General features: G+C 36.3%; 6 protein-coding genes and 2 long non-coding RNA genes across 10 annotated transcripts; 3 read left to right on the forward strand and 5 right to left on the reverse strand.

Annotated features, from left to right (window-relative positions):
* Positions 1-471: 471 nt before the first annotated feature.
* On the reverse strand, positions 472-4,744 carry LOC147494043 (28 kDa ribonucleoprotein, chloroplastic-like). The gene is made up of 4 exons (XM_086566222.1): positions 4,355-4,744; positions 4,177-4,278; positions 3,169-3,450; positions 472-695 (listed from the first exon to the last, which is right to left on the reverse strand). The coding sequence occupies exons 1-4, from the start codon at positions 4,691-4,693 to the stop codon at positions 630-632; spliced, it is 789 nt and encodes a 262-aa protein (XP_086422348.1). The 5' UTR covers positions 4,694-4,744; the 3' UTR covers positions 472-629.
* Positions 4,745-5,185: 441 nt separating this feature from the next.
* Positions 5,186-19,530, reverse strand: LOC147494044 (putative galactinol--sucrose galactosyltransferase 2). 2 transcript variants are annotated; one of them, XM_086566214.1, is made up of 14 exons: positions 19,098-19,530; positions 16,710-16,972; positions 16,530-16,620; positions 16,367-16,415; positions 16,134-16,225; positions 15,902-16,009; positions 15,683-15,802; positions 15,187-15,597; positions 7,440-7,581; positions 7,071-7,138; positions 6,796-6,930; positions 6,477-6,694; positions 6,311-6,399; positions 5,186-5,574 (listed from the first exon to the last, which is right to left on the reverse strand). In XM_086566214.1, the coding sequence occupies exons 1-14, from the start codon at positions 19,274-19,276 to the stop codon at positions 5,287-5,289; spliced, it is 2,253 nt and encodes a 750-aa protein (XP_086422340.1). In that variant the 5' UTR covers positions 19,277-19,530; the 3' UTR covers positions 5,186-5,286. The 2 variants fall into 2 exon arrangements, with proteins under 2 accessions (XP_086422340.1, XP_086422341.1); XM_086566215.1 differs by lacking the exon at positions 19,098-19,530 and adding an exon at positions 17,405-17,422.
* Positions 19,531-25,088: 5,558 nt separating this feature from the next.
* Positions 25,089-28,043, reverse strand: LOC147494045 (uncharacterized). The gene is made up of 3 exons (XR_015199848.1): positions 27,507-28,043; positions 25,384-25,578; positions 25,089-25,291 (listed from the first exon to the last, which is right to left on the reverse strand). It is a non-coding gene; the product is annotated as an uncharacterized LOC147494045 (long non-coding RNA).
* A 627-nt stretch (positions 28,044-28,670) lies between these two features.
* On the reverse strand, positions 28,671-29,760 carry LOC147494046 (uncharacterized). The gene is made up of 3 exons (XR_015198127.1): positions 29,640-29,760; positions 29,455-29,495; positions 28,671-28,831 (listed from the first exon to the last, which is right to left on the reverse strand). It is a non-coding gene; the product is annotated as an uncharacterized LOC147494046 (long non-coding RNA).
* Positions 29,761-47,091: 17,331 nt separating this feature from the next.
* LOC147494047 (uncharacterized) lies at positions 47,092-47,637 on the forward strand. Its single transcript, XM_086568019.1, has one exon. The coding sequence runs from the start codon at positions 47,092-47,094 to the stop codon at positions 47,635-47,637; it is 546 nt and encodes a 181-aa protein (XP_086424145.1).
* A 1,333-nt stretch (positions 47,638-48,970) lies between these two features.
* LOC147494048 (ras-related protein RABB1b-like) lies at positions 48,971-53,221 on the forward strand. The gene is made up of 6 exons (XM_086566228.1): positions 48,971-49,125; positions 49,199-49,338; positions 51,991-52,073; positions 52,165-52,369; positions 52,452-52,520; positions 52,983-53,221. Exons 1-6 carry the CDS (start codon positions 49,080-49,082, stop codon positions 53,073-53,075), a joined length of 636 nt encoding a protein of 211 aa, XP_086422354.1. The 5' UTR covers positions 48,971-49,079; the 3' UTR covers positions 53,076-53,221.
* A 958-nt stretch (positions 53,222-54,179) lies between these two features.
* LOC147494049 (proline transporter 2-like) lies at positions 54,180-57,242 on the forward strand. Its single transcript, XM_086566226.1, has 8 exons — positions 54,180-54,615; positions 54,707-54,931; positions 55,075-55,169; positions 55,533-55,719; positions 55,915-56,039; positions 56,208-56,423; positions 56,659-56,889; positions 56,978-57,242. Exons 1-8 carry the CDS (start codon positions 54,480-54,482, stop codon positions 57,125-57,127), a joined length of 1,365 nt encoding a protein of 454 aa, XP_086422352.1. The 5' UTR covers positions 54,180-54,479; the 3' UTR covers positions 57,128-57,242.
* On the reverse strand, positions 57,006-65,930 carry LOC147494050 (RNA-binding (RRM/RBD/RNP motifs) family protein). 2 transcript variants are annotated; one of them, XR_015198831.1, is made up of 8 exons: positions 65,624-65,879; positions 65,498-65,552; positions 65,335-65,402; positions 62,666-62,755; positions 62,450-62,580; positions 59,894-60,046; positions 58,063-58,192; positions 57,006-57,349 (listed from the first exon to the last, which is right to left on the reverse strand). XR_015198831.1 is itself a non-coding variant. In XM_086566227.1 (7 exons), the coding sequence occupies exons 1-7, from the start codon at positions 65,835-65,837 to the stop codon at positions 58,175-58,177; spliced, it is 729 nt and encodes a 242-aa protein (XP_086422353.1). In that variant the 5' UTR covers positions 65,838-65,930; the 3' UTR covers positions 57,913-58,174. The 2 variants fall into 2 exon arrangements, 1 of the variants encoding a protein (XP_086422353.1); XM_086566227.1 differs by lacking the exon at positions 57,006-57,349 and having other exon boundaries at positions 57,913-58,192; positions 65,624-65,930.
* Between the last annotated feature and the right edge of the window lie 5,361 nt (positions 65,931-71,291).

Consider the following 71,291-nt stretch of genomic DNA (forward strand, 5'->3'; position numbering starts at 1 on the left):
AGGATTCTATTTTGTATTTTAGCTATTCATGTCTGACCAGGCAATATGGAGGATAAGATACGCTGGCTGGATTTATCTCATTCCTTTCCTGAAGACTACAGAATAGTTCTTTCACTGCTTGGGATCAGTCATTATAATTTGCTACTGCTAACGGGATACAAGTAGAAGCATCTGACTGGGGACTTAGAACATCAATTTGTGAGATAGGGCTGTTCCAAAGACAATTCTTAGATAAAGGTAGATCCATTGCTGCTGCTGCATGAAATGTGGACAGAAAGGAACAGAGCTAGTTAGGTTTACATTATGCATAAACCTATAAATCCATGTGAAGAAAGCAGCAGCAGAGTTTATAATAGATTCTTGCCCGTGGTACAGCAGTACAGCTGAACCCTATTTATCAAATAATCACCTTCCAAAAACTGACATGAGAGAATGCTGATATTAAATACTTGCCAACTTATAACGAAACAATTAGAAAAGACTAACAAGAAATTTCAATTGCTAAGCAGAAACTTTCCTAAAGGTCAATCCAATTAACACAAACCAAATGATTGCTCAAATACTCTTTTAGAATGGACCTACAACGACGAAAGACATTTAAAGAGGGGGACAATGATATAAGGTCATCTTCAAAAGGAGTTGCGCCTTGGTCTCTCTTCAGCAACATTGACTTTGATTGCTCTCCCATCCAAACTCTGCAACACATAATGGAGATGTTTATGTTGTTTGCTTATCAAGAAGGTATAACAAAGAAAAAGGATCACATTAAGAAATTGCGAAGTTATCATTGACATTTGCAGGATTAGTATTCCCTCCACACCAAGTTGGCAATACATGGTTTAATTGAATCACATGGACAAAGTACAAAGGAAATATATGGTGACCAATGCACACATATATATTTCTAACAAACTACCATCTGTGAATATTTGGCCATGATCATCTCGACTTCATGGAGATAATCTTCAATATATCTAATTTCAACAAAAGTGGTTGAAAGTTTTTGTGTAAAATTGACAGCAAAAAGGATTGGAAGTTGTTGTGAGTTAGATTTGGCGAGCTTAAAAAGTTTGGTATAATGATCTCCATGTTGTCGAGATCATCCTTGCCAAGAAACAAACTCGCCTAATTCCATGCCCTTTGTTTGATATTAAGCATACACTTTTGTTCTAATGATGTTGGACGTAGGGAAGTAAAAAATACCCATGGGGATGGGGCTCCATGGAGACCCGACCCAAGTGGGGCGGGTACAGAGGGTGCTAAATGTAAGGGTGGAATTCGAGCTAAACAAGCCGAGCTTTACCATGCTCAAGCTCGGCTCGCTAATTACACGAGCTTTAAATTGAGCTCGGGCTCGGCTCATATAGTTAAACGAGCGAGCTCGAGCCAAGCTTAAACGAGCCAAGCCCAAGCCGAGCCCGAGCCGCTCGGTTATTTTACACTATAACTATGTTATTTGAGCTAAACGAGCCGAGCTTCATCAAGCTCATTTGTTACACGAGCTTTAATTTGAGCTCAAGCTCGGCTCATATAGTAAACGAGCGAGCTCGAGCCAAGCTTAAAAGAGCCAAGCCCAAGCCAAGCTCCGAGCCCTCGGCTCAAATTCCACCCTTAGCTAAATGGGGTTGGGGGCGGGTATGAGGAATCCCCGACTCCTTCTAAGCGGGTACGGAGAATGGGGTCCATTTAAGAATTTAGTGTATATAATATGCATGTACTATGTATATTTCTTAAAATGTTGCAAGAGTAAAATTCAAAATCATGACCTCATTCTTGAAACCATGACCATCTTTTCATTAGGCTAATGCCAAATTCATAAAGTGTCTTTAATATATAGATAAAAAATAGTTAATTTAGGTGAGTATAAAATAAGGATTTGTTTTTTAAATTGGTCAATGGGGAGGGGCGGGTATGGAGAATCTGGTACCCAGTTGGGTGGGTATGGGGAATCCTCGACTGCCTCTCAAGTGGGGATGGGGCAGGTATGGGGAATGAAATTGAAATCGGGGATGGGGATGGGGATGGGGATGGGCAAGGAAACCTGCCCCCGACCCACCCCATTTACATCCCACTTGGACGCTAGAAACACTCAACCACGAACTCATTGGTACTTTTACAAGCTGCAAACAATGCTGACTGAAATTGTCACAGGGCCACTAACTTTCTAAGTCCCAATATTCACGGCTCATCCAATTAATCAGTAAAGCTGCCTAGCAAATCACCAAAATTTACCAGCAAGACCAGCAAAGTGGAAATATGCTTATCCCTACTAGCATACAAAATACATTAACAACGAGAAAAAATACAACAAGAATTCAAAACCACGCTAGCATAGAGGGATAGGATCTAGAATTAAATGGTACAACGAAGGGCACCTACAAGATAAATCAATGGATGATTTTGGGCTTACATGATCTCCACACCATGGAGACCCTTTCCACAAAACATCAGGTCGTTTTGATGTATCGAACCTTATTGTAATTTGTTTAGGATTTTTAGAGTCATACACCGATCCAAAATCATTCATATATACGTATATCTGTCAACTTTAAATAACATGAACCATACACTCACTAGTACTTCTATCGGCAAGATTGAATGCATAGTCAAGTAACATTTAGCCTTTTGATACCCTTTGAGAATTTCAATAACCGGAAATTCAGTGTTGCACATACCCGTAGTCAAGTTCAGTTGCATATAATGATATCAAACAATTCGAGACACCAAAAGGTTTTGCAGCAAGTCCAGTCAACTGGAAATTCCCTTGTCCTGAACGACCAATATATGAATCGCACATACAATGGGTCAAAGCCAGATCCAGTGGCTCATTTATAGAATTCATGCAGGACATTTTACCCACTGGATACATGAGTTTCTCTTTTTTTCTCCCTGATGTCCTCAATTTCACTCAAATGTCTAAAGAAGGGAATATATTATATGGCTGATATAACCCAATAGGACATCAGAGAAAATAAATAATTTTTTTTCATCGATGTCCTCATTTTTACTTGAATGTCTAACGAAAAGAACAGGTTATTTTTTTCCTCCAATGTCCTCAATTTTACCCATTGGACCGCATGTAAGGGTCAAATTCCTGCATTCTGTACATAAGTGTAGAAAGCTTAACTGAATTGTCCTATAATTTGTCAGAGAAGGAATACACAATACCTGTCCATCGAGAGCGGCAATAGCATCATCCACCTCGGTCTGCGTGGACATAGTTATAAAGCCGAATCCTCGTGAACGTCCACTTTCCCGATCATAGACAACCCTGGCATCAGCTACCTTGCCGTATTCACTGAATACCTGCTCAAGGCGAGCATCATCGACTTGCCATGGAAGATTACCGACGTAGATTCTGAAAGAAGGCTCAAACGACCGAGGGGTTCGCTCTGGTCGAGACCCTTTAGGAGCAGCCTTGTTTACTGTCAAATTTCTCCCATTTATGTCCTGTTTTATTAGACATGGTAGAAACTCTTGAGAACATTTACCAAAGCATGAGAGTGAGTGACTGCAGAATAGCGATCAAATTATGGGCATCACTAAAATTAAATTAAACAGACACAATGAATGTTAATAAAATGACAGATCTCATAAAGAACATAGTCCGGTAAATACCATACACATTTTCAAAGTCAATGTCTTTAAGTGCAGATGATCTTAACAGACGTAGCCTTCCCTGAGTCTGGCATTCAAGTATTCTACAAGCTAACCTTTCCAAGGTTTTCTAGAGCTCATCAGGAAATAAGTAGTTGAGACAAGAGCATTGTGTTGAAATAATAGTAACAATAATGTTACTACATCAATGACCAACCTAAGAAGCTTCCATGATCAAGGTTTAAAAAAGCGGCCTTTTATGGGTTTTGTGCCTTGAGGCTTAAGCCTCACATGTTCAAATATATTTTACATTTTAACCCCTCATAACTTCTTTAAAGATCAAAGACTCCAAATTAAGTTATGTTTTGAGCATCAAAACACCACATTCTATTAGAAATCATAAACTTCCATCAACAAATCTCATTTCTCCTCCATCTTCTAATGTGTAAGGACGTACTCTATCCTATAGTTGTGATAAATATTAAAAAGTCCTGCTTTTCGTTGCTACTTGAATATTTTCTAAACATTTGATGCAATAGGTAAATAAGTAAACACATTCTAAAGAAAAAAGAAACTTACATAGCGATTGAACATATCGATAGCTTTTTCAGCTTCATCAACAGTAGTCATGGTAACAAACCCGAACCCACGACTCTGATCAGTATCCCTATTGTAAATAACCTACAAACGAAACAAACAAAAATTACATCTACCCACATTCCAAAAAACACTATAAGAGAAAAAAAAAAAATCATACCTCAGCACTATGAACAATCCCCGCCTTCTCGAAAAGCATAGCTAGCCTCTCAGAATCTAAATCATAAGGTAAATTCCCAACAAAAAGCTTGGCATCTTCAGTGGGTTCAGGATAGTAATCACCACCAGATTCCTCTTCTTCTTCTTCGTCTTCAAGAACAACTTGGTTCTCTTCTTGTGAAGCAACCATGGTGAGTATAGTTTTGCGAAGAGAGAGTTTCCAAGACAAGCGGGGGAAGAAGTTAGTTGGTTTTGAAGAGAAAGAAGAAGAGTTGATGGTGAAGAAAGAAGTTGTTATGGATAGTGGTTTGAAGAGTGGTGTAGTTGCAGTCATCATCATAGTGTTAAGTGTTAAATGTTGTGTGAAAGAAAGAGAAGATAAGGAGAGGTAGAAATGAGGAGGGAGCTATAGCTGCGGATGGTCCAAAAATGCCAGATTTATTTCGACAATTCCGACATTACCGGAATTTTTAGTGACTGCACAGAAGATGGAGGTTTCGACAATTCCGACATTTCGACAATCTATGCCAAATGTTATTTCAACCATTGTACTTTCCTAATAATCTTGTCAGGTGAAGGATTATTGATCGGAAGAACTGAGGAGAGTATTCTATCCTTGTATGCAGTTGGCCAGAACTGACCAACCTTCTCAAAGTTACAATTTCGAGAAACAGGGTCTATGACCTCCACTCTTTCAAACACACCCAGGAGGTTTCTGAATTAGTCAGCCCGTTGCCAGTCTGCCTTCTTAATTCAGAGTGTTGGTTACCCATTTTTTTTTTTTTTTTTTTTGTCACATTCAGGTATGGAAAACCCGCTCAAAAGAGATGGATACACATGAACCTCATATTTTACATGGAAATGGGACTTCACTCTAATAATCATTTCATAGAGTTATATTACGTGCAGTTTGTAGAGATCAGAACTATTACATCAATAGACTATCTCGATTTCTCTTGAATTTTCAGCTTCAGAGTAAGGTGGAAGATTTATTATCAAGAACCCATCATCTCTGTTGTAGTCGAACTCCTCTTCTTTCTGAAGGATACAGTACTTTGGTTTTGTGCTCGAGTAAGCTCCAAAACGACCACATCCTCGGACTTTGATCTTTATCGTACAGCTCAAAGAGTCACTAGTGCAGTGCAAAGCTTCGATTGCCCCTCCAGAGTTGTACATGTCAATCAATCCGATTGGAGCAAAGTATATCCCTTGGCAGTATTCCTGTTGCAATAACCAAGTACTTCAGTATAGGAGAACTAGAAGGTGAGGTAATAGATTAGGTAAATGGGTTGAAACAACCACCATCCTGAATAACAAACCACTTTTGCTTTAACTACCACACTGAACTAAGAGTGGTCGAGGTGACTACCAATGTTAGTTTGGGGGAAAATAGAGCTTGCAACAGAGCCACAGGAGACTCCTTAGAGACCCTAATTCCCTGAAGGATCTGTTGCACCTTACAGGGACAGAACATAAGTTTTGAAACTAGAGCTTCAGGCTATCCTCAAGAGAATTAGGATTAGTTAAGTTCTGGGGATGAAGAAAATAAAGATAGCAGCAAACTCTGGAAGAGCTCAATGTGGTACTACTATGTACTGACGGTGGCAAATAAAATTCATGTCATTCGGGAGTATATGCATTAGTTATAACCAGTAGAAATCACCCATTTATTTAAAGAGACAACCCAAGTAGCTGACTTACTCGCATCCCTTGAAGGACCACCGGCATTCAACAATTTCACTAGTCCTTTTATACTTATTCTAAGAATATATATAGAAGACAGAAAATGTAGTAATGTGAAATATAGAGTAAGAAAATGATATATTATGTAATCCACCTGTTTACTCAAAATGTCCATGTTATACTGAAGTCTCATTTCTTTCTGCCAATAAAAACAGTTCACTGGTTCCATTCTTTTAAACAATAGAAAAACAAGAGAGACTATAGGTTGACTAACCCTGATTGGAGATATAGTATATATTTCACATTGTAAAACTCCCAGAGTAACTTCAATGCTTCCCCTCTTAGGTAGCTTTGAGAGAGATTCTGAAATACAAAATTTGTAAAGCAGTTAGCTTAGAATTCAAATTTATTAGTAAATAGAGGAAAGGTTTGGAAGTTACTTGTGTTGAAGGTGTACACTGCAGAATCTCCAGACCAATTGTCACCTGCCACCTGTTCAAGGTACTCAACATCGATTGGACTGACATGGCCACTTAAAATCGGTGAAGGCCTAGATCCCGTGTCAGTTCTCTCTCTGCATGGCCAACATCCTGCTCCTTGGCAATTAAAAACACCTATAACTCCTGTTAACTTGTTCAGGTTCCAAATCTTAAGCAGGCTGCAAGTGTTTAATTCTGGTGGTTGTCAGAGTGAGGCTATAGATGGCATAAATTATTTAACTAACTGGGAGTCTGGAAGAAATATATTTAATAAACTTACCTTTTTCCGTCCATGACTGGATCCTCGAACAAAGAATCCCTAGTAGGTCGACCAGGACACTTTGCTCTTAAAGTTGATCCATCAGGCAGTACAAGCTTTTTGAGAATATCAAAATTATATGTGCCTGGTTTATCACTGCATATAGCAGAAGGTACAGACTAATAAACTTGGCTAACCATGATAAGACCATGTAAAAAATAAAAGTTTAGTAAAACGCCACATATAGGAGGATTTTCTACTATTGGGCACACAAGACAACATGGTTTGGGACTTACCTCACGTAGACACCACATCCCCCTACAGCTCTAGCTGCGCCATGGAACTCAGCTGTTACATGGTTACTCTGAGAATAAGATTAAAAGGTTTATGTGAGAACACCAACACTATAACAAACACTAGTAATTCGCCACTATGTGCTCATACTATGTGATAAATTGCAACTTCAGATAAAAAATGTTATATACTGGGTGATTTTTGATGATTGAAGAAATGCTCCAAAGTATCATAAGTAGGCATTGCATCATTTTAAATTGTTATCCGCAGAAACATATGAAGTAAAGAAAGACAACTTTTAGTCGAGACGACCTGACCAAAACCAACTTTGATGGTAGAGAAGCTTTCCAGCGTAATGCAATACATCTTACATGGAACATGTCCCAGTCCGGTATAACAATCTCTCCAAGAAGAAGGCTGTTAAAGGCAACTGAGGCTATGTGTAAGGTCTGGAAAGTTTCCTCCCTTGGCATGAAATCCTCCGATGCTCTAGCAACAGCACTCTTCTTCGAACTGAAATCAGTAGTGCTTAGAGCATTTGCAATGCAGGTGATAGAGAGGGGGTAGTGATAATTATCACCTACTTGGGTCCAAAACTGCTGTGCAATGCAGGGTGATAATGAAGGTGATAATTATCCCCAGTTCAAAGCGAGGTGAAACCAACCACCGAGTTTATCACCGACTTGTTAACCGGACGGGATGTTGGATTCGCCCGGATTACAAAACTCACCGGACGGAATCCAACATCCCGTCCGAGTCCTAACGGCTACCAACGGTCAAAAGTCGAAACGGTCAAAAAGCGGTCAAAATAAAAACTTTGGTATATATACAACATTTGTTTCATTTCAACTCACACTTCCAACAATCATATATCATATTTCTTCTTCTTTAAAATCAGTTCTTAAAAACCAAATATCAAATGGCATCAACTCAAGCATCTCAAGCAAGTGGTAGCACTCAAGCAAAAGCGAGAGCTCACTTTAGCATGTCCGATGATCAAGCTCTATGTCTTGCTTGGATAAAAATTAGTGAAGACTCTATTGTTGGTGCTTTCCAAAATGCAAAAGGATTTTGGAATCGTGTAACAAACGAGTTCAATCAAGCAGCGTGGGTGGGATAGGTCTCGATTCAATTAGCGGAAGGTGGAAATATATTTCAAAAATGATGAACAAATTTGTTGCAATTGTGAATGCGGTGGAGGCTCGACATGCAAGTGGTACAACAATACAAAGCCGGGTAATTACAAGCGTTGTCAATTTGGAATTTATTGATTATCTTAGTCTTAGTCTAATTATTTCCGTCTTCGATCTAATTATCTTAGTGTATTTATTATTTCCATTTTAGTCTTAGTCTAATTATTATCTTAGTCTAATTATTATTGCAGTTTAATTATCTTAGTCCTAGTGATTATTTTAGTCTAATTACCACCATTTTTTTTTTTTAGTTGTCCGAGGCAAGGATGGCGATACCAACTACAAGAAAAATCGCTTTTTTTCACTTGATCATTGTTACGTTATACTCAAGGATAATCCAAAGTGGATAACGTTTTTTGAGGCAAGGTCAAGCCCCCACAAAGGGAAAAGGTCGCTAAAATGATGGTGAAGATTCAACTTCTAATTCACCAAGTGTTGGTGGAGTTGAATTGGAGGGTTCTCAAGAAATAGAAGCGTCCAAAAGAAATGGAGCGTCCTCTTGGATCGAAGAAAGCCAAGTCCAAAAGGAACCAAGAAAAATCATTTGGTATGTTGGAGGGTTACTTTACACGTTTAGAGGATACATTTGCACGGGGATGCAAATGAAACACAAAAATGCTTAGAACTTAGGGAAAGGGAACTTGCATATGGTCAAAGAAGCTGTGATGGCAAGAGAAGAAAAAATCGGATTCAAGCAGAAAAAAATCAGGTTCAATTGGAAAAAAAATCGGCTTCAAAAGATGCAATATGAAGCTAAGATTTTAGCGACCGATAAAGTGTCCTCCATCCCGATACCGCTTTTATAATCGAGCAACAACAAAAGCTGAAATACGTCTTTGAATGGGGAAGGGCTAGAGGTGGTTCTAGCTCTAACTAAGCTTATGTATTTTAATTATCTAGTATTTTATTTTAATTAAAGCACTATGTATTTTAATTAATGCACTATGTATTTTAATTTTCTTTGTCTTTTTAATTAATGCACTATGTATTTTAATTTCATTGTATTTTTAATTAATGAACTATGTATTTTTATCTAAGCTTTTTTTTTAATTAATGCACTATGTATGTTACGTCCAATATAATTATTTTCATAGAAATACAATTACCAATCAAATTAAAATACATTGTAATATAGTTCATTAAAATACAACTGATTAAATCGTTGGAACTACATAGGAAATACATTAGGAAATACATTAGGAAATACATAGGAAATACGTTGGAACTTAATAGTTCACGTTAGGAAATACATAGGAAATACGTTGGAACTTAATAGTTCCGTTAGGAAATACATAGGAAATACATAGGAAATACGTTGGAACTTAATAGTTCACGTTAGGAAATACATAGGAAATACATTTTCATTTCCATTTTAATTTTAAGCCTCCTTCTCCCCCTCACGGATCCGACCAATTTGGATCATAAATTGGTACCGGATCTGCTTGTTTTTTTCAATGCCGGTCAATTAAAAACATGTTCAACTAAGTCCTTTTGAAGATTAGTATGTGTAACTTCATTTTCGATCTTATTTCTTGCTTCAATCATCGATAGACAAAATGAAAACCATCATCTTCCGAAGAGCGCGCCGGTATTGTTTCTTTCCTCGACCTTTCCAATTCCAAACTCCACTTTTCGTTCATTCTCAACAATCATATTATGCATTATAATGCATGCCTTCATTATATCTCCAAGAACAACAACACTATGACAAGCGCGAAGCCTTAACAATATGCCATCGTGCACGCAAAACTCAAACGCGTCCTTTCAACATCCTTTCTTGCGGCTTCTTGGCGTTGAGTAAAGATCTTTTCATGCTTATTTCTTGGATAACGAATGGCTTGAACAAATGTGCCCCATTTTGGGTAAATACCATCGGCAAGATAATATCCCATATCATAGTCATTACCATTCACATTAAATGCAACATAGGAGCCTCACCTTGCTCTAATGATTAAAAAAACATGAGAACGATGAAAGCACGTTAATGTCATTATCGCGAACTGGTAGTTTGAAGAAGCAATGCGGATCAACAATGTTTGTCCGCGAACGGCTTCAAGTATCAAAGTTGGTTCCTTCTTGTACCTACATGTGTTCGGCCCATCCACTTGGGCAATTCTTCCACACCCGGTGCATACGGTCGATTGATCCAAGCATTCTGGAAAACCCCTGTCGCATTTTCAGCTAATATCCTAGCGATGTTCGCGCTTCTCGGCGTCGCGTCTCAAGTACTTTCTTCCTCAAACGCCGTGATAATTGCCTTGCACCAACGCTTCATAGATACATTTCTTTGTGGAATCTCAATTTGTAAATACTCATCCGTTGAATCGAAGGAAGAACAACCGGTTGCTAATTGTGCAACTGCGGCTAGTCCCTTTTGTAACCCGTAAATTGCTTGCCGACCCAATCCATCCACCTTGTCTTTAAAGTAATCGTCGAATGATGCAGCGGTATGCAACATATACATAAAAGCTCTCTTGTCATCGTACCTTCCGCCTAAACTTGAGGAGGCCACCACAAGGTGTTGTGAAGTAATCCCTCATTATCTTTTGTTTCTTGAAATCACCACCATCTCTAAAGCGTGTACTCTCGCCTGCCGCGGATCCACCGCGTTTATGCGTATCCACATCTTCAATTTCAATGGTTGCTTGAGTCATTAATGCCCCGGGACATGGATAATAGCGCAACCTCCTCCCTCTCCCTTTTCGTTTCATCATATCATTATGCTCATCTCTTTACTCTTTCCATGTAGTCATCTTTTGAAGTACCGTAGGAAAGGCGACCGGTGAAACCGGAAGGCGAACTATTACTACTAGATCCTCCCCATAACCTTTGGTTATATGTAATTCTTTCTTCTCTAGACATTTTTCCTATTTTTAGCTTGGTTGTGGGGAAGAAGATGGCTATGTTGTTTGTTTGATATAAAAGATAGAAAGTAAAAGCGAAATATGAAAGGTAAGGTCACATATGATAAGGTCACATGTGATACTTTGATTTTGGTCCACTTACCAATTGACAACACATTTTATTAGATTTTTGTTCACTCTCCAAGTGACAACACATTGTATCCAAATGTCTATCCATGTACCCTCAATAATTCCAAATGGGCCACCATCCATAATTGCATTGTTTGGAATAGTAAAATGTGCGGGGAAGGAGGGCTTAAAACCGGCCGGGATGTTACATTCCGTCTCGGTCTAAAAACAGGACGGGATGTTACATTCCGTCTCGGTATCCCCATACACTATTCTGTCCGGAACTGTCGAACCAAACCACCGCAAAATGAGTGATATTCCAAACTAAAAATTTCTTTGTTTCAACAATGACAGAAATTAGTGAAACAAATGTGAAGCGAGCGAAACGAATGTTCCATTTTGGAAACATACTGAACTTATAAGTTTTTAATTTTTTTGGCCATAACCTCATTTGTTTTATTGACATATTCATATAAAAAACCGCTAATATACTTTGAAAATAATAAAAAGACAAAACAACAATCATGAACAACACCCAAGTCTAACCCACGTAAACTTCGGTAAAAAACTAACTTATAATTTCTTAAAAAATTGGACATAACCTCCTTTGTTTAATGACATATTCATATCCAAAACTCATCAAAGAAAAACACGCTAATCAAAAATTCATTACAAACAACAATCCCAAACGCCATAAGACAAGTAATGGCGCACGCGGTTATTACAAACTACAAAAAAAATATCAATCCGAGACCTCCTCCCCTACGAGAAGGCCGGTCGAAGAGCTCTCCCCTACGTCGTTATTAAGCCTCTACGGTTGAGCTTGAGCTTGAGGTACTCCACTTCCGGCATTCTCCAACTCTTTGCACACGTCTCACGAAGCTCCAAAGTTCGACACGTTCTTCTTGTAAAAGTACTCAAAAGCTGCGGCGAGAGGACTCCATGAAGGACTCGCGCGATAGCATAAGTGAGAAAGCCGTAGTTAAAGAGCTCGACCTTACTTCATCCCTGTTTAACAAAACAAATGCAAAGTTAGGGGTTATAGTGAATACTAATAATAACAAATCATAAATAAATTCAAATCATACTAACCTCGGCTAACCGCTCAACGGTATCTTCGACAAATCTGCTACCACTGCGGCATCTACGGTGGAATAGGTATTCTCATATCTTGCCCCGAGAAGTAATCATGCTCCAATGCCAAAGGTCATCATCATCAAATATCGTGGAGTTCTTTGCGGCATCCGAATATCATGAAACACCACGGCCGCGGATCGTAGCAACTCACTCCTCACGGGAAATGAATGTCGGGCCTCAATGCTCCGAGTAACCCCTTCAAAATTGGTGCCCCGGTATAACGCACCTAGCAAGAGACCTCGACCAACCCTCTTCCAATATAAGTCATAACAAAAACCGAAAGGCGATCGTCGTCGGCCACTCATTTGGGTTTGCTCTATAGTGTGAAAGAACGGCGGGGAAAGAATATCGAGGTCATCATATCCATAGGTGGTGGGTAAGGTATAACAATCTCTCCGGATACTTGCCGCCAACATCGTCCCCAAGGTACCATCACGATGGCCCGACCTATAAGTATCATTCGGCGAGAAAGAAAACCTTGCTCTATGACACATATATGATAGTTACAATTTTCGGTGTTCTCGGAACATCCGGAATATCCGCGTAAAGTGGGTCCGAAAGATGAAGGACTTCGGCCCGGGGGTTGCCTTTCATTCGACTAGCTCTAAAAGCTCAATCTGGCGGACGAGTGTTATGAATATTATGTGATAGGTCCCCATACCCCCCTCACTTCACGATGAAGCCCCCATGCTTGAATACGTGGAATCGGTCATGAGTCTCATCCTCTTCCAACCTCTTCAACACGGGATCATCACGCGAAAATGCTCATTACCACCAATACCGTCATCAATAGATAAAATACAATATCAATATATATATAAACATGTCAACATTAATAATTAGATAAATAAATGAAATGAAACAATAACTTAATAAATAAGACTTACCGGTATAATCCAAACAAAGCCGCACAAATTGCCTTTAAGCGGCTTTCGTCTCAACTGGCGAGGGTCAGCCACGGTAAAGGTATGCTAAGATGGATTGATTATTCTATCATAATCCCACATCCTCTCTACGTCCCGAGGTTGTGACCATCCACCCGACACGTAAATAACTATCGGATATCCAAATAATTTTGACCAACAAAGTAGAAGAGGAAGGCACGTGACATACTTCGTGGATCGACTCCTCACCAATATGATAGTCTTCGGCTTCTCCTTCGAGTCTATTCAAATATCTGGCCGTAGTAAACCAACTCATATTTATAGCTCCTCCCTTAAAGCGCTTTCGGTACCGATAATCTCAAACTTCGTCTTGCTCATCATCTTCAACCAAATCAAAACATTCAAAGAAACTCATCGCCAGTAGTAAAACCTCTAAAGTTTCATCAAAAGGAACGGCATCTCCATAACCAATTGGGATACCCGTGAGCATCAGGAAATCAAGAGGGTAATCAAGCTTCGCCCCATGGGAAATGAAATGTGTGGGTAGTTGGCCACCACCGGCCAACTATCCCAAACAACAACGCCGATCATTTTGTCCCAAATTACAATTAAAAACTCCCAAATGGTGTGGCGGGATATAATATCAGAATCGCGGACAAAATTAGGATCCGTTTTTTATTTCATACAACGCCACCACGACATTAACATTTGAAAGTGCACAACGACTTTCCATAAGTGTACTTCTACATTCAACAAACACTAATACGATAAAATTCAAACTAAAATAAACTAATATAAACTAATACAAATTCAAACTAAAATAATAACGACAAATTCAAACTAAAATAAACTAATATAAACTAATACAAATTCAAACTAAAATAATACGACAAATTCAAACTAAAATAAACTAATATAAACTAATACAAATTCAAACTAAAATAATACGACAAATTCAAACTAAAATAAACTAATATAAACTAATACAAATTCAAACTAAAATAATAACGACAAATTCAAACTAAAATAAACTAATATAAACTAATACAAATTCAAACTAAAATAATACGACAAATTCAAACTAAAATAAACTAATATAAACTAATACAAATTCAAACTAAAATAATACGACAAATTCAAACTAAAATAAACTAATATAAACTAATACAAATTCAAACTAAAATAATAACGACAAATTCAAACAACAACAAACTTGATATAAACTAACATAAATAATAATAATTAACTTAAAAAAAAAATCAAAACTTACTTGAGATTCCGCCACTCGATTTGCTAACGTGTCGGACCGATGTTGACGCTTAATGGTGGGTGGTCCTCGATTTCATTAACGGTGGAAAATTAAACCCAAGTTCAATTTCGTCCTCCTCACCCACATTCTGGCGTTTCGACGACGATCCCTTTTGCCCCTTTTTTTGGAAATTTTGACATTTCCAAACCATCGGGAATGCTCTTGATGTGTGGTGAGCTTGGTGGGGATGGGTTGGGGGATGGAGAAGTCATTATGAATGGAAATTTGTGTTCAAAGGTTGTGAATGGAGGCTACAAAATCGAATTTTTGGGCCGGAAATGAAGTGAAAATGGAGCTCGTCAAGCGTCTGTTGGTATTGAGCCATCGGGACGGGATGTTACATCCCGCCTCGTTATAAAATATCGACGGGATGTTACAGAAGATCTCGTTATAAAAACTCGGGACGGAATCTAACATCCCGTCCGAGATGTTTTTTATCACCTTTGCATTGCACAGCTTCACCTTGTTTATCACCGGGTTGGTGATAGAGGGGGTGAAAAGTGAGGAGGTGGCGGTGATAGAGGGGGTGAAAGTTATGACTTGCATTGCAAATGCTCTTATAAGTTACAATACTCATCTTAAATGTTGTCAGATAACTATCTGAAAAAGAAGATGGGAAAAACCTGAAAATATAATCCGAGTTATGACTCATGCAGCAAATTAGATTATTTGCTCTGAAGTTCTTTGCAACCGACTCCTCAAGTGCCCATTGGTATTGTCTCATCAATGAAACCCGTCCACCGTAGCCAGATCCCAAAGTTTCTATTACATTCTGCACATCTACCTTGACCCCATCTACACCTTTAGTGGCAAGGTAGCCATGAAGGTCATTGTAGAAGTCGTATATCTTTGCAGGATCAATAATCCCAATCCCATATTTGTTTATACAATCCATGGCAAAATCTCTAATATTTCCAAGATTACCAGGAGATTGAACTGGATATGCAATCTTTGGGTTGTATTTCTTCAATGCTTCAGATGTTGTAAGGAGCCCTCCCCAATACCCAACCAAGGCATGCCACACGTACACATACCTAGAACATCCAATCCATAACTACATGTTCATCATGAAGAAATCTCAGTAAGAGAGTGAAATTCTGGTTTGATCAGGAATTATACTTTACTCCGAATTTTTCCTTGATGGCTTTGATGAAGTCACCGAGATCATTGCTTGTGCAGTCAACTTCTATGTCTCTAAACTTCTTGTTTTCTTTGACGTCAACTAACCGCACTGCAAACCTATGGATCAACAAATGGATCAACTGATGAGTCTAAAATACCAGTTCATGAACAAGTTCCTATACGGATGTAAGTTTCCATCAATAAGGAAATACTAACTGCGTTCCTTCGGGGATTGGTTCATTGTCTTTCTGAAATTCATTTATAGTTTCTTGCCAACCGTCATCAATGAGCAGAAACCTAGCAGGACAACCTCCTGCAGACAAACTGTAGAGACATAAAAAGAAAACATTACAGATCCAAAAGTACATATATAACGGAGTAAATAGACTGTTTTTTGAGTTAACTCAAACCAAGTCATGTATACTACACTGCTGAATGGTGATGATACCTTTCAAGTCCCTCCTTTATTCCCTTTGGATCGACTTTCGTATAGAAGGCGTCCCAAGTGCACCACCCAAACCAATCTAAGTTTGCTGGTGTCTGCCAATTAAATCACAACACATTCACAAGAATAAAAAGTTTTTGTCTCAAAATAAATAAGATGACTATATATGAGAGTGCAATTCCAAAAAGGAAATTATAATATGCAAATCATAATCGAAAAGCCGGGTTTCGGTTGACCTTCTTGTGCTCAATATGATTGAAAGTACCCTTGTACTTCTCCAAAATCCTGCAAAGTCCCAAAAGTTCATAATGAACGAAAATAACAATAGCAGAGATAGAAAGATGTATAACAGAATAAGATAGATTAGTTCAGCTATCCTGATATTGGAAGTGCACATACTTGATAGAATCTTTCATGAGCTCAAATGGATTGTCCCCTGAATTGATGAAAACAGCCTCCAGAGCTTGTGACGATTGAACATTAGGATCACCTTTCAACAATCAACAATCAAAAGCAATCAGAATGAGCTTAATATCCAAAACTGAAAATTTGACTTTATTAATTGATGTCAAAACTAACCACTTTCAACACAGAAGTGAAGCTCATTAGTAGAACTTCCCTGCAAACTTGTTCGAAATTCACCATCCAACACGGGCAATATTAGTATATAAAATGGGTTTTCAGCAGTTGTAGTGTCAAGGGTTTCGTCATGAACGGCAGAACATTCCTTTGCTTCCAACAGAAGCAATTGGGTTTCCATGGGAACATCACTGGCGGATTTTCCAAAACGAGGTATCATCCACCAGATCTTGAATCTGAACAAACATAGAAATCTGTATTCCCTACAATTGGCCACAGAAGAAGAAGTTCCTTAGTGACCAGTATAACACAAAATACCACGAGAAGTACAAATTCAGACATTCCTTGGAATAAGGAGCAGGTTTATATTTCTAATGTTGCAGGGAATCTCCCATACAAGCAAACATCTATTTCGTAGCACTAAAGTAAAGCTAGATTTCACTCATGCTAGAGAATAGAGAGGAACAAGCCCAATCCAACTCCAGCGCTTGTTAGTCACCAGATCCAAAGGAAGCAACTAGTCAGTCCGTCGGTCCATATCCTCAATGAATTGCTTCAAGCCGCTACTTATGAATAGACAGAAATACTTCCACTTCATAGGATTCTATCCAGCCAATCCTTTCTATCTATAAACAATGCTTCCGCCTTGAGCCTAAGCAATTTGCAGATCAAAATTGAAGTTTGTAAAGTAATACCCATAAAAGAAATCCTGGTGGGAGTTGGGACATGTACTCAAGATCTGAAGCCAGTCGGTCTCAATGTGAAAGTAAAATTATATTATTGTTAATGAAGAAGAAAGTTTGAGAGAGAAAAGAGAGTTCGGCTTAGTTAGTTTCGGCCTCCTCTCACTATTCTTATTTAGGAAAATAGTCTGTTTACAATATGGAAAACCTCAAAAAATGACTTACAAAGAACTCTAAAAGTGAACACAAACAGTAGCACTCAAACACAGTTGAGATGTCCTAAGCTGTCAATGAGTGTATTCAAAAGAGCCCAATACTCGGGATCGTCTTAATAGTTCTCAGTTCTCACCCAGTCTAGTACTTAGCGGACAAAAATTGCAGTCTACCAACACTAGGAAACACCTTTTCATGTTAAAAGTTCCCTTTGAACTAAAGAAATGACTCACTCTCCTATCTTATATCACTTTTACTAACTAAAACAATAATGAGGCGAAAGGAAGAAGCACAGAATGTCCTTATCCTGCTCATCACCTTCCTTTCTCCTGTCCTTGTTACCTCCACTTCTGCTCTCTTCTTAAGGAGAACAAAACAATCTGTTTAACGTATATAATAGAACGGAGAAGGATCAGTTTTAATGGTATTCTAAGTCGATAACAGCCTTCAGAGTTCAGACATACCCTTTTTTGGGTCTGCTAAAGCATAACACTATACAAATCCAGTATGTAACATTGGCCTAAAGTCGTAGATATGCTTCCTTTTCCTGGCTTCAAATTGTACCCCCTTCCCCCTTTTTTTTCATATGTATAGATAAATAAAAAAAGAGGGGGGAGGGGAAGTTTAGAAATACAATTTCTCTTCTATATCCGCCGGCATAGATTTAAACACATGAGTCAGCACTGCATCTTTAGCATGTACAGTTGGCTGCTTAAAAATAATTAGTGGAATAAAGATCATGACCTACTTATGGCATTCAAGAGCTTCATTGAAACTTGTATAATGGTATATATAGTGATCTTGTTTTAATACTGTCGCGTTTTACCCCACTATCCTCGGATGTCCTCATCTATCAACACCATATTTTCAACTGTAAATGAGACAAAAGGATTCAACAATTCCAAAATGTTAAAGAACAAAGACCCTAGTTAGAAATGCGCCAAAACTTCAATGCCCTCCTTAGATCATAAATCACAGAGAACCATGTCCTCTTCCTCTTCCTCTTCCTCATCCCCATTGGCCCATTAGCATTGCCTTTCTCATTTTTCTATAATAAATTACTGTTCATTTCACAAACAACTTGCTCATTCCCAACACAAAAAGCAATTCCAACTCCATCCTCATGGTAATGAAGGCAGCTTTCTGGTTTTCCAGGTCATCCTTTTTGGCATTTTGCATTTCAAGCACCAATGAAGTTGAGGATTACAATGAACTATTTCCATCCCAATATCTCAATATCCCCAAATTTTAAATGAATATCATGACCAAGAAAATCCAATAGATCCAAAAATTGAAACTGAATACAAACTAGTCCACAATATCTATGACATATGCAAAAGTCCAGAAGAGCTATCAATTAAAAAGACGTTCACCAAACTGGATTCTATATTCTATAACCTCTCAAATTCCTTGAAAATGAAAGTCAGCCCCAGTGACTACTGCATATAACAAAAAAGGTAAACTAAACCACCAAGAAAGCATAGAAACTTACTCTAAAACACCAAGATTGAAAACATGGCGAGCACTTGGAGTAGATGAAGTTGCACCGACAAAAGCTGACGCACCAGTTGCAGGGGAAGTGACTACGTTAGGCGGTACACCATTTAAAACAGGCTTACCACGTACCATGAGACGGGCATCTTGAATTATAGGTGTAGCTGAGACTGTCATCTCGTTACTTGGGTTATTACTCAATCCAGTAACACAACTAAGTCTTCTTGAATAATAAGCTCTTAGAATGATGTTCAAACTTCTTTTAATAACAAAAAGTCCACAAGTACATCTGCACGACACCCTTTGAATAGACTAACTATATATTTGTAGGGTCATCATCATATCATAGTATATACAAACGAGTAGATCATGGACATGTGCCTTTTTCGATGACTTGTAAGAAATGTAATCCAAGTCGTTCTTCTTTTGGTTCTTCCTATGTTCAAAATTAAAAACAATATATTGATGTCGACGCAAAACACATGTGCCATGGTGGGACATATGTGGCACCACGCCACCAAAGAAGCAAGAACGTTGTTATCCATTCGGGACAAGGCAAAAATTGGATACGGGAATAATTGATTAAAAAAACGGTCCATCAAATATTCGGTTAAAAATTCGTAATATAGCAATTATGCTATGTTTAATTAATATGTGTTTTAAACATTTGGTTGTAAAAATTCGGAAGTCAAAAATTCGAGAGGTTATGTTAGTAAATATTAATAATAGTTGTCATTATTTATAATATAAGAGCATTTCCAATGGAGTGTGTAAATCTACACTTCCACATAGGCTCCATGTAGGCGCCACTAGGATTTTACACCCTTATTTCTAAAGTAATAAATATACACTTCATGGCTCTTCCAATGGTAGTGTGGAAATAAAGAGTAAAACAACATACGTTAACTGTTGCAAGTTTGCAAAAGAAAATTTTAAGTGGAGATCGCACGTCACTTTAACTCTCGTCCGTATTCTAAAAATCTGGAAACAAAAGCAGCGACGGTCATGGGCCATCGCAAATGAAATATTTTAAGTACCCACGTCGGTTGAAGTGACGTCCGAACTTTAAAAACTCACCAACGACATTTAAAGCTACGTCCGTGCTTCTTATTAACTAATAACTTGGGAGGGAAATTTCAACCAAATTTTAACAACTAATAGATATTGTATACGGTTTACATCCTCCATTGGAAAGGGTTTTTTCAAAGTGGGGGTGTAAATTTCACACATTATACGCTTTACACCTTCCATTGGAGATGCCCTAACAAACATATCTAAACGATTTAACTACAAAAACATTGAAACCAATTTACCTTCATTTATTTGTTTTTGGATTGAAATTACCGTTCAAATTTCAAAATACACACATACTATGACATCACAATTTAAATATTGCCCAAAAAGCATAAAAGCAAAGCTTTTGGATTAATTTATTACTAAAAATATAAGAGTGGGGGATTTAAAGTAAGAGTGATGACATAAAGTATATAAAAAATAACAAAAACGCAACCAAATTTTCATTATTATTATTTTATTTTATTTTTTTAGCCGAATTTTTGAAATTTTTTGGCAAAATCCGTATTATTCGTTTCAAGACAAAAAACCGTGAATTATTGCGAATCTTTCAAACATTCGGAAGCATTATACGTTTTGCCCTTCAAAAATTCAATTCGCGAATTATTCGGCGAATTGCTAACAAGGCCAAGAACTACTTGATGAATAACTCACCTAGTTTCTATAGTCGCTTGGTGACTCAAGCTAAAGGAGCATTGTTTCGTATTATTATTTTGGTGATTTAATTGGGCACTCATCAAATTGGATTGGGCAACCCCCCAAAAAAAAGTAATATTATAAGTTTGTCATATTACAAGTTTGTCATCAAAGCTTAAGCCCAACAACCAATTCAACTGGTCTCGCGCATGTTGTTTGAGTGTACACTCAAACGGTCTCGCCATGTTGTTTGAGTATACACTCAAATAGTTTTACCATATCATTTGAGTGTACACTGAAACGGTCTCACCATACACTCAAACAACATGGCGAGACTGTTTCAATGAACACTCAAGCGGTCTTCACGTCGTTTGAGACAAAACTCTTGGGTTCTTAGCTAGACGATATAGCGGGGTCGTTTGGGCAGTCTCCAGGACGACATGACGGAGTCGTTTGGGAACTCTCTTGGGCGATATGGCTGGGTCGTTTGGAAACTCTCTTGGGCGATATGGCTGGGTCGTTTGGGAACTCTCTTGGGCGATATGGCTGGGTCGTTTGGACCTCATAACAAAGAAGTTTGTTTGTTTGCAAAAAATTCGGTTTGTTTGTCAGGATTCGGTTTGTTTGTATGTGTTGGTGTTGCAAAAAAAATTGAGTCTGAGACAGAACAAACAAACTATCGATTTCACTTAAATTGAGCAACACTAATCCTCAAAAATTGAGCAACAAACAAACCATCGGTTGCAACACCAATCCTCAAAAATTGAGCAACACCAATTCGATTTGTTCTCGGGTTTGTTTGTCATGAGGTTTCACTTGTTGTGTTGCATGAGTATTCGTAACGGGTATGCGTTGAAGGAGGGGGGGTGTATTAGGCTATTTTTGTTGGATTTAGTTGTAGGGCTTGGGCCGGAAGTTGCCCAATGCAATTTTATGAGTGCCCAATACAGGACCCATTTATTTTTATTTTATTTTGAAAAAAGTATAGAGGTTAGGTGGATCTCAACCTGCATTCAGCCTTACATAGATGGTGCCGTTTTTATCTTTCTTTCCTTATAGCATCTTTAGGGGAGAAACCAAGAAAATACCAAATTTTTAACCAAGTCAAACACCAAACCAAAAAAACACCAACCAACTTCAGGAGAAACATCAAATATTCGACATCAAATTACGCGGTTTTGGATAAACCACGCCATATAGCCCATGCGGCTTTCTCAAAACCGCGCAACTGAAGCTCATCTTAAAAGCCCAAGCCCACGCGGTTTTCCAAAAACCACGCGATGTGTCGCACATCAACTTTTTTCTTTTTTCTCTTTCCAAATCTCTCGTGCAGTTTTCGCAAAACCGCGTGATTGAAGCCCATACTCTAGCCCAAGCCCATGCGGTGTTCAAAAAACCGCGCGGTTTTTCCAAAATCGTGAGAGAGATTTGATACAGCACCAAAGCTAAAACCAAATTTTGGCCGATTTGGTGTTTGGTTTGATGTTTTCATCAACATGTGTCTCTCCGATCCTGAAGATGAAAAAACACCAAATTATTAGAAATTTGGTGTTTGTATATACTAGAATAGTATCTCACCTAAAGATGCTCTTAGGAATGTTTCATTTTTTTGGGGGGGTTTTTTAGACATAGACCCCCAATTTTTCAAACATTTGTTTTGCACCCCCAATATAGCTGGTGACCAAAGTACCCTTATTATGCTTTGAAATTCCTCCAATGCCCCGACTATGTTGTAGGGCACGAACGTATCAGTTTACCCCACCGTATCAGCCATCAACAACAATTTAGAGCCCTTGTAACTCCAACTCAAAGACACCGAACAAATGAAGTTTCTTTAAAAGATTCTCTACATGTTATACTCAACCTCCATTGTCGTGAAGACTAAAAACATAAGTGAAATTGTATGAAACTATTCAGTTCTTGGAGTTGCAAGTGCTCATTGAATCGTTGATGAATTGACAAGAAGAAAAACCAGATGATTAATGGTGATATCATGGGTTTCTTAAACCCATAGCTTTCCATTTATTTTTTTTGATTTGATTGTGAACGGTGTTGTTTTGATATCGATTTGATTGTTAAAAGTAGTAGGTTTTGACATATACGATAATTTTGAAGTTACAATCGCTAATGATTGGGTGTTTAGATCACTCTATTAATAGTATTGTTGTTGTTTTGGGTTGGGTTATGGAAAATCCAAAACTGAACCGATAAAATAATTGGGTACCCAAAACCGAACCGAATCTATAATATTATATTTCATCCGAAACCAAACCAAACCGATAAGATATATTCCAAACAGAATCCGAACTGAAAACTATAAAATCAATTAAATTTTAAATCAAGTTGGTTAATTTTAGTTACACAATTAATAAAACCTATACAAAATTAATTATAAATATTACTAAAATGTTATCTTATCGGTTCGGATTTATATCGGTTCGGTAGAGGATTAACCCGAAACCAAACCAATACCAAAACCCAAACTCTTTTTTATCGATTTGGTTCGGGTCGGTTATCGGGTTATTCAAATCTATTGAAAGCTCTAGTTGTTCCAATTTCTTTTTGGAATATTATACACCTGTTCCGATTTCCCCCAGTCAACCAGTGAGATTGGGGTGCAAAACAAATGTTTGTTAAATTGGTCAAACTAGATTTTTGGACCCGTTCATTGAACGGGGACCGTTTTTATATAATTATTTTTTTCATTTTATTATTATGTATTAAAAATTTTATTTCAAAACTATATTAATAAAATTCATATAATAAATTAAACCAATTATCGAAAATAAAAATGTGAATAAAATTTTCCTTTTTCTGCAAAGTCATTATTTGGAAGGGAATGAATCTTTCCTTAATAATCAGCATTATTGTCTATTTTCTTTTGCTTGAACATACTTAAAATTACCAACATGATAGATGATATTGTCATGTTGATGAATTAGATGAAGCATTTCATTTTACTTAACATTTTAAGCTATTTGTCACAATTGATAAGCTACTATGCATCGTATGCAATATCTTAATCTTGGAAATTAATGGAGGGAATAAATTTACTAACGACATTTTAAGTTACTTGTCACGGTTGATGAGCTAGTTTGCATTCGTATGATAATATTTCGCAGTGGAATGAATGTAAGAATTTTTTTAACAAAAAAATGTAACCAACATAACAGTAGAAATATTAGCTTGATTGCCGTAATAGAAAATTTTGAACAATGTAATAGATTTTAGCTCTTAGAGAAAACAAATTGTGAGTGACAAAAAAAATATATATATATAATTTCTTCATAAATCTATTGCGAGACTTCTTTGCGATGTCCTACTATCCATCCTACCGACTTTCTAAGTTTCTAGCATGACGATTTATAGGGCAACCACCTGCAAGCGATGAACTACCTCAGTACCACTTACCTGCATGAAGCATACAGATGAAAATGTTACCTTATGGACGTATTGCCAGCTTGCATACGCTACTAAATCACATATAAAACATATATGCCCAACTGTATGTGCATGAACTATCAACAAAGAAAAAATAAAATGTACATTAAATCCAACAAACTTATCAAGATAATCACCTTGGAGTGGTGTGATAAGAAGGTGACCTTGGGAGGCTATTTTCAATGTGTGTCGTCCTTCAGAGACTATGTAGAGAGTGAATACGTAGTGTATCGTTTTCTTCTCATTTCTATGTGAACATTTTCACTTGGCGTCCACCATTACTATATATATATATATATATATATATATATATATATATATATATATATATATATATATATATATATATATATATATATATATTGCTTTATTATAAAAGGTATTAAATTGCATGTTTTCAATTAATGGGATAGCATCAGGACATAGGCAGATAACTAAAGAAGCAAATAACATATCAAAGATATGAGAGAAAGTACTCATATTCACCTTCATACACTCGCCGCTGTAACCTTCTTCTTTATCGTCTATTATGTGATATATGTGATGCAGCAACATTGTTGATATAAATGAATGTAAGACCTCTGAAAAAACCATTATGAAATGGTGAGAATCAGTGACCTTCCAAATGAAAAATAAAATAAAATTGTTCCAATTAAAATAGTAGACACATTAACAAATACATTTAACATGAAATTGTGGGAGAAGTAAAAATCAATGAACTTGACAAATTAATACCGCATAGGGAGAACGGGAATGTCATCAATAGTAGAAAACTATTCACAATTATATCAATGCCCAAGGGCCGGTGCATTCAAAGCTAAGTATTTTTGCAATTAATGAAAAATTTACGTTTATTCCCAACTCACTTGAATGGGGAATTTTGTTAAGATGTCCAAGATTGGTTATTGCCTGCCTTGCGTACTTAGTTAAACATTATGGTTTGTGGGGTGATAAAGTGAAAGTCGTCAATGAACACCCTTTATCTCTCTGAATTGGGACGACGACCACTGCACCAACTCGTTCATTCAAAACTTTAGGACTCTGGAAAACATAATCTAAATTAGCATAGAACTTTGTAGCACATATTAAAAGCGAAGAAACCTACCAAACAAAACAATGAAGAATCACTATACCACTAATATACTATTAGATGATAAAACCATGCCTTGCTCTCTTCATTTGACCCATTCGAATGAAGTCCATCAAAATATGATTAGGTTTGATGTACTGAGAAGGGATATGAAGCTATTCATTTTTCCATGCCAGTTTACCACTTTAAGGTTAACATTGTCTTCTCTGTATGATATTGTCATTCCATTAAGATGGACCTGCAGAAAGGTACAACAGTTTGAACAAAACTAACAACAGAATGCAGTTACTGAAAAGCAAAAGAAAATAGCAAATAGCATCATTGCAGCTCTTACCGACCACCAATCTATGCGAATATTTTTCATAAAAAAATGTAATAGGCTACACATTTCTAAAGTGTTGTGTTAAGTTAATTGCTGTAAATAGATCTATAAAGTAAAAGTGAGCAGTAACAAAGATGTACAGTAATTAAAAATCTCATTGTAAAGCATTTCATATTTCCAAAAGATGAACAACCATTGAAATCAGAGGAAAATAAAAATCAAATTATTCACTGTTGCAATTTATAATATTGGTATAGGTAATCTAAACGATGTTCCTAGCTTGAGCAAGTCCAAATTCCTAGCAAAATTCTAGCAGACCGGCCATGAAATTACTCCTCTCTATTTGGGCTTGTAGTGGTTGTCAAAAGCATGTTAAAAAAAAAAACACTTCAAATTATGGCAGAATATAGTACATGATCAATCACTGGTTGATAAACAAACTTCAACCAAGGGATCAGAGAAATGGTCAAGGACATTCTAAACCATCCAAAATGGGTACTCCACATACTGATTAGTAATAAAAAGATTTAAAAAAAAAAAATAGTGTTGGTGCAATCCTTTATATGAAAATCATTGTCATTGTTTTTCCTATGTCCAACAATTCTATTAAACAACTAATATGTGAGTTGCATACAAAACACCTCCTACTAACCACAAACTTTATACAATCCAACTCTAAAATATATTCTTTGGTTCTCAAAGAAATCCAAGTGGATGTCTTACTGAAATTCAAAATAGAATTTCCTCTACTTACCATTCTTCCTGTGTCAAATAGGTGGTAGTGCCAAATAGACACAATTATTAGACCAATAAAACCTTCATGTTCGCAATCAAAACTATAGGTATAATCAGTTGGCAAACAAAACAGGTGATAAGAAGAAAATATAACATGTGATACAATGAACATTCAATAACCTTGACAGACTGCTTGTTAATTTGTTTTGTAATGCGTATCAAATCGCCCATCAGTCCGCTTCTTATTGAAAATTGATAACCCGAACACAACAGTTTTCCTATATTATAGAACTACATTACAAATATATGGCAGAAACAAAGTACAAAAAATCAACAATTTGGTCTAGGAAAAATAAGTTTGGTTAATAAGAAACCATAAAATTGATCGTTACCAAAAAATGAAGGGAAAAAATTAACAAAAAAATAGTATTAATTTAAATAAGCACAATCGATATCATTGTGAAATAATTCTTAGTAGTATCTATCTCAATAGTATACGTTCATACAACAATTAGGAATCATCTAAAATTAGAGACATCATAATAGGCAATTACTACACTACTTGAAAAGATGTCTATGGTTGATGAATACCTAACATTTCATTTACTGCTTCTGTAGATACCTCCTTTCCCATTTTTTTAAACTACTTTTCAACACAAATCTTCACATTTGGTCTTGGAAATGCGACAACTGCAATCTGATTTATTCCATGAAATAATATAAATAATCAGTAGAGACTTCTTCCTTTTATTCCATTATAAAGGAACTATATATTAAGGCAGTAAAGCTACCTTGCGACATTGAAAAAATGCTCAGTTTACGTTTACGGGCACTCTTGTAAACATTTGTTTGATCAATAATGCTATTATGTGGTATATTAGCAATCCTAGTGAATAGTGTGTTCAAAATATTTGTTGCTCGGTCCCTTAAACGGTCAAAACGTTCACTATAGTTCTGCTTTCTTAGGAGCCCTTGTAACTGCATTAAGCACCACCAATCATTCAGTAGTGTTAATCAACCATGATTTCATGGTAAAGAAAAAAATAACACGAAATATTAAAACTTAATTTTTGGTATTTACTTTTATGCAATAAATGAATACTACATACCTTCATTTGATCAAGAGCAAGGTTTGTTCCAAGCAAAAGATACCACTTTTCAGGTTACTCCTTCACCCATTTTTTCTCGGCCCATATCATCTTTCCAGAAGCTAGCAATCCAACAATCATCATCAATTTGCAGTCCTTGGTATTGCCAAAAGCAGGTCCTACTACAACATTTCTATGCTCATATGCACAATATTAAGCCTTAAACCCTTCATCAGGAAGAAAGGAACCAAACCATATTCAACACCAAATTGCATCACAACGATAACATTCTTCAACAAAACATATGTCTATTTCTCCTAAACACATAAAGACTCACTCAAGATGATCTAAACAAATCAATTAAACATATATAGTTCTACATATATATACAAAACTAAGAAGCCATATTTATGTTGGTGTTAGTTTTGAAAGACACAGTTATGGTTGCTTGAATTTGTTTGATGGCTTTAAGCTTTATGATGAAATGTCAACTCGCAGACCTATGAGAGCTAAAAGGACTTAGGTATCTCTCTTGTTCGGGTAAAACTTCCATAGAAAGTCTAAACTGTTAGGAATCACACACAGACTTAATATGTGATTATCAACATAAGTAACACGTACATTATTATAAATAAAAACATACATTGTCAATAATCGAAGGGGATCCAATGAATAATAACTCCATGTGTACTCTAAATTCAATCATATTTTTCAATGTATATGAGTTCCTCAAGCTGGTGAACATGATTCAATCTTAGAGTTGCACAAACATGATTCTATAGAATATGGACCCAATTTTTTGAGAATCAACTAATTATATACATTTACAATAATAGAAATGAAAACGTCGTGCAGGTGTGACAACAATATGTTTTAGGTCCATGACTATGCCAGCAAATCTATACAATGGTTGCCAAATAAGGTATCATAGCAATTGACGTCATAAAAACCGCAAGGAATACTAATGTGGTGAGGCATCAAGCATGCCATTGTGTCCAAATCACTTTTCAAATGGGGAAAATACCATTGTAGCATTGAAATTTACACTCCAAGAAAAGCATTAAAAACCTTGTAATCTTCTAGGCTATAGCATTAGCAACTTGAAATAAAAAATATAACGTAAAAATAATATATAGATAATCACTAAAGAAATACAATCGATAAGCATAATGACCATACCAGCGGGATGCTTGGTCACTCCAACTATTCTTCAAATTTGAATCCCTGGTGTGTTATGGTTTGTCTTCTTGACCTTTGCCACCACAACCTTCATAACTTTCATTTGGGGTTACTCAGTTCAACTTTCCCATTGCCAGGTGCATTGTTGTATTTCCTTAGGTTATCCTCTGAAGAGTTTTAAGATATATATATATATATATATAATAAAAAAAAATGACATAAGGAACCACTAATGCCTAGCACGTATAGAATGACTAAGACTTAGCAATGTCAAATACATGTAAAAGTGAGGACAAAAATGCTTTGGTACAGTACGATGCACAACTGCAAGCAAGTATTAAGTCTTAATATCCAAGTGTCTGCTTAAAATTCAAAAATTTAAATACCCAATATAATATGGCCGGGCTTGTTAAATTTAGTTGGAAACTTTATCTTCATAGCCTCGACATCATTATGTTAGCGACAATAGGATCTCTTCTTTGCATGTTTTCAAATGTGTTGACTCAAGGAAAAAAAATGTAAAAGTAAAAGACTGTGCATTCTACGCGTATAACTATGTTAGAAATTTACAAATGAAAAACATATTTATATTGACCAAGAATAAAAATATTAGTGAAATTTCACCATGTCTTAACTTTCTTTGGTAACTAATATTACAGTTATTGTGCAAAGTCTCTGTCAAATATAATCTACTCAAGCTATGACCTACAACCCTAAAAATTCAAAAAAAAATATCACAATGTCACTCATCACAAAGTCACTCACCAACATAAAAATCCTAGCAAATTACCTAGAACTGGAGTAGAGGTCTTGGCTGGGACACCATCTTCGCTGCAAGAGTGAATGGAAGGAATAAATAAAACCTTTTCATCCAAAAAACGGATGAAACCATGAGAAGAAATCCGAGAGCAAACTGTAAGCATCAGTGACAAATAATATACGTAGTGACCTGGAAACACAATCCAACATACTTACCCTTTGATTTCTAATTGTTATTTTCAACAGTACAATAGGAAGTCCAGTGAGCACTTTGAACACCACATCCATACAATCCTTCACAACACTCTTTGCAAGAGTGACTTGCACCTTGAATCTGGAACATCGTATCATTAGTAATTAGCCAGATTAATTTAACTTGTTATTGGCTAACTATAGTACTTGGAGCCACACTAATTAAAAATATGAGTATATGCCAATATATTTTTTAACCTGTACAATCTTCATTAGGGACTGCATTGTCGTCTCCGTTATTTTCTAGTTTGAAGTTGTGCCTTTGTCCCATCAAGGTAGTGCTTCAATAACACAATTGAAGGTCAACTGTACAGAAAACATAATATATACATACTATTCAAGTATGTTATTTGATTTCTTCTATGCACGCTACTTGTCAAATCCATTGTTGTGGCGAGGGAAATATATAATGTCCCCGAATGACTGATCGATATGCTATTTCCACCTTTCTTTATCCTTGATAAGCAAGGCATATCCTCATCGATTGTGGATTTCAAGTAGTTTCATATGTACTCTAGAAATTGATAAAAACAAATTCAGCAAATCTTTGAATTACCAACATGGTATTAACTATTAAGTAGTATAAATTTTTCGATTAACCATATTAACTTACGGCCCATGGTCACAATTGTGAACAACGGGAGTCAACACTAAATTTATTACACATGAAATATGTGATCATAACCATTTGTTTGATCATAGTTTCCACCAAAGGTTCATTTATAAACAAATCTACTTCACTAAGTGCATAAATATGAACAAATATATGAGATATTGTTGTCTCTAATCACTTTTAGGCGAACCTGCCCTATATTATTGTCACCATATGATAGGTTTATCTAAACAAAGGTAAACTTGAAAATTCAGTTTAGAGTAGCTCATAAGTACAGACCAAGTTGATTATACCAATACACCAAGTGGGTTCACTAATGCAGTCACTATCAGACCATGGGAGCTTAGTATGTCATAACTTAGGGATCAACAATTGGCAGGTATCCAGAGATTTGGATTGCAAGAAATCAAAATACGGAGATTATTCACAATAAAACCAAAAAGTAACATTAATTGCAAGACCTCAAAAACGTGAAGAAGAACATCGAGTTGTCCATACGTTATAAACCAAGACAAATGGTTTTCCAAAGTTTCAAAATATAAAAAACAACACAATGCGATGCAACTAATGCGCCATAAATCCCATGAATTGTTTGGGGAGTGATGCAAGGAAATTTTAAGCCATGTTCTTAGAATGAAATCGGGGTTGTAGTCATAGTGATCATTCCCTACCGCTCATCTATATGCACTATTTAGGTAGAAATTTTGTTCTATTAAAAGATTTAATCTAACTTTTATAAGAACAATTGGTGAAATGAGACTACCATTAGTCATAGTGATCATACCCTACAGTCCATCTAAATCCGTTATTTATGTATCAGTTGATTTGCTTTATCCAATTTTCAATAAAAACGGACTGCAAAGACAGTGCCCAAAGAACATTGTGCTTGATTATTAATGCAATCAAACATCAATTGGCATATACACGGTTGCAAAGTTGCAAATGTCCTCAACAATCTTACAGTATATAACATGGAAATTCAAGGTAATTAAAAACATGGACATTACCTAATGTCTATAATTCCAATACCCACTCCATCCAGCAATTAAAACAGAATCGTCAGCACCACCAAGAACCGAAGGCAACTTCAGCAAATTGAAAGTCATAAATATCAACACTTTGGAATGGTTACCTTTGATTTAGAAAGTTGAATCCAATGAATTGAAGATAGAGCTTTTAGGTTAGGGAAATTGAAGATAACCCTATCAAAATTGAAGATTAAAAAAATGCTTACTCATTGTGATACACAGACTGTTGAAAAGAAAAAAATAATTGAAGAGAAATTGGTAAAAGAATCACAAAAATGAAAAATATTAAAATGAAAAGGAGAATACCATACCTGAAGCATAAGAAAATTTGGGAGATTGAGATTTCTGTGTTTTCTTTTTCTTCTTCGGTGGTTTGGGGTTTTCAAAGCTTTTCAGCTAATAAGAAAAGAATTTTAGTTTTATAGGCCTATGCTATTGTGAACGCTGCGAATGGAACTTTTAAACACTGGCTTTTTTATTTGGATAGAACTCTGGCTTGGTTGGGAAGAAGATAAAAGTGAGATTTAGGATATGTAGGGTTTTTTGTTTTTTCCAAAAATTTCAGTGTTTTTAATATGATAATTTCGAAATTGGGCAAAATTTCCGTATGATGGGGGAGGTGATTATAATTTGAGAATAGACGAAAGAGAATTAAACAAATGTAGGGAGGTGTTTCTAATTATTAACAACTCCTCTTTTTTAGGAGCCACTAATATTGCTCGGTGGTGCAAAATAGAGTGATATGGTGAGGAGAGAGAATGCGCGCAAGCTTTAGTTTGTTGAATGGGTCCTAATGAAAGAACTATACATTTTGTAATAAGTACATTTTCTTCATGAAAAGTGTTCGTCAAAGATTGGAACTTCAACCCTCAAGTTGGGTTGAAATGCGCGAGCGTGATGTTACATTACTCGCCTCACACATCCAACCGGTCCAAGTAGGTTGAACCCCTAACTCTTGGTAAGTAAACTTAAACCAAAAGACTAAACTTCAAAAACTTAAACTTTGTCTAAGCTTTATACATACTAAGAATCGCTATGAACATAATAAACTCCATAACAGCAGAGACTTTCTAATGGCACTAATGTGTAATCTTTAGTTTCTTTAAAACAAAAAATCTATAATTTGTTAACCGAATAGATGAACGAAAAAGAAAGTAGGCGAACTATCTGAATAATATTTGCATTGCATTAGTAAGCAAAGTAAAAACAATTACCATCTATTCTCGGTGTCCTTGAAGACCTTCAATGTCTAGAAGTTTTACAGCGACAGACTAAGCCTTTAATCATTGCCGTAAGTTCTCAAATAAGTTACTAATATATACTAAAAGTAACTTTGTTTGCACAGGTTAAGAGGTTAAAATATCACCTCTGCCTTCATGGGAGAATAATACTAATCATCAGTTTAGATATATCAGATGCCTCAAAGTATTAACCTAGTGATTCATATCTAGTGACTCTGAACTTCTACAATTAGATTGGTGTTTCAATGGTAGTCCTTATATCTCTTGAACACACCCTTCTCAAATGTTTACCAAGTTAAATATTTAAACTCTTCAACTATGTATAATCAGTTATAAGAAAGCGAATATTTGTTACTAATATTTTTTACACCCAGCACCTTATCAGTTTTCACAACCCTTCCATTTTCTTCTGTGTTCTTCATATACGTAACATTTTAAAACACACTTAAACTAATCAATAAAACAGGAAAAAGTAGAAAAACCAATACAACATTGTGATTTGTTAGTTGTACAACATGGGAGCATAACTTTAAAAAAATTAAAAATGGAACATCGAGGTACATGCATTTCGATAGCAGAAGTGAGTGATCGATGAGATGTTGAATAGATAACAACCAAATGTGAGATGTTCAGTACCTGTACAGTAACGTTAGGAATTCTGATTGTTAGTGAAAGGAGTGATAACAATATAAACCAATAAAAAAAAGAGGTGGAAAAAACATGGAACTGAATGTGGTATAATCAATGTGCATCAAATAAGCAGGAATCAAAAGCTCTGAACTCCAACAGATAGCAAAGTAAACTACCATTATCTAAAGCCGAAGAGAGCTCTAGAATCCATGACAGTGCTATCATTTTCCCTCTCCTTTGAAACTCAGTAAGGTCAATAATATCACCAGCAAGTCAGCAACAGCCCAACACCACCTTCATCACTAATTATCTTAACAATCAAACCAATAATAGGGGAAAAGTTTGATACAGAACAAAGAACTCAGCCACATATGGTACAACATAGGGACAAAACTTCTCCAATAAAAGAAAAGAATATCGGGGCGAATGCAAAATTGAGGATTATAAAGATCCACCGAATTTAACATGTAAACACAATACAAAGATTAGATAAGTAGAAACAACATTTGGCACTTGGAGAGGGTCTGAATCTGAGTATATGACATTTTGGCATGAAAAGCCTTTAAAACATATCTGAAACAAAAAGAGGAGAAAACATTCGCAAAAGCAAAAGAAAATTTTAAAACCCACCTTTAGTACATCCTGGCCTTATATTTGCATTTCATGACTTGCCCCCACTCTTAATTCTACCGATCTAAATAGACCCAAAAGGAGAAAAACTACGCAGAACAAAAGTCTTAAAACAACTGAAAAAGGGATCTGAATTTTCTACAGTTACACCTGGATCTTGTGTGAGTGATAACAATGTAAACCAATATAAAACAAAAGAGGGAAAAACAGGGAATTGACTGTGGTGTGGGGGTTGAAACATAAAAGATATGCACCTCGCGGATAAAGGTTATACCATAGGACACATTAACTGCTTATCAGTGGATGCCAACTTGTCATGGAGTTGTGATACCATGTAGCTACACATAGGATTCAATATATATGGGTGTAAAACAAATGGAGATAGTAAAGTTGACACATAAAAAAAAAAAATAGACAATAGCTAGCAGTTATTAATAAATTAGTAGTAACCGATAGATTATGAGTAAGAAAACATTATGCGTGAACATAGCTATTACATACAATTAGTTTTCTCATCTCCCATCTTCGATTGATAGAATGTTATTTGCCAAGTTTGTTATCACCAATACCTATAAATACCTACCGTTATAACCTCTTTGTTAAACATCCAATTTATCACCTTCTTAAGAAAGCGTATAATAATAAAAAAAAAAAAAAGTTTAAACTGCTACTTATATCTTCTCATTCTATTCATCATATGCCCAACCCCATGTACAATTTCACTATTCAACCCACCATCTATTACTCGACACTAAAACTAAAAAGAGTCACTGGCGGGCTCATCTAGTTGAGGTCAGAATCACATTAGAACCTCTCATTATCCATATTTTGTTTGTCCAAAATCTATTGGACGCCCCTGAATTATAAGGTGAGCAAGAAAAAGCATCCACTTAGAACACTATATATAAACAACACTAAAATAATAATGGAATAATTAATTATTACCAATTGATCGAAGTAGAATCTTGTTAATAGTCTAGACACCTTCACAATCTCCAATTGTCATAAGCATAAGCAAAATCGCAACGAGAGAGATAAGGGGAGAGGTGACGAAGTCATATTATATTTTCCAGCAAAATTAAAAGATAAAATCACAGAATAAACGATCAAACAATGATCAAAATATTAAATCATATCTTGCTCGAAATAGCGCGCAACTTGTTATGTTTGCATCATAACCTTCCAAAAACAGCTTAAGAAGAACGAGATTGGCAAGTACATATGTAGTGATTCTTCGAATATACAAATAACCAAACAGGTACAAAAATACCTTAAATATAATGGTAGGTTGAATCTGATATCAAAGATTGTATTGGCATCCGATCAAAAAAAATAAAAGCAAATGAACATGATGGAAAAAAACATTGTAACTTAAACAAAATCAAGTTATATGCTTACACTATGAGAAAGACATATAAGATTAACATAACCAACTGGGAAAACGAAAAATTAACTCAAAATATAGGCCATGACCACCAAAGGAAGACATTCCGATATGATCAATTACTATTGATAGTAGATACTGGTAATTTAGTGTGGCTACTCAATCTATCAAATAAAAGAAAGAAAGAAGAGAAAAACTTAAAGGAACAGAAAATAAAAGGAAACTAATCAAGGAGGTGAGGTTAGAGACACCTATGGCCAGTCGATGAAGATTTTATTGTCCTTGATGACTTACATTGTTGAATAGCTCCACAACAATCATCATCATCATCATCATCACCCACCAGAGTTACCATAAACCAACACTCAACTAAAAGATATGAGAATAACAGAAAGGTGTTTGCATCAATTATTTAAATGTATGCAAACACTTGAGTATCTAACTATCCACGTAAGTGTGTATCTAATAAAAATCATGTTAATCGAACTATTCACCAACACAAAGACTCTCTCAGTAGAAAGAGGAAGCCATCCAGTCCTATTATTTGCTTGTATCTATCAATCTAATATTTATCAACATAATGACACATACACAACCTATATATATAATAGAGGAAGAACAAACATTGTGTGCCTTTATATTTGCATGTATCTATCGATCTAATATTTATCAAAATAATGACTTACATAGTTGAAATACTTTAGAGGATTTGGCCATAACTCCTCCTTGATTATATCAGCCACCTGTAATAATAGAATAATTAATATCAATAGTAGGCAGTTAAAAGGGAATAACCGGCGACTCAAGCAGCCTTTTACAAAATTAGACATCTTGGTCAAGTAAATCATCCAGATAAAATAAGGATTGGGCTTGAAATTCTGAACAAAAAAGTGACAAATGACTCACAGAAGTAACCTCAACTCTATGGCCTGAGTTATAGGGAATAGAAAAGACAACCCAAATACCTTGAAGATATGTATAAGCTAAAAAAAAATTGACAAAAAGTAACTTACAAAGGTTATCGAGTACCCCAAATCCACATTATTGAAATCCTCCACTTCTAAAGAACTTAGGTACCTAAATACATACACCGAGCAAAACGATACAGTAAATTTATAATCAACAATGTACTACGAACTAATTTACAACTAACTATTTAATATCTAATTCCATCGCATTTAACAGGTACATAAATAAATCAATTGTATGTCTAGGCAGAATAGCAAACCTCCTGGTCTTCCGCACGCAAAAGATGGCAGATGTAAGAATGGTGGACAAACTGCATAAAGCAACCAATGCCCCAAATAAAATAATGGTTATAATAATGAATGAAAATCAAGTAATTTAAGCAAGAGAAGATGACGAACAACGATAGACCAGAAATTTGGTATGCCTTTGATGAGTTCCTTTCGTTTAGTATAAACAGGCTTTGTTTGGATAAGGTTTATTTAATTTGTTATTTAATTTTTTTTTTTAATTTGAGGAGTCTATAGAAAATTAAGAATAGATTAGGGAGATTTAAACAAATCTAGGGAGGTGTCATTAATTATTATTCCATCCAATTTTTTAGGAGCCAATCATATTGCTCGAGGTGTAAAATGGAGTGATATGATGAGGAGAGAGAATGTGCGCGAGCATTTTATATATATATATATATAGATGACCACCCCAATTGGAGGTCTATCGAAAAAACCTCTTGTTTTCGATAATCCTCAAGAATGTTACATAGTGCAGCATCAAAGGGTTGTATGAATACATTGGATACGTCCAGTTCACTAGCTAAACTTGCAAGCATATCCGCGACTCGATTGGTTTTCCTGAAGACATGTTCAGAGGAGATAAATTCAAAGTGAACTGCAAGCTTCTGGATCTCCATGACCAAGTTCTGATAGTACTAAATTGGTATTTTTCAGCTTTTATATTGCTTGAATGATCCTGAGGGAACTCAGATGCCACCATGATTCTTTTGTAACCCGTTGTTTATTATTGTTGTTGTTGTTTTCTAATTTATTTGTTTATATATAATTAATAAACATCTAATTTTCGGTATGCACAAATAATAAGGTTTGTTGAGGATGATGATGGGCTGAATAAGCTCTTAGAAAGATGTTGAAAGTTTTATTAATAGCAACAAGTCTAGAAGGTGATGAGAAAAACATCTATACGACACCTTTTGATATAGACTAACTATATTTGTGGACTCATATCTACACTATATGATAGCCGGGTTTTAAGGAACCCCTCCCCACTATCGAGTAGGCTAATTTAGATCTCCTTATTTACTTAATTTAGAAACACCTCCCTCATTAAATTTATCCCTCACTAAATTTAGAATAAGCCCCACTTTTATTAATATAATTTGAATAAGGTCCTTTTTGTATTAATAATTTAGAAACACCTATCTAATGTCACTTAAATTAAATAATTACCCCCATTTCCCACATTGAAATTAAAACAAGTCCTATTTTATTATTGATAATTTAAAATAACCTCCCTAATATCACTTAAATAACATAATTATCTCCCATTTTGTTTTAAAAAAATAAATAGATGAGTCTTTCCTATATAATTACAATTACGATTTACAATTATAATCCAAAAAAACCATACTAACTATCGATCTAGAGGGGCGGGTGAGACTTAAGAAAACCGATGTGTAGCACGGTTTGCATACTTGTCATAGTATATACAATGGGACCCAAAAAAAAATCATAGTATATACAAACAAATATATGACAGACGCATGGGTTTTTATACAAACAAATATATGACAGACGCGTGGTTTTTTTTGGATGACTTGTGAGAAATGCGATTCAACACATGTTTCTCTAGCCTCTTCTTTTGGTTATTCTATAAGAGCAAGTCTAATGGAAGGCATATTAATAGAAGACACACGTAGCTTCCTCCAATGGTTTTAAGTTCTTCTTAGTGTTTTGCTTCTCAAGATTTTCAATATCAAAATATATTTAGGGTTAATTAGACTAAAGCCCCTAAAATATGGAGCTGTTTTGATTAAACCCCTATTGTTTGAAACTTTAGACATAAATACCTGTTATTATGTTATAAAATCATTGACAATTCATTTAATATCAAAATTGCCCTTACATATTATAGCAACTCCTTCCTAACTTCACCTTTCATCTATAGCCATATCTTCAAATGCAACTTCTATGATCATTTCCATGAGAAATTAGCTTAGATTCGTACTTATAATTCCACCAATTTTAATATTTTCTAACCCACCCAATGCATTCCCTATCACTTTTTTATTTTAACTCAGTAACTTTTCCATTGCGATTTTAGATAACATTATATCAATGGAAAAATATATTTGATCTTTCTTCAATCTCATGGAAAGTACAATGATGCGAACCATGGATAGGCTTGGGGCATTGGTTTTTTTAGTAAAACAATTGGTAAATAATTTATTGCAAGCTTAGAAATATAACAAGAAATAAATCATTACCATCTAATTTTGGCCTGGGAATGGTTCATTGTCCATGTGGGTTGGATAAAGCCAAAAATTACTTGCTGAAATTGGGTGTGGTTTCACAGTATATTCAGACACAAATACACAAGCAATTGTTTAGTATTTAGTATTGGACTGGAAGACCACACACATTAGAGATTATTACTCTTTATCTCTGTATTATCTTGGATTACACCCTCTAAACTCACTTGTCTCTCTCTCTTTCTCTCTCTCTTTCTCTTTCTCTCTCTCTGACGGTTTTTTCCTCTCTACTTTCTAACTCCCACCCCTCTTTATAACTTCCTCCTCTCTCCTGGTTCGTTGATCTCCCTGTCATCCAGCGTTCCCTGCCGCTCCACATGTCGCCTTGGTGTCTGCTGCCCTTAGGATTCCGCAGACCCGATATGCTGCTGCATGTCATCTCTTTACTATTCCACACCTGGCCCACCTGGCCCAAGTAACCTCTCATGTCACAAATATGACCACTATAATTTCATTGTTGGGTACTGAAAAATTTTGAATGTGAAGTTTAAAAAGAAGGTGTTCAAGGAGAGTGGTTGGGGAAGAAGATGAAAGGAGGAAATATGGGCAATAATCTTGGTATTATTAACTCAAATATCAAAGGATTTCGAAATGTTAGGCCAAGAGAATGGGTATTTATGTCTAAGGGGCTATTTGTTTTTTTGGGTTAAGTTATAAGAGGTCTTATAAGACCATGTGTTATAAGAGGGTCTTATAAGATGGTCTTATAAAGTTGTTTGTTTTTCATTTTAAGTTCCTCTTATAAACACTTGTAAAAATAGAAAAAACAAATACATGACATCTTATAGATGGTTATTTGACAAATATAACCCTACTTTACATCACATTTAACTTGAATAGATTAATTTGAAACAAACGTATAGTTTGATTCTCGGTTTTAAATCAATTTTGATAATTAGAATATCGATTTTAAGAAACTATCTTAATTGGCGGTGGCGGTGGTGGTGGTAGTAGTGGAGGTGATGATATTGGTTTTAATAGCACGGTGGTGGTGGTGGTGGTGGTAGTGGAGGTGATGATATTGGTCTTAATAGCACGGTGGTGGTAGTAGTGGAGGTGATGATATTGGTTTTAATAGCACGGTGGTGGTGGTGGTGGTGGTAGTGGAGGTGATGGTGGTGGTAGTGGAGGTGATGATATTGGTCTTAATAGCACGGTGGTAGTGATGGTGGTGGTGGTGGTAGTGGAAGTGGTGGTGATTTTAATAACACGGTGGTGGTGGTGGTGATAGTCTTTAGTATGGTGGTAGTGGTGGTGGAGGTGATGATGGTGGTGGTAGTGGTGGTGGTGGTGGTAGTGGCGGAAGTGGTGGTGGTGGTAGCCGGTGGTGGCTAGGGCAATGGAGTTATTTGGAGAATAAGATAATGAAAAGGGAAGAAGAGAAAAATGAGGCTAGGGATATATGGACGGGGGTGTTTGAGTCATTTTTCAAGTTATAAGACTTATAGAATTTAAGTAGATCCAATTTTAGTACTTATAGAATTGGAGCCTCTTATAAGACATTTATAGTAGAATGCCTCTTATAAGAGACAAAAAACAAACCAAAAAAATGTCAAAAATCACTGGGCCACATCTTATAAGAGGTTATAAGACCTCAAGGTCTTATAAGAGGCAAAAACAAATGGCCCTAAGCTTTCAAACAGTAGGGGGTTTAATCCAAACAAGTACATATTTTGGGGGGTTTAGTCTAATTAACCCATATATTTAACTCCGAAACTCACCACCCACCACCTACCACAAACTTAACAAGGGTGCTTCTTCTTCACCCACTAATTTCTCCACCGCTCCAAGTTCTTGCCAACACTCCAAGTCTCTTCAATAGGTGTAGAGATTTCACATATTAAATTATATTGATTTACATATTCATTTGTATTAATGTGTATGCCTTCAACACTCAATCATCTCTACATATTGCCTATTGCCTATACCTTTCAATGAGACCTTAAAGCTATACGAGTATATACGACAAAGTCCAAAAAATGAGAGAGGTTCAAAAAAATGGAAAATTAAGTTGTACGTCTGACATTGTATAAATATATAATAGAAACCAACTATTAAAAATAATAATGTTTAACTCTTCCTTCAGCAACGTTAGTTACTACAAAGCTTCCTAGAGTGCAAAGAATTTTAGATTGCATATGGGAACCGCCATACAAAAAGATAATTAAGATTAAGACGGATGGTAAATCTGGGAGCTGTTGATTATAGATCAAAATAGTGATTGCAAGGTCATCCTGGTGCTTTGCAAAAACTTAGGTGAGAACACTAGCTATTTTACTGAAGTTATGACAATTTTAGAAAGTATGGAACTGGTGATATGATAGACAAGGGATGGGGAAGTATTTTGATAGAATCGGATTCTAAAGTTGTTGTCACTTCTTTGGTACATCGGAAACTGCCATGGGAGATAAGACCACGATAGGAATGAGCAAAAATTAAAATAAGTAATCTTATGTTTTGATTTCAAGTATGTGGTGGGAAGTGAACTTTGGAGCTGACCAAACTACAAATTAAAGCATAGTCTATTTCTAGGAAAGCCCCAAATGGCTTACATGGGATGCCTCTTGCTTCATTGAGTCTCATACCACTTGTTAATTTTGAATGATGGAGTCTGTTTGGCAACACATAAGAATATAATAGAATTGCAATACTTTGGAATGGAAATTGATGCCAACTTAAAAAAAATATTTGTTTGGCAAAGTTTATGAAGATATAACAAGTTGTAAGGACAGTTCTATGCTTTATGTCACTCGCAAAACAAAAGGACCGTGATGGTAAAAGTTCAAGTTTACCCATCGCACAAAATAAAAACATTGCGGCACTGACCAAAATAACCCGAGTTATTTGGTTTTAGGTAAATACAAAACGTGGCATGGCCCGACCAAAATAGTTCGACTAATTTGGTGTGTGCATAAACAATAGAAAATCTAGTGTGCGCAGGAGAGAGAGTGGTGTAGTTAATGTAAGCCACTCATCACACCAAAATGTACGAGTGTATTGCATCACGAAGTACTATGCAAGGGCCCAAATTCATGCATACCGGTGCAGCCTGAGTACTCTAGAACTGCTACATAAACAATGTGTCTATATATTATCGAGTGAGTGGAGCAAACATTTTTGGGCCTAGTGGGTGGGGGTCAGAACGTCAATTAGTTGGTGTTCGTCCGTCTCTCGTTTTTTCTTCACTCACATCTCTTTCTCCTTCCCCCAAACTCTTTTTCCTTCTTCCCTCAATAGCTCTCTCTCACTCCCCACTGCTTTGGGCAGTACACGAAGTATATGCTAATACAATGTGCATCCAAAACAACATAAGGGTAAAATTGGAAAAAACATTTATTTAATTTAAAAACTGGGCTATTTTTTATTTGCCTTTGAATTCACTAATCCATGAGTGTAGTGAACTCTGAGGTTGGTTTCAAAAGCCCCCTTAAAATCTACTTCATTGGTGTCTGTACCTACAAACAAAAAAAAAAAAAAAAAAAAACTTTCCCCTTTACAAAATCCTCCCTCCACATTTTCTCTCCTTCTCTCTCACCTCATCTCACTTCTCCTCTCTAATTTCTCATCTCCCGCCCACGAAAAATATTGGGTTCCAATATCTCTATTCCCGCCCATCGAATCTTCTCGCTCGGTTTCTCGCTTTTCTCACTTGTTATTCTCCATCCACCCCACCACATCCGGTGCCGGTCCTTTTTAACTCTTTCTCTTCTCGCTCTAACCGCCCAAAAGGTATATACTCCAACTTTTTATTTCCCCCCCTTTTACAGTTCAACATCAAAAAGATACACATTAAAGCAAGCCGAAATACCCAAATACGTTGGCATATCTGCGACTTTCTCGGTTAATTCATCTAGATAACAACTACACTTTCTTAGTTAATCTAGACCACAGATAAAAAGTGTTCACTGCATGATGTCTATGTGTTCTGTTGGTCTGTGTTCACTTCTTCTAATTTTCTTATGTGTTCTGCCTGAAGGACCAAGTTTGTTTCCCATGTGTTATGTTGTTATTGCGTTTTATCCCCCCCCCCTCCTTTTTTTTTTAAACATTTGGTTGCTGCCGCAAGATGGCAACTTCTTCAGACCTTCGCCCTAGCATAAGCAATCCCATCACTCCAGTGTAAACCTCTGCCTAGCCGGTCGGTTGCATTCTACACATACTACTTGCTCATTAAGGCATAATAAAAATATCAATTGTACTAGCTTGGGAGTCCTTATATATCTTGTTCTATTATGTGTACTTCCTTTGCCCTATTTCTTTTTATATATATCATTCATGCATGTTCTACCATGTCTTGTCCCAATAACTCAATAGAAGGGATGCAAGTAGACTTACGGCTAGTGGGTTACACCGCTAGTGTCGGTGTCGAAAGCCCCAACCACATCACCAATTAAAGATCCATTAGCGTTTACACTTGTGGGGGAGGTTTAAAGATGTGGAACCAAGCCTTATTAGATGCATAAACCAAATCTCATATGCATGTGTACTTGCATAGTCAGCCTTATCATCGAAGTAACTTTGATTATTTCACAATATTCATTTATTGATATAAGTATACTATCTACAAAAAAATTTATTTATTCTCTTATATATATATATATATATGTTCAAAAAACCCAAATATATATAGCTAACCATTTTCTTCTGTCTTTACAGCTGCAACTTTTTGGGCTCTTGGTCTTTCTGCTTTTATGTTAAATATTTGAAAAGGAAGCGGTGTGTTTTCATTCAAATTTGTGGTATTCCTAACTAACCGTTTTCATTGCAATATGTTCCCAAAAGCTAACCCTTATTTGTTTTGTCCTTGCAGACTCAGTTCTTCTAGTTTTGTTTTGCTTCTAAGTCTTCCTGTTTCTTCGCAATACCTCAGTACAAAACAGCGGTATGTATTCATTTGAATTTGCTTTGCTCCTTGTTTTAATTTGTTTTGATTTTGTAACTACTATTTCCATGGTCTCCAAGTAATGCGATTGGTGAAAGCAGTGCCATATGAGTCGTGCATTTTTTCATTAAGATTCATGCCTTCTTCTTGTGCTTAATATTCTTACTATCTCCTTATACATTAGTTAGTATTACTGCATTAATAATAGGATAAACTATAGTTTTGACCCTTGTACTCTTGGTCAACTTTCGTTCTCCCCCTTGTACAAAATTAATGGCTTAAAAAACATTGTACTTTCAAGTCCATAACAATTTCACCCTTGTTATTGACTCGGACCAATTCAAGCACTTAGAATCACACGTGTACGTGTTTTGCGTGACGTGTTGCACATAAAAATTCACACGTGGTCATAACGCGATGGCTAGTTCCAAAATTTTATGTGCAACACATCACGCAAAACACGCACACGTGTGATTCCGAGTGCCTAAATTGGGCTGGAGTCAATAACAAGGGTGAAATTGTTATGGACTTGAAAGTACAATGTTTTTTAAGCCGTTAATTTTGTACAAGGTGGAGAACGAAAGTTGACCAAGAATACAATGGTCAAAACTGTCATTTATCCTTAATAATAAGTTTGAAGTAGTTGCACTTTATAGTTTTCATCCGTTTACTAAATTTTCCCTACCTTAACTTCCACTTAGAGAAAACCAAACAAATTCCTCATCGAAACTAAAAACTATTTAATGCTCCAGTTTGCCAACTATGTAGGGATTACAATTGACACGACAGAAGCAGGGTTCCCTCTCGTCCCTCCTTTTCCACTCTCGGTGTTTTAATACCCAATGGAAATAGTAGAGGAAGGTTTACCCGTACTTCCAGTATCTTATGAAATATCATGATGGGCGGTTTGCTAGAGATTCGAGATTCTGCTACTTTTCTTGGAACTCTCTTTCAAGGTGGCAGGCACTTTCTTTAGGTGATGTTTTTGTAAGGAAAAATCCCGAGGATGCTGAGTTGTCAATTGAGGAAATTCGAAATATGGTTTCGTCCGGCGATAAGCAACTAGCTAATCGTGTCTCTTACTTTGCTAACAACATACGTGGTACCCGATCTTATTGGTACAAGATTGAAAGAACTGACTACCATGGTTAAACAGTTAGGTGCACCAACCATTTTCTTCACACTCAGCGTTGCTGACATGCAATGGCCAAAACTATTCCGTATTTTAGATCATTCGAATGATATTGAAAGGATGCCTCCTTTAGATAAAATAAGGGGACGCACAAAGTTAATTAATGATAACCCAAATGTTGTCACTTGGTTTTTTCAGACAAGGGTGGAATTCTTCTTCCGGGATTATTTACGAGATGAGTTTTCTGTGGTTGATCATTGGTACCGGTTTGAGTGGCAAAATCATGGTAGTGGTCATGTTCATGGATTTCTTTGGCTATCAGATGCTCCAGATGTTACTAAGATTGGTACAAGTGCTATAGACAGAGCTAATGTCATTGAATATTTTGATAGACTTGTTTGCACTATGAATCTAGACCCAAGCATGTCTAGAAATATGCAACATCATCCTTGTGCACGCACTTTTCCACTTGACTTACAACTTGATACAAACAAAGATGACTATGTTTCATTGGTCAATTGGGTCATGCGACACTCTATATGTGGAAGTCATTGTTTGCGCTTACACAAAGCAACAAAACAAATGGTATGTCGCTTTAGATACCCATTTGATGTAATTAGTCAGTTGAAGATTGTAGAAGAGCCTCCCAACAGTAACATGTATCGTTTTCTAGGGAGCCGGAATGATGAACTTGTGTGTTCCCAGAAAGATTTTGTAGACCCGGCGTGCAAACATTGATTGGTCACATGTCCTTTCAATACAATCTGTCGTAAATTACATTGCTAAATACGCCGCAAAATCTGAACCAACCTCAAAAAGTTTTAGAGATACTTTCCAAGAAATTATTGAAGATTTTCGTCGACCATGTCAAAATGCAAGATCTGCTTTCAAGCGCCTACTTATGAAAAATGTCTCTGAAAGAGATATTTATGCCCAAGAAGTACGTATGTCACTTGCTAATGGGGTACCCATTGACACGATCATCCAAAAAGTTTGTACTCTTAAATGTAAGCAAGAAGAGCATGCTAGCATCAATTATATGCCGTAGAAGAGTGGACGACGATGATGAAATTGTTGGAACAAATTCAACCTTTGTAGGAAGATATATGCAATGACCTTCTTGCTATTAAAATACTTCCCTCCTCAATATGGCAAAGAGTCATTACTTTAAGCAAAAGGTTTGGGACACATCTTGAGTGGTCGCAGTTATGCGTTTGGTTCTGGAGCTAAACGGTGACATCCTACCAGACACTGAAAAATGGGAATCATTTTGTCGTCAACAAGTCCTAATTCATCACCATTATCGAACCCTCAAAGAAGCTAAGGGAGAATTTGCATTGTGGTATGAAAAATACTATGACTTGGGTTTCGAAGCCGCTCATGGGATTATTCTTCCAGAACCGATAGATGAAGAGTTTGAAGATGGTATTGAGGTAGAGCTTGGTACTGAAGACTTACTTCGGGATGAGTGGATGATGGCAGCAGCAATAGGGCCCACGTTTGTCCTTGGGCAAAATGTGGAATTAGGTAGGAGAGACTTCAACATTTCACACGATTAGGCTGAAAGTTTACAGCGATATCCAAATATTGAAATTGATCAAAAATTTGTGCATACTCTGCGTTGTGGTAGTGAATTGAATAATGAACCTCAACCCGTTGTACCAGATAATGACTTATCTCATGAACAAAGAGTTGCTCATGATATAGTTGTTAGAGCACTACAAGATGGAGCAATTATTCGCTTAATTGTTTGTGAGGGAGCAGGCACAAGAAAGTCCACTATCATAAATGCAATTGTGTATTCAGTTATTGCATTTTTCAGAACAAACAAAGCAGTACGTGTCATGGCTCCTACTAGAGTTGCTGCTTTTAATATTGGAGGTGCAACCATCCATCATGAACTCACTATCACTATATAACATAAAGGTGTTAAAGAAACTTCCAAAAAGATTGAAGGTGATCAATGTCAACGTATGTAGGAAGACTTTAAAGACACCAAACTTATCATTATCGATGAGTACAACATGGTCAGAAGAAGTATGCTTGCAAATATTGACCGGCATTGTCGAGATATTTTCACAAAGAACGAGCCATTTGGTAATGTATCTATTATCCTCGTTGGTGATATGCGTCAATTACCTCTTGTATGTGACAATGCATTATATGTCCAAGGTGGGTCTATTCAAAAACAACATGGTGGAATTATTTATTCTAGTTTCAAGAAATGTGTTTGGTTATCACATATATTTCAACAAGTAGGAGATGAGTAAGCATCATTCTGAGAAGCACTGTTCAGACTCAGTAATGGAACTTCCACCGTCAGTGATTGGCAATTATTTCTAATCGAGATATTTCCTCCCTCAATATGGAAGAGATTAACACCTTCAAAGATGCTTTACGTCTATTTCTGACAAAACAATCTGCACATGATTACAATCTCACCCGACTAATTGAGCTTGGAAAACCAATTGCTCGAATTGTCTCAAAAAATAATTGTGATACCGCTACCAAGGCTTCGTCAGATGATGCAAAAGGCTTGGAGAAAGTTATGTGTCTATCCCTTAGTGCACGTGTTATGCTTCGTTCAAACCTTGCCATAACAAATGGACTGTTTAATGGTGCAATGGGCACTGTTGTGGATATTGTTTATGGAGATGGTTGCAAATCACTGGAAGATGTACCTCTTGTTGTTATGGTAGACTTTGACCACTATTGTGGTGCTAGATTCCGTCAAGATTCTAATACAATACCAATTACTCCACAAACATCTCATTGGAAGACAGGTGATGCTTCGTGCCAGCGCATTCAAGTTCCTCTTGTACTATGTTGGGCTATAACAATTCACAAAGTCAGGGGCTCACTCTTGATCGGGCAGTGGTTGATATTGGTGAAAGGGAAAGCCTCGGTTTGACTTTTGTTGCTTTGTCTCGCACAAAAAAGTTGTGTGATCTAGCATTTAGCCCTATGTTCTCTTTGGAGAGACTTCAAAAGATTGAAAAATGTGTTGGTCTTAGAGGCCGATTGCAAAAGGAGAATCGTTTGTTGCACTTGTCTACTTTAACCATTTAATGTTCTTGGAAAATCTGATTGTTAAAATGTTAATTTATTGTTTTAATCTCGGTATGTAGTATTCATCTTTCTATTTTTATTTTTATTTATATTGTTTGCAAATTCACTTCATCAAGATGTTTTATATTTCTCATAAATGAATATCTAATGTTGTTATCATGCTTAATTTTGTTGTTTGGATTTATGTAGGTTCTTCCACAAGTAATGTATAGGAGGGCATTTTTTTATGGTTGTTGCAGATGAATTTTGTCACTTTAGCTACTACCTTTTATATTATAGTTGTTTGGACTTTTGCTAACCCCCCTCTCTGTGTCTTTTGAGTTGAGTTGAACAGTTTGTAAAGTAAATAACTGTGTAACTTGTTATATGTATAGTATTTTAGAACCTTTGGGATGTTGTTACTTTGGTTCTTCTGGTTCTTCAAATGCATGTTTCTACATATGACAGGTTTAATGATTTCTAGATATGACAGGTTTTTTATGATTTAATAATGATAATACAAAGGAGACTCTATCGAAATTTTCATTCGTAAAATATGTGCTATGATTTTTCTACGTGGAGAATGTAATATTTGTTTCTAAAGTAAATAATTGTGTACCTTGTTATATGTATAATGTTTTAAAACCTTCGGGATGTTACTTTAGTTTTCTAATGGTGTTGTATATATGTATTTTTGGTTCTTCAAATAACAAAAGACAAAAACATGTTTTTTTGGAATGACAGGTTTTGTAATTTAATGTTGAAAATATAGATACGATTTTGCCGAAAATTCCATTCTTATCCATTTAGAGAATGTAATATTGTTTTAAAATTAAATGTATGTTGATAGGATATTATGGGGTGCCCATTGTAATGCATGACTACTTAACAAGGGAAATTTCCGCAAATACTAGTTTCTTTCATTGTTGGGATAATGGTTTACTTATTCACATTTACCGCACACGTAATTATTGATAGATAATTCTATGTACGTGCTAAAGCGTTACACATGTTAATACACGACTGTTGGTTCAAGTACACAATAAATAACCGTAGCAAAAAGATTCAATCAATATTGTTACACTTGAATAAACTAGACAATTTTTTTTTAATTTATCTGTCTAATTATCAAAAAATTAATCAAGTCCTAAAAAAAAAAAAAAAAAAAAAAACCCACTGCAATCCAGTATACTAGTATTATAAAGTGATATAAAATGGAAAAAAACAATCTTTCTTTCAAAAACTCTCTCCTCTTCCTTCCTCGTTAAGTCTTAAAAGAAAGCCAAACTCCCAACTCTACCAATCATGTCTTACGACTATCTCTTAAAGTTCATAATCATTGGTGACACTGGTAACCACTTAAACAATATATCTCTTTACGTTTCTATTAGTTTGTTTGATGATGTTGTGCGTTGTTGTTACAGGTGTTGGAAAATCTTGCTTACTGTTGCAGTTCACTGACCAAAGGTTTCAACCTGTTCATGACCTGACCATTGGTGTTGAGTTTGGTGCTAAGATGGTTACTATTAATACTAGTCCTATCAAGCTTCAGATTTGGGACACGGTCTGTTTCTTTTATTCAAATATTCTCTTATTCACATTTATATGTTATGTCCATGAGCTTGCTGTTTAGTGAACTGACCAGTCCCAATTAGGATATGTTCAACTCTTCAGCAAGCTAATATGGAAGGTAGGATGTGTTTTCACAAGTACAAATCACCATACCTACATATGTGCAGCCTCTTTTTGTTTCAATTTTGTAAAGCCAACTTCAGCTTAAACAAAAAAACACATAACCTGAAGTGAAAGCCTATACTCTTCTGTTGGTATAATCTTCTGTGCTTGAGCAATTAACTGGCTATTTCCTGCTTAGGCAAACCCAATTTTTCTACATTCCTCTTTGGTGGGAGTTTCAGTGGGCATTACATCAGTGAACTTCTTCAAAAGATTGGGACCAACTGGAAGTCTGGACCCAGTTTAATGGGCAAGACTGAACTACTCAAGTCTCAAACCACTATAGTGAAAATCTTGGGCCAGGCATTGCGTGATGAAAATTGTTTCAAGTCTATTGTATGGGATGTGATCAGGTGAGAAAGCTCTCTCCTTTGAGCTTCTTCTTGTCCTCTGTCATGGTTTGAGTATTTGATGAGGATTTGGCAGCCATCCACAACCCACCTCCATCTACCCACTCTGTTATGGAGTGATTTGTTTAAGAACAAGAATGCCTCCTCTAACCTAGGTGAATCTTTGGAGGTTTAAAACCCAGAATTTGTCTCAAGTTGAGATAATTAATGAAGGATTACTGGAATGGGGTACGGTGACTCCTTAGTTGGTTTCTTAATAAGTTAAAGACTTCCAATTTCTATGGTCAAGGACACAATTATGCAGAAATGGAAAATGAAGGGTGCAGTAGATATATCTACTGATACATTTATTTTACTTCAAATTCAGCATTGTCGAAGACAAAAAGGTTTCTATGGAGTCAGGCCCCATCTTTATAGCTGGGAGGATTTTCCCTACTAGGCCATGGAGTGAAGAGACTTAAACTCAAAGGAGCCAGATAACAACAATTCCTGTATGGATTAAGATCGTTGATCTTCCCAAACAGTTGTGGACGCTTAAAGGTATAAGCTTTGTCACTAGATCAAGTAACCTCCAAGAAGCAACGCCTTAACTATGCAAAGATATGTGTGAAGATTTTTACTACTTCACAATTTCAGAATCTCACAGGTTTAACATTGGGAATGGTAGAGTTGTTTCAGTAGGCCATGAATATCCATGGACACCGAATTTTAGTTTGTTCTCGTTGCATTCATTTTGGTCACAAAACTGGACATTTCTCAAATAAGTTGTTCCAATGTGCAAAAGAAAAGTGAGCAATCTTGTTGAGTTGGGAAAGACTAGTTGTGGTAAAGGCAGTCAAGGTTTGCCTAGAGGGCAGGATGTAGATGGACAGAGAAGGGTGCAACTGAAATTCCTAAACATGTAGGCTCAGATGAGCGAATAGAAGTGTAGGCTCCTCAAGTTCAAATTGTGTGGAGCGAGGATAGTACGTGCTGCAGAGGGAGGTATTTAAAGGACACCTTGTAGCAAGATTTTAAGGCAATGAAGTGGTTCCGAGCGCACATTCTCAACAAGGTACAACCCTTGTCAGAGTAGCTCACATTAAAGGTGTAGTGTAGAGAATATAGACAAATTTGTGTATTTGGGACCAACAATAATAATATAGGCGTTGGAATTTTTGCATTTAGGGTTTCAATATTGTTGCATTTAGGGTTAGTATGATGAATATCAAAGTTATATTCAACTGTTCTGATTCTATAAGTCTTTCACAATGTAGTCTCTAGGATCTCACTCCATTAATGTAAATGTGTAGCTTTTCCCGTTATTTCTTTATGTTCTATAAGAGTTTATTACTCCCATCAAATTCTAGTGAAGGCATTAGTCTTCTTAATTCAATTGAGGTTATTTCTCCTATAATAGTAGAGAGACCCCGTCTTATGGAGATGAAAGGAAGAAGATTGAGAAATCGGGAAAAGTTAAAAAGCATATTGAACTTGATCCTATTGAAATTGAACCCACTGTAACTGTACCATGATGAAGAAAGTAGGTTAAACACCTTGATGAATATATTAAGGAGGTTTGGGATAGCTCAAAAGGATTGACTTAGCCTTGAAACGTTAGAAGTCGAACCTCCCTCTAATGACTATGCCCTCAGGGGATGGTATTTATAAAATTCCTATGCTAGAATGATACAGGTAGGGGTCTGCCTTAACCCTAATACATGTTAAAAAAAAGATCTATTGTATGGACTAATGTCTTTACCCCAACCCATCCTATAATAACAAGAGAAGGATTACCTTTGTCCTGCGTAGCTTTTGTATATCAAATATTATTATGTGCTTATAATCAAGTTAGATCTAATAGAATATTTAGTAGTGCTAGCAACGAAGGGATTCGGGGTAGAAGTGTCCAAGTCCTTAAAGTATCGGGTGTTGGTTTCAGCCTCGTAGTCTGCTGTGGATTGGGATTATTGAAGTAGTATGGTGTAGTGTATGCAGATAGAATGTAAATTAGTTTGATTTGGTGAAAAATTAATAAAAATTGAATTAACTAATACTTTGAGATAGGAATACTCCATTAAAAAACTAAGTTCTGAGCTGGAGCTATTACTCATTTGTGAAAACCTAAATTTTGGCGTGAATCCTGATTGCAGGCTGGTCAAGAAGCTTTTAGATCTATCACAAGATCTTACTACAGAGGAGCAGCAGGAGCCCTCCTGGTTTACGACATTACAAGGTTTGCAAGTGTACATGGGCCTGTGTGTGCTGCAGTACTTCTAAATGTCTGTCTAGGGAAAACTTGAACGTATTTTTGCTCCTCCTTGTAGGAGAGAGACATTTAATCACCTCGCGAATTGGCTTGAGGATGCCCGGCAGCATGCAAACCCCAACATGGCAATCACACTTATTGGTAACAAGTGTGATCTTTCACATAGAAGAGCTGTCACCAGAGAGGAGGGTGAGCAATTTGCAAAGGAGAATGGTCTTATCTTCATGGAAGCATCAGCCAGAACATCTCAAAATGTTAATGAGGTGAAGTACTAAACCTCGTGTCAGTTTCTTTGCTACTCCATATTTTTGGTAAAGATAATAATAATAAGCATATCTCTGACAGGCCTTCACAAGAACTGCTGAAAGGATCCTTCAGAATATTCATGAAGGCTTGTTAGATATATCCAATGAGGTAAGCTGGGCTCTATTCTTTTCAAATGCATTCTGCCATTCTGTAGTTTTTTCTGCAAGTGTGTGAACTATGATTGCTTTCCTAGAACATGTTAAATCACTGTACTCTGCATTTTTTATTGAAAAGCACGTCCATTGGACCATGAACTTTGCGCGATTGCATGTGCGTATACATACTCCTTACTTGAATCTGGTAAACAAGGAACTGTGAACTCCACACATCCTGGAGATGCATTGGCCAGATTTATCCAAATAAAAAAACATATGCCAGAGTTACCCAGTCGGAAACCAAGTATAACTTTTATGGGTGGTCAGATTTTTGGCTGGGACACAACAATGTTAGATACACATCATTCGGCATGAATGTCAATTACCTAATATAGTCAGTATTCAAAATGATTGGCAGCTTTAAATCTGAATTTTTATTCTTTTACTCTGTTTATATCTTTTGTCATGGCTGCAGTCGTCTGGTATCAAGGTTGGGCATGGGCGTGCTCAAGGTCCATCTGGGTCAAGAGATGGTGCCGTTACTCAGAGAGGAGGTTGTTGCAGCTGAGAAAAAGCTAAACTACAGAACAAAAAATTTCATTAAATGTTGCTCTTTTCATAGGTGCTTCATTGGTATTACACTAGAAAATAGTGAACTCTTGTAAATCCATTTACTGGTCTTTTTAAACATCAGTTTATACAGTCGTTATCTCCTAGGTGGTGTGTGCAATATGTTTCTACTAAATACTAAGTGCGCATTTAGATTTTGGAAATTATCACCTAGGTAAGCTGGTGTTGAACCCTGAACTGGGGAGGATCAAATTTCGCTTCTGTTGGTGCATTGCGAGATATTTTACAGCACCCCAAATTGGCCATGTTAGATTGTTAGGTAGTCACTACTAGAAGACATGCAGAAGATATGTAGAGCAACCCAATATTTTGATATCCTTCTATACCTCTGACAAGTTGCTGCTGTTATGGAGTCGTGCCTAATGATCTCCGTCAGAGTAAGCATATGCCAAAGGCAAATCGATATAGCAAAGGATGTTGGCCAATCGCCCTCCATATTCTAGTCACAAAAACAAAGTGGATGAAAAAGTAAAAAGAACTAAACGATCGGTTACAATCTTCTTCAGTTACACAAAAGCCGATAGAAAATCTGCAATCTGGTACATAATGTTTTCTAAATCGTATAGATTTTATAATCTACACAACCATGATCTATTGTAATCCTATGTAGTCGAAGTTATGCTCAAAAAGGGTAGCAACAAACAATTACAGTTTGTAAGTCGATCAGGGCACTTTTGAGCTATTAATTGAAGGCGTATCAAAATAGCTCTCTCGTTCACCATAAAAAAAAACATACTAAACTATATAGTTAAAAACTGACTTAACTATGTCATCGTGTCAAATTAGCTTTATTGTATTGATGATCATTTTTTTTTCCATAGTCGTATTGATGATCATTTGACATTAATATAAGAGCATTACCAATGAGTTGTGTAAATTTACACAGCCACTGGAATCTATTTACAATTATGTGCAAATATTTTTATTTTTTTTAAGTAGTGGGTAATTAGAACTAATTGAGTTAAAAAAATGTGTAAAACTATTATCATTTTTAAACAACCATTTAAACACTTTTAAGCAATACCATTGATAGAGGTTTTTTAGTGAGAATTGTGCAAATTTACCATCCCATTAGTAAGGCTATAAGAGAACAACATATCACTATATCAGTTGCGTGAGTGTTCTTTTTTCTTTTTCTATTGTGTAGTAGTGGCGTTCTGTCCTATCCAACATTGTTGCGATTAACTACTTAAATATCCACCTCGAAACGTCAACTTTTGTCTTGTTGTGATCGACTGACATTTTCATTGACCGTTCTTGCTTTCTTAATACACCCTCGATCTAAAGGAATCGAAATATAAGAAGACACAAGTACGTTATTTCTTCCACCTAAAGAGAAGGAATGGAAAAAGAGGGAGCCAACGAAGATGATTCGAAGAGCAACAAAGTTGATAGATTTGATGTGGAATCTGTGGCCCAAGCAAATGGTGGTCAAAATAATGATCATGGTCTCACATCTGCACATACCATAGACCATGGTTAGTTACTTTCACTCATTAATTACTTGTACCTTGCTCATGTAGTTCTTTCTGACTGTATTGGTGTCTTTGATGCTTTAAAAACTTGTAGATTCATGGAAACAAGTGGGTGTGCTGCTGGTGACAACCTTCAACTGTGGATACATACTGACCTTTTCAAACCTGATGTTGGTGCCATTGGGTTGGTCATGGGGTGTAGTATGCTTGATTCTTGTTGGTATTTTTGCTGCATACGCCAACTGGCTCTTGGCCGGATTTCATATCATAGGTGGTCAGAGGTTCATTAGATATAGAGACTTAATGGGCTTTGTTTTTGGTGAGTATTTTCAAATAACGCCAGTCTCTTCCACATATACAGACACGTCTCTGTTGGTGTATACATCATTATCATGTGTTACATTTTCTCCATATGGAGACTTTGATGCATTAAGCATACTTGTTCTTGTTTTCATTTTGCAGGAAAAGAAATGTATTACCTCACATGGGTCCTGCAGTTTTTGACCCTTCTGCTTGGGAACATGGGCTTTATCCTTCTTGGTGGAAGAGCACTCAAGGTAAGATCTCAAGCACATTTGTAACTTTATGTTGAGTTTGGAGTTGGGGACTAAAACGGTAACAACTTGTTAGGAGTAGAGGACTAGGAGTCTAGGACTAGACGGGGAACTTGCATGCAAATGAATCTTCCACCAATGTTAGTTGAAACATATATCTCACTGAATAGAATTACTTAACTAGTATTTACCCCCACTAGATGAGCCTATTAGGTTTTTGTGTATGGGGGTAATACTAGTTAACCCTAGATATATTTAGGGAAGATTCACTTTGATTGCATCATTCAAATCACCCTTGAACCTTATTTTGCTCTTGAACATATGTTCTTATTGATATTATAGTTGTCTTTTTATCATTCCTTGCAGGAGATCGATTCAGAGTTTAGTGATACGCCATTGAGGCTCCAGTGTTTTATAATTATAACTGGTGTATTGTTCTTCTTTTTTGCAATTTTAGTCCCAACAATTTCAGCAATGAAAAACTGGATAGGGATCTCGGCCGTGCTCACCTTGTCTTACATTCTGATCCTTGTAATTATTTTAGTACACGATGGTAAGAAAACATTTTATGGTTGCACACCAAATTTTACGAAACGCAAGTCAACCCCTGCCCCTGCACTTGATGATATTGATTTGCTGCAATTTCTTTATCATACAGACAATGCATGCAGACTTTGAGCCATTGAAGTTAGTAAAAGGTCAACAAATAGACTAGACGTCTAGACTAACCTGCATTTCCTTTCTGCAGGGAAGACTAACAAAGATAGAGACTACAATATTAAGGGGAGCCAAGCTGACAAGGTATTTCATGCATTTGGTGCGATCGCAGCCATCCTAGTATGCAATACCTCTGGCTTACTACCAGAAATACAGGTAAGGACCCGGAATAATATCTAAAACTGCAAAATACTAACTGTTATATGTTCACTAAAATGGCCATTCATTTTTTTTTTTTTGCTTCTTTTTGGTGTTTTGGCCATTCATCAATTGATAGTTTATGCCTTTTTTTTTTTTTTTTTTTTTTTTTATCTTTTCATACAGTCAACTCTTCGAAAACCAGTAGTAAAAAATATGAGGAAAGCCTTGTATGTGCAATATACAATTGGGCTTGGAATTTATTACGGCGTGAGCATAGTTGGGTACTGGGCCTATGGATCATCTGTTTCTGAGTATCTTCCCAAAGAATTGAGTGGACCCAAATGGGGTAGAGTCCTCATCAACGCTATGGTCTTTCTCCAGGCCGTAGTCTCTCAACACGTAAGCTATATTTTCCTCAACTGGGTCAGTACTTCTACTACCAAAAGTCCAAAACCACGTTGTAATTTCGAAAAAGTAATGTTCTATTCAAGTTTGAAACTTACATCCTTTTTATTGTCAAGGCACTTACAAATTCCTTTATCTTATGGCTTATGCCCTGTTTTAATTTAATTTGGTAATAATCCGGCATGTGAATAAAAATATATAACTAAATCTTTTCTTATCGTTGGCTCAGATGTTTATTGCACCAATACACGAAGCACTCGATACCAAATTTCTTAAACCAGGGGAGAAGATGTACTCCACGAACAACCTCAAACGCTTGTTCGTCCTGCGTGCACTCCTCTTCACAGTTAACACATTTATCACAGCAGCATTTCCATTCATGGGTGACTTCGTCAACTTATTGGGGTCATTCACACTCTTTCCGCTGACCTTTGTCTTCCCAAGCATGATATTTCTTAAGGTAACGAAGTAAAACTGTACTTATTCAAATTTTATTGTGATAAGGAACAACTTTTTAGAACTAAACACCATCCATGTTGATCCGACAGGTTAAAGGAAACTCGGCTAGATTTGATCAGAAGGTGTGGCACTGGTCTAACATTGTTCTTTTCTCTCTACTAGCAGTAATAACCACAGTATCTGCAGTCCGATTAATAGTAAACAACGCAAAAATGTACAATTTCTTTGCGGATACCTAAGTCATTGTGATTACATTCTATCTTTACAGGCTTATTACTTGTTGTAATAGCTAACTTGTAGACTTAAAAAGTTTGTATTACAAGACAATCTACCTGAGTGATTTTTTGCTCCCAACGTCCGAGCGCTCCAAGGAAATTATCAGCCAAACAAAAATTGGATAGTTACATCTCCCACAAAATCTTCAAAATTCCCAATTTTACTAGTTTGTCCCTTAGTCATAACTAGAAAGGAAATAAAAAGAAAACAGAAACAAAACAAAAAATAAGAATCAAAATCCAAGAACAAACTAACAAGAAGATAATATTATTGTTATTAACACATTTTTGCGGGAAGAAGATGAAGAAGAAATACACGCTTGTTGGTTTATTCTACTTTACATTTTTTTTATTACCAAATTCTAGAGTACGCAAGGTGTACCTGCACTATCAAATCTGGGCCCTCCATCAGGCAAAGGGTGAGGATGTATTGCATGACAGAGTCTATAACCAAGGCTCTAGATGCCAGCGCACCCATAAGGCAGCGTACTCTAACAACTCTATTTTTTATTTCCTTTATGAGGGACAAACTAGTAAAATTGGGAATTTTGAGGATTTTGTGACGGTTGTAACTTCCCTCTTTTTGTGGAAAAGATGAGACGTGAATGGCTCAAAATTCCCTTGGAGCGCTTGGAGGAACCAACGTTGGGAGCAAAAAATCACTCTTGGCAGTAAATTTGTCTATACTTTTTATTCCCCACCGAGGTAAATGACATGTACCTAGTTCAGAAACTGGAATGTGCAAGATCTATAAAAACTTTTGTTTAAAACTTTCCAATACACATTTCCAAGCAACTTGTTTCAGGCTTTTCTCAGAAATTGTTTCAAATAATTAAAGAACGACAACATGCATCTAGTGTCGAGAAATAAATTACAAAGGGAAACTGTCTATTCATTACCTATCACCATATAATTCTGGTCAGTAAAAGTCTCAACAGCTTGCTTGCAATCTTGTGATTAGAGCAGATGATAAAAATTGACGGCAAAATACCATAAAGACTTTGACAATGATCAAGAAACACCAAATACCTGTAAATACATGATTGAGGAGATCAATTCATATGAGTAAAAACAAGTCTAAGGGGCTGCTTTGCATTACAGATGTTTATCTTGAAAGTAATTGAAGTCCATATTAAGTTTGATATCCAAGGATTTGAAAGCATAACAAAAGTTCATATTTACTCGAAAAGACAATGTCATAAAAATCTATTTGCAAAAGAGACATTGGGCTGTTTTAGTGGAAAACCACCCACCCCAAATAAAAAATTAAAAAATAAGCAAATTCGTCAAACAACTGCATGCTGCATCAAACAGCTTCCCTCCCTTTTCCTCAATTCCTTCACATTTAATTCTCTTTTCTCCCTTTCCACTTCCAAAACCTTCGTCAAACAACTGCACCCTTGCGCATAAAACCTTATCATTTTATCAAAATGAAGCTGGTAAGATTTTTCCTTAGGATATATTACGGAGGACTATACGTCTATACTGAAGAACTTATGGGAGGTGATTCCGAAACCCGTTTTCCACATGTATTGGCAGTCAGCAAATAACGAATGAAATCCTGAATTCCAAGTGCGGCTACAATGCTATTTAGAATTTGAAAACTTCATCTAAGATCAAGTTCCACAGGTATGTCTCAACTTTCATCTCATCGCTGCTGAATCTATTTGAAGTTTTGAACATATTCGGCCTAACCTAGTCGATTGGGGCTTGATTGGGCATGGATTATATCTTCTCAAAACTGCAGCTGAACATCGGTTAATATCTTGAATGGTTAGTTAGCGTTACCCCCACTAGATGGGCAATTAGGGTCTCCCCCCCTCCCCCCAAATACACACACAAAAAAACACGGTCAACCCAAGTTGACTTTTTTCTTGTGTGTACACTTTGGGGGGAGATCCTAATTTCCCCATCTAGTAGTTGGGGTAATACTAGTTAACCCTATCTTGAATGTTAAATCGGCCATAGTTGACAAAATTGCGCAAAACCTATTTGATTGCACATGGCCGAATGAGATTAAGATATACCACTAGAAAAAGGGTAAACATATCAACTTAAGGTGAGATAATAAATGGACCAATTACTAGATAGTGAAAGAAAGTAGTGGGGAAGTATATATAATTTGGGTTGAGGGGATTTTTACCCCCTTTCTATACACCTCTAATAGGAGTTTTCAAATGATTGAACTCTTACGTCTTATTTTACCTATAGCATAAGTTCCATTAATTGGGACTTTACAAAGTTGGATACAACAGGTATTCGGAAGTGTGAACAATGTGGTGGTGGAGAATGGTGAGAGGAAAATTTCAAACGGTGCATACAAGACGTGAGAACTAGGGGATGTGGAGACGATGGGCAGAGGACAAATTTTTAAAACTCCACATTTATATCTTTGGAGTTTGCATTAAGTCGAAAGACAAAATAAGGTCTACCTATCAAAAAGCAACTACCAGAAAAACCAAAAAAGAAAAGAAAAAAACACTGAAAGCAAAACTTCAGCTCCTATTTGGCTCTTTAACATTGGAGCACTCAACTAAAATCCAATTGGCTATGAGTGGAGTAACCCCAGGGACTCCGATGTAGGACTAAATATCCAAAAATTTGAAATTATTCAGCAATAACAAACTTTTACGAGTTTTCTACTTTGCGGAATCAAAAACTAACTGAAACTTTACTTGTAAAAATAAAGCTAAGAGAGGATGAAAAAGTGGTTACAAAGATGAAACTCACCCCAGCCAAAAGATCTTTAGAGAGTACACGTTTGCCCTGTGAAGAAGTATCAGCAATTGGTCGTGTTTGCAGGAAATGACGAATCACCTTTCGCTCTAGCTGGTTAACTGGGGTTTCAGATTTCATGTCAGAGTCTTGTTGGACCTTCTGTTTCTGTGTGCATTTATAACATGGGAATCCAGTAAGAATTTGAAAATCAATCACTGTTCTTCCAGATCACAAATACAGTAAACTAGAAAAGGTCAGAGCCAGATATACTTTGTATATTTTGGTGTGATAATTGATACTCTAAATTTTTTTCAGCAATCTTTACAACAGCAATAGAACACTGGAATCTTTAACGAAAATACGAATCAAGACTAACAAATGGATATACTTTATAAAAACAAAAATGACAAGCCTCCAACTGGAGATTATGAAATAGAGGAAAGCAGCCAGCTTGGTATATTTCCAAAACAATAGTTAATGTGGAGCTCGAATAGCAATGTTGAACCACAAAATAGAATAATAACCAGACCAAAAAAGATCACAATACCAAAATCAACTTCTTCTCCAGTTCAATAACTAGAGAACAAAACCGATTTTGTTCTTGTGAATTGTGATCTTTGTTGATTGGATTCATCATTCCTTTTGTGCATTGTATTGTTATTACTTTCACCATCAGCTTCTCATCATCACTGGCCTCCTAGGAAACACAGTTGTGTTTTCTACTGTTCCTTATGTGCATTTGGGCGCCAATAAATTAAAAGTTCAAAACTCACCAATGCACCTAGCTGTACAGTGCATATACTTTAAACTATCAAGGAAATATGGCCATAGTTTCTCCACAAAAAGGAAACTTGAAAGCTGTTTTCCCCCGTAATTCATTTAAATTTGATACGCACAAATAGGTAGTCTTGCATTCCTAACCAGAGATTTCATTTCAAACAATAAAAAGGAAAAGTATCAGTTAAAATACGTAACACAGAAATTAGTTGGCACTGAATTCAAGGCTTTGAAATTTTTCCAGGAAGAGGAGAGAGTTTCCATCCTTCTAAGTAACAAACATCTTTATATTCTTAATGAAGTACGCAAGGCAGGCCTATCCTTCTGCAATAAGACGATCATTCCACTAGATCCTTAATGGTTACTAATCCCAGTAGATGGCAGTGCAGCTGAGCCTGTTGCCTGAGATGCGAGGATAGGCAAAGCAACACAAAAAAACTCCTGGCACATGTCCAAGGGCAGCGATGCAGATCAGTGGTCGCCATATTTGTGCCAGGGCCAAGGTGCCTGGCATGGGAGGCAGAGGCCAGACATACACAAAGACACATTTCTCTTTCATGTTTTTACTCGTCACATTATTCATTCTTCATTTCTGCTACCTCTACCGGTTTTGGCATGGTAAGATTGTTTCAAGAACTAAAGAGATTGTCAATAATGAATTTTTAAACAAAATTTAACAACGTATACACGTACTACTGATTGAAGCGGTGTGTCCTTCACCAGGGACGGAGCCAGGAATCTAAGATTGGGGTAGGAACTCTTGTAGGGGGAAGTAGTTCAAACTTACGAAATTTTTTTGGGTGGCAAACCCCTAGAGCAAGTCCAATGGGGTGCTAAAGACCATATAGCACCCCAAAAACCAAAATGTCATTCCAATGGGGCTGCTAGAAAGCTCCTAAATTTGGCTAGTGTGATAAACCCAGCCAAATTTGTAGCCTTTTCTAGCAGTTGCCATAATAAGTTTCGGGAGACGGACGACACAGTTTCTACCTTCCGTGTGTTAAATTTCGACGGATGGCAGAAACTACGTCGTCTGTCCAAAAAAAATTCAACTTAAGTTTGCAACTAATGGACGGACAGGAAAAATTGTGCCGTCTGTATCCCTTTAGCACCTCCATCTTCAACGCCTCCATTGGAACTGATTTTGAATTTTTTACCTCTAAAATTTAGTTGGGCAGCCAAAAATGCTAAAAATCCTACGTGACGGTACTATAGCAGCCCATTATAGCAGCTCTCCATTGGACATACTCTTATAGATTAAAAAATTTCTTACATTTCTTACAACATTTTAACTAATTCTAATATATAATAATTGTTTTTCCAAAATTTATCACTGTCCTTCACATAGTTCTTATAGGAACTTCTTTAACTTCAATTGCTCAACCAATTAAAAATCAAATCAAAAAGCAATTATTTGTCCACACCAACATAGCAATATACTATAGATTCCTAGCTTTAACACAGCCGTCCATCAGCCATTCTATTTATATATTGTGGTGATGCTTAAAACAATTCCATGAAGCAATGTAAATCCAAAACTACGTCTTCAGAATAACAAATAGCATATGCATTCATGCGGATATTGTTAGATGGTAATTCTGTAAGACCAAATAAATTAAAATCTACATCTTAACATCCGTGAAAATACAATTCTGAATTCCTGCCTGGTCAAAACAAAATTAAGTACGAGCCATATAATCTAACAAGCAGTATTAGCCAAAGTTGTTTCATTTAACCTAAAGTATCCACACAGTACATACAAATCGATTTGAATTGTAGACAAAGACAAACCTTCTTCAGCCGTTCATCAATAGACGTTAAAGCACGTGACTGGTCAACCTTTGAAAGGTAGAAATCTCTCTCCCTTTTGGCAGCAGAATGCTCCAACGCTAGTTTTTGCTCCCGAACGGCATTCTTGTAAGCTGCATTAGAGAAGCCCTGAACTAAAGAGCTGAAAACGAGCAGGGAATATTTGGAACTGATCTAAATGAATAATGAGTTTCATACCTATTTCCCCCGTAAGATCATCCCACTTGAATTTACTTAGATATTTAATATTCCAAAGGTCATAGTAGAATGATGACCTCTTCCTCCCACCTAAACAAGGATAAAGCTACGGGATTAGAAAGCATAGATAGTATATACAAAAGAAAAGGCAAACAGCTTTAGGATAAAACAAACTGTAAACTTCAAGCGTCTTGTAAGTTGTAATAGTCACACAAGGACATGAATTGTTTAGAAATTTTGTTCATAAAAATCACCATTAAGAGAGACGGGAGCCAATATACTTAGGAAGTCATAAAAGACCTCCGAACAAAAAATTAATAAAAAAATCTTGTTGTTCATGTTGCTTTGCAATTCAATAGGGAAACTCCCAGACATCTTTATTTTTATATTACATGGACACACCATATTTTAAAAATAATCCGTGTTACACATGTCGTATGTAATATACCTCAATGTTTTATACTTAGCCGTGTCAACCACTTTATATCCATGTCAGATACGGGCAATACAGACACACGTATCTGTGTCAATGTAACTTAACTTTATTTGATTGTGTGGATTTGAAACTTATTTGGTCACAGTAAAACAAGCTTAGGGCTGAATTCAGTACTCTACCACTCCAACAAGGTATGGAATGACATCTTGAACCTGCACAAAGGTAAGTCTCCATTGGCTGAACCCTTGAACTAGATAAGTTACTTGTGTGTTCTTTGGTTCTATACTTATATATGGAAGTAAAGGAACAATAGAACAAAGAAGGTAGGGTCCTAAAAAAAAATCATAATAGAAGAAAGGAAAGCTTATCTGGAAATTAAAGTCGATGAGATATCAGATTCTATTGGGGTCAGAAACTATGTGGACAGGCTTCGTTTGCAGGCAAAATACAATCAGAAAGGCAATTTATCAGTACTAATAGAGTGGGATTGAAGGATTAGCAGAGATAGAAAGGCAATTTATCTTTGGCCGTTACAGGAGGAGGTAGCATAAGATCAGTACTGTATCAACTATCAAGAACTAAGGCCATTGAGATTGGCCCTCAACCTATCATTGTTAAGAAGCACCACTTCACTTCAAAAGATGAAGCTACTAGGGAGGCACAACAACGTAAAGAGCACAAAAATCTAAGAAGAGGCAAGCACTGCCTAACAACAGCTTGAGGAGAGCACACATTTCACAACACCATTACATAAAGAAGTAGAGTATTTGAAACAAAGATGATTGGGAACCCCTTAAGCTTAGCCGGAAAGATTTCTAATGGTTTTACAGAAGGCAGGAATCCTTGCATACTAGGTACGAGTCTAACAACTAAGCAAACATGTGTGTGAGGCAAACATCCAGATAGTACCCCATTAAAACTCTATGTATAAGCCGTTAGGACAGCAAGATTCATACAGTCCCGACTACATAATTGTGTGAGGCAATTTCAAGCTACAGAAGTAGCTGAAGTCAAGTAATAGTAAAAACATAAGGGATTTCTAATTCCACTAAATTCTAAACCAGAAAACCTATTTTTTTCTTTGATCGGTTAAGTATAGTGTTGTAACTTTTATTAATGTATATCAGAACAAGGATACAGGATACAATAGGATGAATACCCTACAGGCCTACATTAAAGAAGCATGAGAAGATAAAGAAAAACATAGAACAAAAAAGTCAAGTCTGATCATCTCATAATGGACTCCCATCCAAACATAAACGCCTCAAATAGAATGTATTGGGTCTCACTATGCGCCTCCGACTGAGTTCTTTGATGGCGGCCAACACAACTTTCTCCACAGACATTGTTACGCCTACAAAGTGTCTAATTCCACTCCAACCATATACCCAACAAAATGGCGAAGGTAACATGCCCCAAAGCTGGCGTGCATCCCTTCTGAGTGCACTCTCAAGTCCCATGAGGCTAATAACATCATCACTAAAACTGGAAAATCCCAAGAAATCCCTGACTCTAGAAAAAAATGCCACCAAACCCGCCAAGAAAAAGGACACAACAAAAGAATATGGTTCACAAATTCCGCACCCCTTAAACAGACAAAAAAAAAAGTTGAAAATGGCCCCTTTGACACCTCTCTTCCTAAGAGAGTCTCTAGTCAAGATTTCACCTAGAGATACACACCAAACAAAAAAGTTAGCTTTTGATAGAAGTTTTAAACCCCAAATAATTTAACTAGGAAAACTATGAAGGACTTTAAGACCACAACGATGAATTAGTGAACGGAGCATAAAGTAAAAAGATCTAGAAGAAATCTCATTTTCTTGTCGATAGACCAAAACCTCACATCTCATTCCGCTCTTATTGAAGGAATAGTATCTAACATCATCGTGAGAGCAGCCACATTAACTATATCCCTGTCAGAGAAAGCAGTATGAATACCCACATCCCAAGCAATTGAACCCTTTCTGTCTAGAAAGACACACCTCCCAACTAACCAAATGAAACCTATGCCTATTCTCACAATCACCCCAAAGGAAATTACCTTTTCCAAGATAACTCTTACAACTTCACCGTTTTCTCAAAATTCGCTTTCACACTTGCCCAAATCTAAACAGTGCCGTGGGTTGGCCCCTACATGTCTCTTTAACTAGCTGAGTGGATAATTATCCTAAGTTGTACTACAGACCACAACTTCATTCTTATTCCTAAGTAAATATGCATGCATGTTGAATACCTATCTGTTCTCCATTTAACGCGTTGGCTACTCTCTTTGCAACATTTTTCTTGGTGAATTCAACCCACCTACAAACAAACACCATACAAAAACTGAAATAAAATATACGAACAACATAAAAGATTATTTTATAAATGAATGAATGAGACACATAGAAACATACCCCTCAGAAAACTTTTGACCTCGGAATCCAATTGCTCGCTTACGATTTCCCTGACCTAAGAGATAATACAAATAAAAAGTAAATAGAAAAAACAAAAACCCATTAATTATAATATAAATATATTACCTTGAACCGGCGTGAGATAAATACGTTGGAGTTCACCATATTCAGAAAGGATGTGTCGAAGTTTGAGTGGATCCATGTGCGGAGGAATTCTACTCAAATAACAAACTCCACGTTTATCGGCTTTCATTAAATTCACCTTTTTCTTTCTTTTCTTTATTTTATTATCATTCTCTTCTTCTTCGGTAACAAAATCTTTTTCTTGCTCTTTACTCATTTTGACGCCCACAGATAAATAAAAGCTTACAAATTTGCCGGCGTAGGTTTGAGAGGGAACAAAACAATTGGGCTGGGCCTCATAAAAGTATGTCCACCAGGATCCATAATATCGGACACCCCCTCATAGCTACTTGGACCAAATTGAGCTTGACTTCAACTTTCCACCACGTTCTCAAGTCGACCAACACCCATCATCCGTCCAACACATAGCAAATAGAGTGGCAGCGTCTTAAGTAAGTTCTAGGTTTTTTTTTATTTTGTTAGTTAATATCATTAGTTTGAATTTGTTGCACTGCGTTAAAAAATTTTGAGTTGAAATTATATCATGTGTATTGCGTGTAAAATGAATGTAGGCAATACACCTATAGAAAAGTGTGTTGCGCACTTTCAAATGTCGTGTCATGGTGGCATTGTTTGAAGGTTTTAATATTATAGAAGATGATGAGGAAGACATGTTATTTAGTTATCGGCTGAGCACTTTAAGGGAGCTAGGAGGTATAAATATGAGTTGGGTTACTTCGAGATACTTGAATAGGCTAAAGGAGAAGCCGAGGGACTATCGCATTAAAGTTGAGTCGATCGAAGAATATGTACGTGTCTTCCTCTTTTACTTTGTTGCTTCTTTACTATTTGGAAACTCTGATAGTTTCTTACGTGTCGGGTGGATGGCCATTGTCTTAGACGTAGAGAGGATGTGGGATTATAACTAAGGTCAATCGATCTTGGCGTACCTTTACCGTTGGCTAGACCTCACAGTTGAGACTAAAGTCGTTAAAAGTCATTTGTGCGGTTTTATTTGGATTATACCGGTAAGTCTCATTTACTAAGTTATTGTTCCATCTCATTTATTTATCTAGTTATTGATGTTCGCATGTTTATATTTATGTTGATATTGTATTTTATCTATTGATTCAGTATTGGTGGTACGAATATTTTCGTGTAATGCATCATTGCAACATAATGAGACTCATGACCTAATTCCACATATTCAAGCATGGGGGCTTCACCATAGGTAGAGGGGGAATGATCTATCTCATAATATTCATAAACACACATAAGATTAAGCTTTTAGGAGCTACATGAATTGAGTGGTAACCCTGGGCCTCTTCCTTAATCTTTCAGGCCCCTTATGAGGATATTCCAGATGTTCTAGAGAACACTAAGTACCGTAGATTGTCATATATGTGTCATAGAGCAATGTTTCTTTCTCAGTGACGAGTGATACTTGTAGGGTCAATAACTGCATGGTACCTTGGGGACCGATGTTGGCGTCAAGTATCTGGAGAGATTATTATATCTTACCCACCACCCATAGATCGATATGACAGCCTTTGATATTCCTCCTGCAACTCTTGCATACTATAGAGCAAGCCCAAATGATTGGCCTTACGCAACAACTTATATTTTTACGAGAGACTATGACTTGTTTAGAAGAGGGTTGGTCGAGGTCTCTTGTTAGGTGCGTTATACCGAGGCCCTAACTTTGACGGGGTTACTTCTTAAGCATTGAGGCATGACATTCATTTCCTAGAAGGAGTGGAGTTGTCACAGCCACAACCCAAGGTGTTTCATAATATTGAGATACCGCAAAGAACTCCATGTATAGATATTTGGTTGGCACTGGGGCATATATGATTACATCTCGGGGGCAAGAGATGAGTATACCTATTCCACCATCAAATGCCGCATTGGTCACAAATATGCCAGAACAGTTTGAAAAGTTAGCCATGGTTAATATAATTTAAATTATTCATGATTTATTATTTTTATTCACTATAACATGTAACATACATTTGTTTTGTTAAACAGGATAAAGTAAGGTTGGAGCTCTTTAACTATAACTCTCTGACTTATGCCATGTGTGAGTCATTTATGGAGTCATTTCGTCAAAGTTTTGAGTACTTACAGCATGAGTGAGATCGAACGTTGCAGCTTCAAAGACGTGTGCAAAAGTTGGAGGAAGCTAATGCTTCGTTAGGAAGGGCCACACCTCATGTTGAATCAAAGAGGCGACAATGACATAGGGGGGAGAGTTCTTTGAGCCAGGCTCGTGGTATGGGGAGGTGGTCTGAATAGTTATTCATAGTTAAATTCTTATTGTTTGTAATAATTGTGCGCCATTACTTGTAATATGGCATTTGGGATTATTGTTTGTAATTTTTTTTTTTTATTATCGTAGATATTTAGGAAAAAATTGGCATTAATAGCTCAAACAGTCATTGAAGATGTGGATATAGACAAGTGAGGTGGATCTGTGTTGGGCAGAGCATATACGTTTAGAGATGGTGGTGATGTACATAAACAAGCTATACTAAGAGATTATTTCACAACACCTTATAGGTTGCCTCCTCATAAGTTTAGGCGAAAGTACATACAAGATGCAAAGAGACATTTTCTTGTATATGTTGAAATATGTTGTAACATTCGATGACTACTTCCAAGACAAGGTGGATGGAGTGGGTCGGCAAGCAATTTATGAGTTGCATAAGGGATTAGCTGCATTTGAACAATTAGCCGCAACTAGTTGTTCTTCTGATTCAACTGATTAGTATTTCCAACTTGGAGATTCTACATCAACTGTATCTCTAAAGCAATATTGGTATGCTGCAATAATCAGAACGTTTGAGGAATAGTACTTGAGACGACCAACTGAGGCAAACACGACTAGAATATTAGCTAAAAATGCTGAAAGTTTCCATGAATGCTTGGATCAATCAACTGTATGCACTGGGTGTGGAAGAATTGCCCAACTGGATGGGTTGGGCAACATGTGGCCGGGGTACAAGAAGGAACCAACTCTTGTACTTGAAGTCATTAATTGCAAACAAACATTGTTGGATATGACATTGTTTCTTCGACTTACCAGGTTCGCATAATGATATTAACGTATTTCATCATTCTCATATTTTTGAATCATTAGAGCAAGGTGAGGCTCCTGCTGTTAATTTTAATGTGAATGGTAATGCCTACGATATGGGATATTATATTGCTGATGGTGTTTACCCTAAATGGGGCACATTTGTTCAATCCATTCGTTATCCAACAAATGGTCATGAAAGGGTCTTTAGTCAATGTCAATAAGCTGCAAGAAAAGATATTGAAAGGACGTTTGGAGTTTTGCAGGCAAGATTAGGGTTGTCATTGGATTAGTTTGGTTTAGATTTTGGAAAATCTGAACCCAAACCGATAAGATAATTGGGTACTCGAAACCGAACCGAAAACTATAAAATCAATTAATTTTAGCCACACAATTGATAAAACTTAATTATACAAAATTAATCATAAATATTACTAAAATACAATCTTATCGGTTCGGTGGAGGGCAAATTCAAAACCAAACCAATATCTTATCGAAACTCAAAATTGAATCCAATCCATTACCAAACCAAAACCGAATTAGTAAAACCCAAACCACTTTTTATTGGTTTGGTTTGGGTTATCGAAACCCATTGACATTGATAGGCAAGATGACATATTATTAAGGATTCTGCGCGTTGTCATAGTGTTGTTGTTCTTAGGGACATAATAAAGGCATGTATTATAATGCATAATATAATTTGTTGAGAACGAACATGAAAGTGGAGTGTGAAATTAGAAAGGTAGGAGGACTGAAAAAATACATGAGCTCTACCACGAAGATGTTGGTTTTCATTTTGTCTATTAGATGATCTAAGCAAAAAATAGAATTAGAAATGAAGTTACACATACTAATCTTCAAAGGGACTTAGTTGATCGAGCATGTGTGGAATTGGACTAGTATTGATGAAGAGAACATTCCCAATGCACCAACACCAATTTATGATCCAAGTTCGTCGGATGTAGAGGGAGAAGGAGGGGAAAATGGGAATGAAAGTGAATGAACGTGAACTAAGTGAATTAATTTTATGTTTTAATATGAGTTGTGTTTTATGTAATTCCAAAAGTGAACTATATATGAAGTTCCAAAGTGCGATGTATTTCCTATATATTTGACTGTATTACAATATATTTTAATTTTAGTGGTAATTGTATTTCTATGAAATAAATTATCTTGATTAATTAAACATATTGCATATATAGTTCATTAATTATACATACATTTAAAAGAAAATACATAATGCATTAATTAAAAAGACAGAGAAATTAAAATACATAGCGCATTAATTAAAAATACATTGACATTAAAATACATAGTGCATTAATTAAAAGAAGATACTAGATATTACATAAACTTAGTTAGAGCTAGAACCAGCTCTAGCCCTTGCCCATTCAACATGTATATCAACTTGTTGTTGCTCAATCATAAAAGTGGTATTGGGATGGAGGACACTCAGCTCGTTTTGATAGCTAAAATCTTAGATTCATATTACATTTTTTGAATCCTATTTTTTCTTCACTTGCCGCCACAACTCTTTTACTATTTGCAAGCCCCTTTCCTCTAAGTTCTATGGACCTTTGTGTTTCACTCTCTTCCTTTGCAAATTTATCATCTAAACATGTAAAGAAACCCTCTAACATACCAATTGATTTTTCTTGGTTCCTCTTGGACTTGGCCTTCTTTGATCCAAGAGGACGCTCAATTTCTTTAGAACCCTCCGTTTTAACTCCATCAACACTTGGTGAATTAGAAGTTGAATTTCACCATCACTTTTGCAACATTTTCCCTTTGTTGGGTGGCTTGACCTTGTCTCAAAAATGTTACTCCACTTTGGATTATCCTTGAGTATAACATAGCAATGATGAAGTGCAAACGACTGTTTTTCTTATAGTTGGTATGTTATTCTTGCCTCAGACAACTAATTAAAAAAAAACAAGAATTAGACTAAGATCATCATCATAAATGAAATTTATAAATTGAAAAATTGACGAAATTGTAATTACCCGGCTTTTTATTGTAGTACCACTTGCATTTTGAGCCTCCACCCCATTCATAATTGCAACAAACTTGCTTGTTATTTTTTGAAATATACTTCTATCTACCGGAAATTGAATCAGGAGACCTATCTGTCCCATGCCCACACCTTTCATTGAACTCGTTTGTTACACGATTCCAAAATCCTTTTGCATTTTGGAAAGCACCAATAATGGAGTCTTCACTTATTTTTATCCAAGCAAGACAGAGAGCTTGATCTTTGGCCATGCTAAAGTGAACCAATGTCTTCTTTGCTTTTGATTGAGTGCTACCACTTGCCTTAGTTGTTTGATATGCTTGAGATGTCATTTGAAAGTAATTCAACTGATTTTGAAGAAGAAGAAATATGATTGTTGGAAGTGTGAATTGAAATGAAACAAATGTTGTATATATACCAAAATTTTAATATTTGACCGTTTTGACTTAGACCATTGCTCGATATGAAAAACTAGCCGTTAGGACTCCGGACGGGATGTTTTATTCCGTCTGGAAAAAAAGAAACAAATTGAGACGAGATGTTTCATTCAGTCTGGTGAGTTTTGTAATCTGGACGGAATGAAA

Source organism: Coptis chinensis, chromosome 6 (genome assembly GCF_015680905.1).
Source record: "Coptis chinensis isolate HL-2020 chromosome 6, ASM1568090v1, whole genome shotgun sequence".
In the NCBI taxonomy this organism is placed as follows: Eukaryota; Viridiplantae; Streptophyta; class Magnoliopsida; order Ranunculales; family Ranunculaceae; genus Coptis; species Coptis chinensis.

What these genes read in the sequence shown, in the direction of transcription:
- LOC147494043 (XM_086566222.1), bottom strand. Translation starts at nt 4,693, where the DNA reads ATGATGATGACTGCAACTACACCACTCTTCAAACCACTATCCATAACA. An exon ending in GGATTGTTCATAGTGCTGAG is followed by an intron (nt 4,279 to 4,354) that starts GTATGATTTTTT and finishes TTTCGTTTGTAG; the next exon opens with GTTATTTACAATAGGGATAC. An exon ending in TTGCCGCTCTCGATGGACAG is followed by an intron (nt 696 to 3,168) that starts GTATTGTGTATT and finishes TATGTGTTGCAG; the next exon opens with AGTTTGGATGGGAGAGCAAT.
- LOC147494044 (XM_086566214.1), bottom strand. Translation starts at nt 19,276, where the DNA reads ATGACAGTCTCAGCTACACCTATAATTCAAGATGCCCGTCTCATGGTA. An exon ending in TTCAATCTTGGTGTTTTAGA is followed by an intron (nt 16,973 to 19,097) that starts GTAAGTTTCTAT and finishes GGCCAATTGTAG; the next exon opens with GGAATACAGATTTCTATGTT. An exon ending in CCAGTCATGGACGGAAAAAG is followed by an intron (nt 6,695 to 6,795) that starts GTAAGTTTATTA and finishes AAACACTTGCAG; the next exon opens with CCTGCTTAAGATTTGGAACC.
- LOC147494047 (XM_086568019.1), top strand. Translation starts at nt 47,092, where the DNA reads ATGGAAGAGATTAACACCTTCAAAGATGCTTTACGTCTATTTCTGACA.
- LOC147494048 (XM_086566228.1), top strand. Translation starts at nt 49,080, where the DNA reads ATGTCTTACGACTATCTCTTAAAGTTCATAATCATTGGTGACACTG. An exon ending in AGCTTCAGATTTGGGACACG is followed by an intron (nt 49,339 to 51,990) that starts GTCTGTTTCTTT and finishes TCCTGATTGCAG; the next exon opens with GCTGGTCAAGAAGCTTTTAG. An exon ending in CATCTCAAAATGTTAATGAG is followed by an intron (nt 52,370 to 52,451) that starts GTGAAGTACTAA and finishes TATCTCTGACAG; the next exon opens with GCCTTCACAAGAACTGCTGA.
- LOC147494049 (XM_086566226.1), top strand. Translation starts at nt 54,480, where the DNA reads ATGGAAAAAGAGGGAGCCAACGAAGATGATTCGAAGAGCAACAAAGTT. An exon ending in TGCACATACCATAGACCATG is followed by an intron (nt 54,616 to 54,706) that starts GTTAGTTACTTT and finishes AAAAACTTGTAG; the next exon opens with ATTCATGGAAACAAGTGGGT. An exon ending in AGGCCGTAGTCTCTCAACAC is followed by an intron (nt 56,424 to 56,658) that starts GTAAGCTATATT and finishes TCGTTGGCTCAG; the next exon opens with ATGTTTATTGCACCAATACA.
- LOC147494050 (XM_086566227.1), bottom strand. Translation starts at nt 65,837, where the DNA reads ATGAGTAAAGAGCAAGAAAAAGATTTTGTTACCGAAGAAGAAGAGAAT. An exon ending in TGATCTTACGGGGGAAATAG is followed by an intron (nt 62,581 to 62,665) that starts GTATGAAACTCA and finishes TCTCTAATGCAG; the next exon opens with CTTACAAGAATGCCGTTCGG. An exon ending in TTGATGAACGGCTGAAGAAG is followed by an intron (nt 60,047 to 62,449) that starts GTTTGTCTTTGT and finishes AAATGCACACAG; the next exon opens with AAACAGAAGGTCCAACAAGA.